Below are 72,089 nucleotides of genomic sequence, written 5' to 3' on the forward strand. Positions count from 1 at the left end.
ATGCATTGTTCCAGAATCGCATTTTTCTCTTTATCCTGATGTTTTTAGTGATGATAATTTTTCCCCTCTTAATATTAAAGATATCTCAAAAAACACAGAGGATTATTCAAATGAGTCATCATTAGGTTTTCAAGACAAAGGACAGCTATAGAACATCCTTTAACCATTTTCAAACAAGAACCACTTGACCTTCCTTATCTGAAAATATATGATGAAAAAGAGAAATCTAGGGAAACCAGTAAAATCATTTATGATAGTTACTTTGACAACGATGATGTTGTTGATTTATCCCAAGTAACTCAACTAAGCTCAGATAATGAGAGATATCTTAATTCAGAAATCATATCAGTCAATCCTCATTTCAAAGTAAAAGATCATTTGCATGATTTTACTATCCAAGAAAATACCCCGATCTATGATTCATATCATGAGAAAACCCCCATGCCTGTCCACAATCATAACTTGTCTTCTGATTCACAAGACGGAATTCGAAATTGCTCGGATCCCATAATTCTGGCCAGTTCTTGTGAGAAGCAAGATATTACAAGTAAATCCCAGTTGTGCTGTAACATTATTTGTACAGATAATCTTTTCTTTCTTTCTCACTTGCACTCATTTTGTACAAAATCGGATTGTGTTTTAAATTTTCACACTTTTGATAGATTACTGTGGCATGTTGAGCATCTTATCAAGGAACATTCGAAAGACGTGATACCATTTTTGAGAGTCAAGCTGTGTCAAGAAAGTATAGGACCTTTTCAATTTCAAGATCAATCAATATCGGACTTTCTTAAAAAACTTCTTTGGCACCCAAAACATCATCAACGAAAGAAAATACCTTTCGAAACTTATTGGCAATTCGTGCCAATTGATAAGAAACTTTCCAGGAATTTCCATCTATTCTGCATTGATTTATTTAGTGATTTATATATGGAAACTTTCCTTTTATACGAAATCGCTAAAAGCTCAACTTTAACGAACAATAGGTTACAAGTCATCGAAACAAAAAAATCATATTCACAACCTGGCTTGTCATCTTTCCTATTACGAGATCATCAATCCATAACAGAAATTCATCCTCATTTTTATGATCCAATAGATTCCCAGTTGGAAAGAAGTTTTCATGAAAAAGAAATATGAGACAGAATTCCAACTGAGGTTACATATTCTTATTCCACATCCAACATTAACAGTCCAGGAAAAGTTTTGTTCTTAACGTTAATGTTTGGAAGTTACATACGGCTAGGAATAAAAATGAAGAGATGGTTCCACTGGAAATATCATTTCACCTAGTTAATTTTTTGTATATAGTTAGAATAGGAGTAGGAGTAATTTAGCTAGGTTATTAGGTTTTAGGTTCACTTTTAATAGTTGGTAGAAAAGAGATTATCCCTATTCTGTACATAATCCTAAAGAATGTCTGCCTCTCATTTCGTTAAATTTTTCCCCATAATAAAATTTGCTATGGTCAACAGCATTTGACATTTACTAAAGACACCATTTCTCTGTCAGGTTTTGAACTTCTGCTTGTGTAAATAGCAAATCTTTCAGAAACTTGATCTTTATTATTTATAGATATAGTTAAAAACTTTAAACCAGATACGATACTAGTCTCAACTTCCAAAAAGCTTGACAAAAGTAATCTTAGTAAAGAAATTGTTTTATATCAGTATGATGAAAAGTATCAATAACAAAATAAAGATTCCCTGTAGAAGCAGCCATTTCCAAAAAACTCTATTATTGTCGTCCAGAGCTTTCTTAAGGAAAGCAATGATATCCTCCCTGTTATAGAAAATCGTAGCATTCAGAGAGACAATCCAAGAAACGTTATATCTCAAAGAATAAGAGGTCTCATCACGAGCCAACTTATCATGATCACAGATATTATAACTTGCTGACTTTGCCAAAACTGTCCACCAAAACAGGGCAACGACTCAAGATTGTTGAAATCAAAAGACAAGGGGTCTCATCACGAGCCAACTTGTTCAGCAAAAGTGTAAATCAAGTGAATGACTGTGTCATAATTTGGCTACCAAACCAAGACATTGTTCTTTAGAGAGGAAGAAGTGTCAATCTGGGTTTTTCTCCGAAGGTTGTAGATCGCCTCAAGCAGGATAAAGGATCATTATTGGGTAATAGGTAACCCTGTCGAGGCTATGGATGCTTGCTGGCAGCAGAGGCTTTACCTGCAGCAAAAGAGCATATTTAAAAGACTGTAACAGAAGGGAGACTTTATTTTATTTTTACAAGACCAAGTAATGGCTGATGTAAATGCAAGGACAAGCTGAGGATACAAGTAATTAAAAAAGAAAGAGGTTGAAACGAAATATCATTGACAGTTTGAAGTATGACATGATTTATCTTTTTATAATAAAGTTTAAGTTTCCTGAATTTTTTTTTTGTTTTTTCGGATTCTATTTGTTATGTGTCTAAATTTCCCATTATGGGTTGGAAATGGACTACCCAGGACCCAATACCTATCCATGTTTATCATAATGTGCTATGGGATTCTCAGTTTGTCCCTCACTTCTACCAGATTTTCCACGAGCTTATTTTGCCCTTGTATAGAATAATGTATGATGAAGACCCCCCGAGGTGCTCACCCGAGGCACAAATAGACATCATCCCCATCGTAAGATGGTTCGGGGAAGAATGTTTTACCTATATTAGAGTGTTTGGAAGCATTGTACCTCCACATGTCCTACCTCTATATATTCCTGATAAACTTTTGGCTCAGGAAATTGCTTATCAAACCTGTTCAGAAGGCGGCCTGACCAAAGACCTAAAGGACAAAAAGAAGGCCATATGGCCTCAATTTCCTATAGCTTGTGGGGCCTTCTCATTGTTCGATGTAGGACATGCTTTCACCGAAGTGGAGAATGTGACGTGTCTACAATTATTTAAATTCCCAGCAAGGCCATTTGACGAGAAAGGAAAACAATTGCAGACTTTACAGGAAATGCATAAAATTGAGCCTAAGCTGGCAGAATCTATTTCAGAATCTATTGGCTTAAGTGAGCAACTACTGCAGCAACAGGAAGAGTTGGGACGTAAAATATCACAGTGGAGTCACTATTGCGAGCTGAGCGATAAAATCACCAATCAAGTGGTAGACTTGCGAAGTGACTATGATCAGAGTGACAGACGGGTGACGGAATACTTAACTTGGCAGGATGAAGATGCAGGGAAAAGAGCAGGTGCACCCAGGATAAACGAAAATCATAAAGAATTTCTCTTTAATAAATGGGACGATCAAATCAGGCAGGCGGAGCGAGCAGCGGAGACAGCGGCTACACAGGCAAGCATTCTTATCGACTGTGTAAATGAGAATTTACACAGGGAAAATTTAATCGCAGAGACCACCCCGGGGTACCTACCAAATAAGTTACAACTGGAAGCAGAATGGAAGTAGAAAGCGCAGGCAAAGGGAAAAGCGATCCAAGCATTAAACAGGTTGAATTGGGAATGTTACTGGACATACTTGGTCAAACCACACAGTTAATGGATGACGGTGAAATGCATCACAAACGCGGTCGAAAAAGTAGTGCCAGCTCTCGTAGATGTTGTTTTCGCAGCCCAACTCAGTGCAGAAGTCAGTCAGCCAACTCTCCTCAAGCCCATGATGAACACTTGCAACTCTAAGGACCAAATTCAGAAGTAGCCTTATTTTAGAATGTTGTTTTTTCTTTTAATTAGATTAGAAAAAGGATGGTCATTTGAAAATCGCATCCTAAATTTTGTAAAAATACTATTATTAGAATTAGGAAGTAGTATTTTAACCCTTCTCATGCATTTAGAGAGGAGTCCATAAATTTGTCAAAAACTTGTCCTCGGAACATGCACTTCTGCACCCTCAGAGCAGGTTTGGATGAATGGATGGATTGAGATTTATTAATGTATGCATTTGATGTCTGCTACTGATGTTGCACTTCTGTACTCTTAGTAGATGTTAGAACAAGTAGAGATAAATCGTTTTTGCTTGAAGCTTGTGAGTAGGATTAGTCATAAATGGTACTTTTATCTCTTGACCATTTCTGCTTATATTCTTAAAGTGATATACTGTTTTCAGTTGTTTATATGTTAATGCATGAATGTGTGGGTTACCATTTTGCACTTCTGTACGGTGGAGTCATTTATTTGTGTTTGATATATGAATAACTTATTATGTGATATGTTGTTCACAACTGTTTTGCCTAACCTTTTATGCAAAGTGGTTTATCTTAATTGATTTCTATTCTTATGATAGTTGAATGATCTTTATTACCAGTTATTGTTCGAAATCTCTTTAGATCACATAATAGAAGAAATACACCCCCGGTTAGCGTAGATCAGATGTGTTGTTTCTCGTTAGATTACAATAGTATAGAGTTAGTTTAGAATTTTGACTTAAATTAGCTTTAAGTACTCTTAGATCATCATCATCCAACTCTACACACACACACACCCCTTAGATTGGGAAACTGGTCCCATTATCCCCAGTCGGACCCGCTATACCAAACGGATAAGGAGCTGCCAACCAAGGTCCGGACCGGGTGGGTATCCCCCTTGTTGTCGACCCGATTTTCGGGGCTTCAACAGGTTCCAATGGCACGACATCAGACATCCCTTAGAAGGATCCCAGTCCCAGCAACGGAACCATTTGTAGGCTTGTTGGGGCCTGACCCAGGTTCAGAAGTGATTTAGCCAAACAAATCTCGAAACTCTCGGCCCTTTCAGTGATAGTCCGCAGTGCGTGGATTGAGGTCTCACCCGAGGTAGTATGGAATTGTGCTAGAACCAGGTTTCCGCACCCTAGTGATGTCTTAATGAAGTCTTGGAAGTTCGTGAATCAAATCTACGTGCTTGTGTTGCTTCCCGCAACCATTTGTCCTTTGCAACTTATGCAACTGCTTCCGCGTAGCTATGTAACTTGCGCAAAGAGGGGCTGTCTAGATCCTTGTCCCTTACTGTGCTTTTATTATGGACCTTAACTTAATTATGTGGGCCCAATATTATCATTAATCATTCAACATTCATAACAAGTGCGCACAATCATAAATAGTAAAGAGATGCATAAAGATATCAGAAGCATAGACACAGAATATTCGATAAGTAACTTACCTTTTATTAATCCTCTATTCAGATATAATTACAAGTCCGCCCTGCGCACTCAGTTGCAGGGGTCTACGCACACAACTGCAAACTCTACCAGGCCTCTGCATACTCAGATGTAGAGCCTCTTCCTACTACTATGACCCAAGACTTAGACTTATAGACTTAGAATGAATTTCTCATTCAAAAACCAATATTACTTCTCAAAGCTAAGATTAAGACTTCCTTTTACACTTAGAGCCTCGCTCTATTTATACAATCCCATGGTCCACGTACCATGTGTAGGCCAACACATTCTATATCAAATTACATTATTTTATGGCAGACAACCCTAGACTCTCGCGCTTCGCACCCACATTTTGTGGGGTCTTTACATTACATTGACCAAAACCTCAGGCTTCAAGCCCGAAAAATATGCTATGGGGGATCTGTTACTTTTCATCTTTAAATATTTATGTTTTTTCATTACAAAATTGTATTGTTCTTAAATAGTCATCTAACTACTGCCCGCAGGGAAACAATCTCGTAGAATACACAAACAAAAATGTTATTCGTATAATCAAAACGATTGTTTACTATGAGCAGCATAACTGGAACACTGCCTTCATGAATGCCTTATAGGCTAACTTCATACCACCCAAAACCTCTCAGAATACCTCACCGTACTTCCTAGTCTCTGGTAAATAATCCATCCTACTCCCCAATATCTACTTGCCTACACTTTAGTTGTCTCAAGAATCCCAAGGTAAGCCTTGCATGCTAGTTCAACATACGATTGATACGCTTCGCAAACTAGAGGAAAAATGATGAAAGATAACGAAAAATTTACACTCCACCAGAACCATACCAAGAGATGGTTTGACAAGAAATTTGCAAGGACAAAAAATTTTGATGTTGCTCACTTTGTCTTGAAATGGGATAAATCCCATGAAGACAAAGGGAAACATACGAAGTTCCAGTACTTGTATATTGGTTTGTACATAGTCCATGAGAAGATTTTCCCACACACATACCATTTGGAATCACTTGATGGGAGGATTGATAGCTTTCCTCTAAACAGCCAAGATCACAAACACTATTTTCTATAGGGTAGGCCGTGGCCTATGCCATATACATAGTCTACCTACTTGCTTGTTGTTTTTTATTTTTATACTTTTATTACTATTTTTGTGTCATTTTGCTTTTTTTTCTTGGTAACTTTCTTTTTTTTCCATAAATAAGTGTTTCCATCAAAGGAGTTTTCTTATTTTGAATGAGTATGTGGCTGAAATCCGAAGAGACTTGTGACACTGTAGCACTTGGCCAATCTTGTGTTCATCTTCTCTGTGCTTAGTTGTATCCTTCGTTCGATGAATTCTTGATGAAAAATAGGATCCATTTGCAAGGGAATCTTGGGTCCAGCCATGAACCTGTGTCCACACTCAGAAAAGCCATGCTTGTACTTAGTCTTCTACTTTGTGTGGTCAAGATCATCCAAATAGTAGAAATGGAGAAGGGGAAATCTAAACGAGCAAACCTATGCCAGAGGTATTACATGCTTCTCTAAAGGAACGACCTATTCCACTCTCAATATGTCAGGATCCCTCTTCCACCCCAAAAGTAAATAAGTAAATATGCACAGTCCTCTCGAAAAATAAAAAATAAAAAAATACAAAGGCGAAATAAGAGAAAAGCTTCTTGCGTAGAGAGGTGAAGCATGCAACTCCACTAGGGTACTGACTAGGCTCACTGGCACTGGAGCAATGTCTGCGTTCATGCCTAACTCTACTAGGGTACTATTTAGGCCTGTTGGCTATGGAGAAACCCCAGAGATGAAAAATTATAATTTGAATTTTTTTTAACTCGCGAGCCAAACTACCCTTTCTAATTTCAAAACAATGTGATCAAAAAGAAACTTTTGTTGTGTTTGACTCACAGGGGCTTCACTAAATGAAGCTCTGATATATCACCTACATTCATGTCATACTAAACAATACCCCTATTGACTACATGTTGGAAAATACCTCTAAAAATCACATAACCCCCTACCAATATGAATCCAATACACCTCCCCAATTTAAAAAACCCCTACTTTCACTAGATATTGTAGCTATCCATTTTTTCATTAACATTTTTTATACCCCTTTATATTTTTCCATTAACTTTGAGCTCCATTTTTTATACCTATCAATATAAAAAACCTTTACCCCCTTTATGTCCCCCAATATATCAAGTAAAATTTTCCTCAATATATATCCCCCAATATGAACCGACGTGGTAGGGTATTGGTCCCCCATTAAAGCCCCTGTGGTTTGACTGAGTTGGAAAAAGTTGAACCATGTCTATCCATGAAGTGGGAAAGTTGAAGTAACCTGCACATCGATTCAATACTCCCAGAAAGACCAAGGAGTTGTGTTGTCAATGAACCAAAACAAAGAACATGGAATTCTATGAGTGTGTCACTAAGTGTTGTAGCGACTCTAACGCACTCCAAAATTTTGCCATGCATCAAATTTCGGAGCCTCCCCTAAGTGTTCACTTGATATTTACAAGAACTCGAGCTCACACCGTGGGCCTGTGTGAGTCTTTGTACCATCTTTTCTTACCATTCGACAAATGAACTTTGAATGTTGGTCACAATGTCACACGTGGAACAATGTTCTAGTCGTAACACAAGGTTTTCGCTTTGTGTGTCCATGTTGTATTCGATATGTAAAAATTTTTTCACTCAAACACGAAGTTGTATGCATTGTCACATAAGCGTCATCGTGGTTGTTCAATGATCCATCACAAGCATTGCACTTGTCACTCACAACGTTCGTCAACCATTTTGAGCATATGGTTTCTTGATGGTTTGAGGAATCTTATCGTCGAGTTAAGTTGATTGTCTATTCACAAAAGTCTTGTATGTACAAATTCACTCACTCACACACTCAGTTATTTTTTATTATGTTCTGACAACTAGATCAACCTCTACTAGCCAGACCTTCAAACAAGAATCGACTGGACTGACTGTCACTTAGAACAGTGCAAAAGTGTCCAACAAGCCTTTTCAATTTATGCTCGCTACAAGCTGATCAATGAACCCTCCTATAGGTCAACCAGAGTGTTTGACTGTGCAGTGACCTTGAGACTCACTCCACTAAAAAATTATGCAGAAGCTACATACCTTGCTCACTCCATTGACGGAGAAAAGCACAGATAGCTTAGATAGTCACCAAGTGTCTGTCCCTCTCTCCCTTCTAGGATTGCATAGTTTTTCCATCCAATCACCAGTAAGACAATTGACTGCTCACCAAGAAAACTAGAGAGATTTATGAGCAAACCCCTCAACAGCCAAACATCCTGCTCATGTCAAAAACTAGACAGAGGTTCCCAGTAGGTCAGCCTCCCAGTATTTTCGCATTTATTATTTCCAATAAACCCCACAACTCGGTGCGAGCTATTACATAATATTTCGTCACGCCTCCTGCATTTCCCTGTGACATACCCTAAAGTGCCTTAAATATGACCATCAGGCAATGTTCTTATTTAGATATGCAAGTGATATCCTCCATATAACATTGATTGGAAAATGCCTTGAGATTCCCTTGAAGGAAATGACTATGAATCCCTAGTTTGAGCATCATCGCTCTATGAGACCGGAAACAATGATGGTTGCATGTTGCATTATACTTGACCCATGAGGGCATCGCTCTAATTTCTTGTATACCTGCAATGATCCCAAAAAGGAAATTTTCCAAAAGAGGATGAGAAGCTTCGTGATCTAGAATCCTCTAGAGCTGTGAGTTGGAGGTTGTTCAACATGGATGAGGTCGAATTCTCCCGTATTGGCCTCTTGGTCTTATCCCTATGAGCTACCTCCTTGAGATGAGGGCATAATCCCATCTTTGGAGAGATCCTAAGTCCCTTTCCCAACCTATATATTCATCATTTCCCATGCATGAATGGTTTTCTCGGTTAGAGGTTGGTTGGTCTATGTCTATTTGCACCCTTATGCTAAGATTGTGCCTCGCGGTTATTCATTTTACTTGGGGAAGGAGTGCTTATAGAGTTCTTGGCTTGGAATTAGATTACCACTTAAAAAGATCCTATCAAAATCAAGGCTTTGGTTGAAAGCTTCCATTTATTTCCTAATAATATACAACTACTTGTCCATATTCCCAAAATGTATATGTTCATGTATTATTTAGCTTGACATTCCTTGATTAGTTAAGTAGGTTTCTATTATATTTTCTATTTGTTTGGAATGCTTTGTTGCATCTTGATTACTTGTATAGGTGCATAAACATTGAGAGAATCAGGAACAAGCCCATGACACAAGTGGTTTATGATACTCAACAAAGGAAATCAGAATAGCATTAGAAAGAGGTAGGCCATCTCCTTCATTCTACTTTTCAATTGTAATCTAGGAAGATGTCTATTTGATTATCACTTTAGTTGCTACACCCACTCAATGGGCTAGAAAGATAATATATGTTCTCCGAGAGGATTAACCTTGAAAACAAAATGGTGACTCCGTTAGGGAACCTATGATCCTTTCCTTTCAATCCTTAACCCTAATCTTTTGTCTAGTTTGACCAACAGTCAATTTTTCAGCTTGTTTGCATCAATCTTGGTGTATAACATCACTGATTACTGCCTTAGAGTGCTAAGTCTAGATTGTTTCTTGGAATCTTTTTAGTTTTTTCCCATCTTCCTTGCCCATCGCGGGTTTATCCTTAACAGTTGCGATGGCATCATGGTTTTTACCTTTACAATTACAATGAAATTTTTTTCTTCAGTATTTGGTCATGCTGAAATCATCACTACCTTTTTCTATACAAAGTAGTGATGCCATCATAGATTTTTCTATTGAAAGTAGCGATAATTGCGGGTTTGGATATGTAAAGTAGCGATGATCCTTGAATATGAGAATTTTTAATATTTCTTCCTTAGAATCCACTGTGTCTTGGCCCCTAAGGTCTTTTCCCATCTTGTATGCTTGGATTTGTAAGCTTTCGATTTATTTCCTTAAAATTAATTTGCAAATTTTGTCAAATTGGCTTCGAAGTGAAATATGAGTGAGTTCTAGGGTTTTTGGTCAATTGAAAATTTTATGCATGTTGGTGTCATCAAGATGATGGTTTTTCAAATTGATTGAGTGTTTTTTTTTTTTTTTCTGTGGAGATCATTGAAAACATCATTTTGCATTTGTTTTAGCTTGTGTTTCAAAATTTACTTTTTGTGAAAATGCATTACATTAGTTGCATTGAAAAGTTTTTTTTGAGATTCATCATTCAAAATAGATCACATTTTTTGATGATTGAAAACAAAAAAATGTATTGGGTGCATCAAATCATTCAAAACAAAAAGAAAAACATAATTCATATAAGTGCATCTTAATAAAGTAAAATCATTTTTCCTTCGGAAACGTTTCATTTAGGATATTTTTGGCATTTGGAAGATGAAAGTGAAAGTTAGTGGAAGAAATTTTTCATGCTGAATTTTTTTTGATACATTATTGATTGAAATTTCTTCCCTTGATTAGTATAGCTTTAATTGAAATGACAAGTTTTCTTTTTCTCATATGGCTGCATCTTAGGTGTTCAAGTGACATTGTTTTGAGCCCAAAGCTAAAACATAATTGAAGATCAACTTTAAAATCTATCAATTAATATAAGCATCATTTGAAACATTAGCATTCATACCTAGTGGTCTAGGCTAGAGATGTGTTCCAATGTCTTTAAAACATAGGAGCCGTTGTTCGCTCTTGCATTAGACAATGTTGGCACGGACTTATGCTCCCCGTACTATCAAGTATATAAAGGGAGACCCTTATAGGTTGTAAACCTTTATTCATAGGAAGTCGAGTTTGCCGCCCTATAAACGTGATACATAAAACACAACACTTAGCGATATTTCCTGCACATACGTCAAGTCCTTGGTAACTTTATTAGTTGAGGTGTATATTGCAATTCACGGTTACTTGGTACTCCTTTTTCCAAGAGTTACCTGAGTGGTCATTTCCATCTTTTCATACTGTTTAAATTTGAAAACATCATCGAGAACCTTTCCTTTCAAGCTCCTCAAACCAACAAAAGTGACTAGAGTCATCTTTTCATCCTTTTCTTGACTCTTCAAACATGAAAAGGAAATTTATTTGCTTCCAATTCTAAGATTAATTGACCTCGAAACAACATCCTTCATGTGGAAATACTCCTTAGTAGATCTTAGGTTGATACCAATGGAAACATTTCCTAAGTCTACCAGTCAAGGAAAGCCCTCTGATGTGAATCCTATTCATTTTAGTTCTTTCGGACAAATTGGTGCTCCCTATATGGTGAGGTTTTCCCTTCTGCGACTAACCGTTGTTGTGCCAGTTTCATTACTTTCGAACTCGATGGTTTTTAGTGTCGAAACTACTTTTCAACCAAGTTATCGTCCACCTGAACAACATCAACCTCATGTTGATCCTAAATTTGACCCCTTTCCTTCTTCACCTATTTTTTCACAACGTTCTTCCTCTTCGCCTCGCTAAATTCTGGCTTCTAGTAACTAGGAAGCTAAGAAAAAGAAGAAGAGGACGAAGAAGAAAAAGAAAAATAAGAAATGGTACAACCAAACAACTATTGTTACTGATGCAACTAATGAAGAAAAATCTTCCAACAAGCCCCAAAAAGTAAATTTCCCTTGCATGTTATGTAAGAGTGACCACTTTCCTTGGAACTGTCCTGGTATTCCCAAGGTATTAGAAGTGTGCTCCACAGGTCCAAATGGAACCTTTTTGTCAGCCAATTAGGTCCCTATACTACTAGTGTAACCATTTATTGTAATTAGTACAACCCCCTTATTATATTGTTGTGCCCATGTAGTCCCCATATTGTTATTATTGTGCCCCATAGAAGCCCACTATTGTTATTATTGTGCTCCTACATTATTATTGGTATGTCGGCTCTGATTATATTATGACCCCTTAGACTTCTATATATAGAAAGGAGGTCTTGTCATTTTTGTCATCCAAGAATTGCTCATTTGTGTAATATAAAGGAGGTCACCCCCTCGAAGAGGCTTCTTTCTAAGCCATTGATCTATATTTTCTTTTTTTGAGTTGACTTCATAACATTTGGTATGATAGCTTTGGATTTTAGGGTTTTCGCTGCTCCAAATAGGTCATTGTGGTATTTTTGCTATAACTATTTTTTCGATGTTTCAGAAGCTTAAAAAAAAACCATTTGAGCCTAAATCACACCGATGCTCGCGTACCAATTTTAGATCTTGTCTCATTGTATTTTGGCGATATGTTGTGAGGAAGTTAAGGTTTTTTGCAAGGTCCATAATTCCATCTCAAATAGGTCATCGTGGAATTTTCACTATAATTATTTTTCTGCAAAGTTTCAGGCTCTAATATTAAACCCATTTGAGACGAAAACTTGTTGAAGCTTGGGCCTGAATTTTAGATCTCGTTTCACTATATTTGCAGAGATACAATCCAAGACATTTCGGGTTTTTGCAGGATCTCGAATTACATGCCAAACAGGGGACCTTGGTAAAACCATTATAACTTTCGATCTGAGCATTAGATTTCATTTTCGTAAAAATTTACAAAAAGAGGACATCCTGTAGACTTTTGTGTATCAATTTTAGGTCCGTAGGTTGAAATAGTGACACGTGGAACTTTGTACAAGTTCACTCTTCGGAAAAGGTATATAATCAGGTTATCTTGGGAGATTCTGCATAAATATTTCTTGGTGAATCCAATCTCAATCAAACTGGTTGCATTCGAAAGAGGACAGAAAGGATTACCATAGGTTGTAATTTCAAAACTTAAAGATCCAAAAGTACATAGTTACAATTGTTTCAAGATCGAGCTCTTAAAATCAAGAAACTGTGAGATGAAGAAGTTTGATGGCTACAGATGCTAAAGATGGACAAATATTTTGATCTACATGGTGTACGACTATTACAAAAGGTATGTATTACATCTAATTATTTAAATCGAATCAATTTTTATGGTACAAAGGGCTTTGTTCTCGTAAACCACTTTTCACATGGTCAATTTTCACATAGGAAATGATAGCACATTTTCAAGATACAAAGAGTAACACCTTCTTTAGCTAATTGATAAATCTCAAACAAAAGGGTTCAATGGCAGAGCACATTCATGATTTCAAAAAATTGAATATAAGGGTAAATGATATTTCAGATAGGAAAATGGTTGATGTCTTCATAGGGACTTTAAAGGATAACATTCAACACGATGTTCGTCTTTGTGAACCTAATTCATTGGAGAAGGCATTCAGGTTGGCAAGGAAAATTGAAAGGGAAATTATGGAAACAAGGAATCCCACAACTCACAAATATAATTATGGAAGTGCTTTTCCTCCTATCCTTCCACAACCTACAAGGTTTACACCCCAACAATTGGAAGAAAAAAGAGAAAAAAAGGCTTTGTTACAATTGTGATAAAAAATATACTAAAGGTCATACGTGTGCTCAGTAGAAATTATTTGACATAGATTATGAAGAGGAGGAAGAAAAGGATTAAGAAACATCAAAAGAAGAGGATATACACTAGGACCCACCGAGAGAAAGAAGAAATGAATACGACCATAGCTTGTAAAGCATTGGAAAGAATTACCACTCCTCAAACTCTCAAGATAGAGGGACATATCAAGAAGAAAAAGGTTCAATAAGTGAAAGATCACATTGAGAAAGAAGAAATTATTCCAACCTTATCGAGCATCAAGAAATGAATCTGACCATATCTTGTAATGCAATGGAGGAAACTACCACTCCTCAAACTATCAAGATAGAAGGACATATCAAGAAGAAAAAGGTAATAGTGTTGATTGATTCAGGCAGTACCCATAACCTTATTCATTGTAAGATAGCTAAGGAATTGAATTGCTTCCTATACACATCACAAAAGTTTCAAGTGATGGTCGCAAGTGGAGGAACCAAAAATTGATCTGGAAAGTTCCATAATATCAAGTTATCGATGGAAGAATATTTATTGAATAGCCCAATGATTTCCATTACAATCAGTGGTGGCGATGTTTTACTAGGACTCCAATAGCTACAATATTTGGGTACAATAGATTTTAATTTTCAAAAACTTTTCTTGAATTTTTTTTGGGAAGGAAAGGAAGTAGAATTGAGGGGTATCGAAGGGAAACCGAGAAAGATAATCAACTCTAACAACATGAAAAAGATTCTAAATAAAGAAAAACGATGTGTAATTCCACAATTATATTCACTAGAGGATCCCACATCGAAATCGTGTATTTCTCCAGATCTCCAAAATATTTTGGACAATCATTCCAAGGTATTTGAGACTCCCAAAGGCCTCCCACATATTTGTGATCAAGATCATGCTATTAATTTGATTCCAGGAAGTGTTTCTCTAAACATCAGGCCTTACAAATATCCATATGCCCAAAGGAGTTGGAACTCATTAAAGAGTTGCAGAAGATCCCAATTCAAACAGTATTGTGAGAACTTGACAAGGAAGGAAAAATCATATTGGAACCTGAATCAGTCACAGAACCGAGAAATTGATAGCTATGAAATAGATCACTTTTAGAGTATCTCATCAAGTGGAAGAACTTACCCACTGAAGATTCCACATGGGAGGACAAGAATTTATATAGGAGCACAAGAACTACTCAATCTTTGAGGACAAGACCTTTTGAAGGAGAGGGGCATGTTAGGTCCCTATACTACTAGTATAACCCCTTATTGTTATTAGTACAAACCCCTTATTATATTGTTGTACACATATAGTTCCCATATTTTTATTATTGTGCCCCATAAAAGCCCACTATTGTTATTATTGTGCTCTTACATTATTATTGTTATGTCGAATCTCATTATATTATGACCCCTTAGACTCCTATATATAGAAAGTGGGTCTTGTCATTTGTGTCATCCAAGAATTGTTCATTTATGTAATGTAAAGGAGGTTTCCCACTCGAAGAGGCTTATTTCTAAGGTGTTGATCTATATTTTCTATATTTTTTTCAGCTGGTTTCATAACACAACCTCTAGCAATCCTCCTGGTGTTAAACTTTCAACTAGTAACAATAAATTCCATTGGAAAAAGGGAATAGTCAAATTTCCTTGTACATTGTGTAAAGGTAATCATACCGTTCACCTTTTTCCAGTTATGGATGAAGCTTCCTAACAGTTTCAAAACCTTACATCTTCTCAACCTCATCTTTCGATTGGGTATCAAAATCTTCCCCTGATCCTCCACTAGTTGATATAGTGTTTGATCAAAGGTCATCTTTGGTCAATCCCTCTCTCTCTAAAAGTGAGTTTCATGAGTCTATTCTCAACCAACCATTGATTTAGAAACTAGTATACTTAACCCCACCTTCAGTTTACCGTACCTTTTTGATAGGCAGTGAACCTAGTAATGCTCAGGTTCTTCTGGTTTCTACAGTTTTGAATGAATTGGAGGGATATCCTCCCATTCTTGAGGTGCATGAAAGTAGTTCTCATATTATGATAGGGAAATATAATTACTATGACACCCGCTCTAAGTAGTTTAGTCACTTCATCTTATTTGATTCAGCTCAAATGATATCACCTTTCGTCGCATGTGTCTTTCCAGATTACAGTACAAGCTTACCATATGGTCGTGCCTGGTATAGTCGTAGATGAGGGTGCATATGTTAGTATTCTATCCTCAACTGCTTGGAAAACTTTAGGTTCTCCTCATGTTGTCCCCATCACCCACAATCTATTAGCTTTTAACTGAGGAACTAATCAACCGTTAAGGATCCTTCCTAAGTTGCATATTACATTGGGAGAAAAGAGTATCTATATAGATGTGATGGTTGTCCATGGCCCATTGGAATTTATTCTAGTCCTTGACTGTGACTATGTTTACACCATTGGAGCTCTTATTTCTTCCCTCTTTCTAGTGATGTGTTTCCGACATGAAGGAAGCATTGTGATCATTGATGAGCTTACATTCATTGGTTCTAAATCAAATCCCACTCAAACATCATTTATGAATGGTTTTTATGTGCAAGTGGTATCACCCCCGCCATAGATTAGTTATGTGACCACCTGTTCCATGCCCACATCTACTGATGATCTAGTAGGTGATGTAGTACACCATGTACTAGGGGAATTCGAACCCAAATTTTCAATTGGATCCCTAGACATGTATCCCTTCTAGAGTGTTATTCTCATGTCTGATGAGAAACTCTTGGAATCCATGGCCTATGTAGGTCTATGATCAATGTGATGGAGCAGTGTTCCCTATCTTGTGTCAATCTCCTTAAAAATTAAACAAGGGCTGGAGAAAAGCTCCTTTTCTTGTGTCAATCTCCTTAAAAAATGAAACAGGGTGTCATGAGCATGGATCTTTTTTCTATGTCAACGTCGTTAAAAAATGAAATAGGTTATGAGAATGGTTCTTTTTCCTGTGTCAATCTTCTTAAAAAATGAAATAAATGCCCTTCCAGTTTGAGTCTTTGATTAAATCTCGTAAAATCCAAGTCGAGTTTTTCACTAGATCTCGTAATTGAACCTTGATTCTATCCACCTGTTAGTAACCAATGATCTACTTAGGTGAACAAAATGAAGCTTGGGGGGCATGTCCCTCGAATTGAGTCATTATGCTAGGGGCATGCAAACTTATCTCAAACATAATTTATCATTGTTTGAAGCTTGTGTAAAAATGAAAACATTTCACTTTACATCTCATGATTGCCGTTCTTATCAACCAAATTTCACTAGATGAAACTTGGTTCTTTCATCCCATCATCACCATTTCTTTGACTGATCATATCATTTCACTTGGTTGTTTTACCCTTGCTTAAGGAACATCTATAATGAGTGGTCTTATTAGCCAACCTCTTGATCATTACATGTTTTTAAGCCGTTCCATCTTTATGGGAACCGATTGCTATCCTCTTATACTATTTGTTCCTCTAGGTGGAGTCATCTTTGAGCTATTTTCTGAGTCTTGAAACATGAAAAGATCACCGAGTACTTGTCATTTCGGACTCGTTAAATTAAATGAATTGGCGTTGTGACAATATATGTTTAGTCGGTCCTTGGGTTGAGATTAACTATTTATGAAAAAGGTACACCTTGATGGAAATGGTCAAGAGGTTCTCTCAAAAATTGTATTCTACCTTTTCGGATTCAAGAGAAAAATTACGAAAATGGACATGATGGAGTTTTTTTTGTCTCTTTATCAAAATCTCTAAATGTAAAAAGGATATCAATTTATTCTTACATCGGATACATTAAAATTTTACAAGGAAATAATTGTCACCATGATGAGACCAAGTTTCTCCTTCCTAACACTTGTAAAAAATACTAGGATGGATTGATCCAAAGGGTGAACTTGCATGACAAGAATATGTTATCCCCTTCAAGATTGTGATAAAAATAATTGGGGTACTTGCTATAAATAGCGGGGGGAAAATGGAGATGAAATAACTTTTCTATAGGCAGCATGTCGCTCTTGAACATGACACTCTTCTGCTCTCACGTCGGGATATCCTCACTCAGTCACTTTTCCTCCAAGGTTTGGGTGATCCATTTTTTCCTCCCATTTGACTATTCCATTTTTTCATCATGACCTTTATTCCTATGTTGAGTCAGATGCTTCTACACTCCGGAGTCGTGTCACTAGTGTTCAAGATAAGTCCAATATGAAACTATTTACATATACATTGTTTGAGTCATTGTTACACTCTTGAAAATTATTCCACTTTATTCCTTGTTTTGTGTCGGTGATGGGGGATTCATTATGACACTCCTTTTATGGGTCACTTCCTATCGACTTTAGCTCACTATCTAGGAAGATTGCTTACAAACTCCCTTTCAGTACCTTAGAGCTTTCATTCCTTAATGGAAAGTTCTTCTCATTTGATGACAGGTCTTCATAATTGGCTTTCGATTTGGACATTCCATGAGTGTTTTAATTTAGATTCATCTTGACATTCACGGATTGTACTATTCTACCTTGAGAGTCATTGTCAATATTGGGGATTTTTCTCGTACCTGTTAGTGCTCCACATCACTGGCCAGTAATCAGGTGGATTTCTAGCATGTTCAACTTTAACATGGTCATTCACATGTTCGAATTCATACTTTGATCGAGTCAGGATGGAGCACAAAAACCTGAGTCTTGTCTAATATGATCAAGGTTGTGACGAGTTATACGTCGTTCATGATTCTATACATGTTTCTACTATACGGATGGCTGTGATGATAACACGGGACTCTATATTTATGATGATCCTCATTATCTGGATGGATGTGCCTATACCATGGATCTTTTCATATATTCTTCATCATCCGGATGGATGCACCCATGTCGTAGATTCATGTCTTGATCTAAGATATGTATATGTACATGTTTCCTTCATCTTTAGGTCTCCTGACAGTGTGTTTCCTCGTCTTTGCAAAAGCACGTAAAGCATCTCACCCATCATTCCCTGTTCTTCCTTCATGCTTTTGGGGGTATCTGTTACACATTATTTTATCACACCTCCTGCACTTCCCTGTGACATACGTTGAAGTGGCTGAGACATTACCATCATGCAGTGTTCTTATTTAGATATGAAACTCATATCCTCTCTAAAAAATTGATTATAAAATGCCTTGAGCTTCCCCCGAAGGAAATGGCTCTAAAACCCTAATTTGAGCATCATCACTCTTATGAGACTGAAAACCACAATGGTTGCATGTTGCATTATACTCAACCCATGATAGTATCGCTTTGTTTTCTTGTATACACACAATGATCCCAAAAAGGCAATTTTCCCAAAGAGGATGAGAAGCTTCGTGATATACAAGTTTCCAAAGTGGCAAGTGGGAGGTTGTTCAGCATAGATGAGGTCGAATTATCCCAAATTATCCTCTTGGTCTTATCCCTATGAGCTACCTCCTTGAGATGATGGCCTAATCCTATCTTTGGAGAGATCCTAAATGCCTTTCCCAGCCTATATATTCATCTTTTCCCATTCATAAAATGGTTGGTCATGTTAGAGGCAGGTTGGTCTATGTTTATTCGCACCCTTATGATAAGATTGTTCCTAGAGGCTATTCATTTGACTTGGAGAAGGAGTGCTTGGAGAGTTCATGGCTTGGAATTGGATTACCACTCAAGGAGAGCCTATTGACATCAAGGATTTGGTTGTAAGATTCACTTTATTTCTTAATAATATACAGCTGCTGGTTCATCTTCCCAAAATGTTTTCATCTATTACTTATTTTGACATTCGTTGATTAGTTAAGTAGGTTGCTATTGGATTTTCTATTTGTTTTGGAATTCTTTGTTGCATCTTAATTACTTGTGTAGGTGCATGAACACTGAGAGAACCAGGAACAAGCCCGTAACGTAAGAGGTTCAGGATCCTCAATAGAGGAAATCAGAATAGCATCAAAACATGGTAGGCTATCTCCTTCGTTCTTATTTTCAATTGTAATATAGGAAGATGTCTAGTTGATTGTTATTTCAGTTGCTAGACCCACTCATTGGGATAGATGGACCATCTATGTCTGCAGTGAGGATTGACCTTGACAACACTAGCTCTTTGCAAGAATTTCTTAGTTTTTACTGCCAATCCTTCCCATCATCTGCTCCTAGCTCCCTCTAGGAAATGCACAATTTTTATTGCCAAGCCTTCTCGTAGCTTGCTTCTAGCTCCCTCCAGGAATTGTACAATTTTTGTTTCCAAGCCTTTTGAAGCCTATAGTTAGATCCGTTTAGGAATTGCACAGTTTTTGCTGCCAAATCCCTCATCTTCACAAGGAACTCCCCTTCTAAAATTGCACAGATCTTCCCTCTAACCGCACCAGATCCCATGGATAGTCACGACTGATCTGGATTGTACATCTCAGTCCCCTAGATAACTCAGCAAATTTTTCACCAGTAGTGACCGAAGCTCGCATCCTAGCTTAAAACTTGCCTCACATAATTTTGCAGCCTTATCCTTTATCCCAGTCACCTACATCTGAAAGCGAATGACCATGCATCATGGTAGACTAGGAGGTTTATGGATTTCATTTCGTCTCGTCATGAGTGACTACAAATACAATGAGACGACAATAAACGAGATGAACAAGGAGAGTATATGAAAAAGGACTCATTCACAAGGAGACGAATAAACGATCCATGTGAAGGGATGTGTTCATGAAAGGATGACCATGCGAAATTGTGTTCACAAACAGATGACATGATCAGACATACGAACAAGAAAACATGCGAGGATATATTTTTGTGAATCGGCGAACATGTCAAGCATGCCAAAGTACAAGCAAAGGAAAAATGTGGACATGCAACATCAAGAGAACCCAATGACCATCGAGGACTCTGCACACTTTGCCATGCAGAGGGTAAGTTATGATACACCAAGAGGACAACCATCACTCAGCAACACTGTAGCTCGACATGCACACTAGCAACAACATGAACATATCAACATTATCATGTCTAGGCTTGTCATGAGTCATGTCGGCCACATCACTACTGTGCTCCATACTGTTTTCAATCAATGTAATGTAATGTCGAAGTACAAGGGACCCACTTGTATTCTGAAGAGTCATGTAATATGAAAATTCATGGAAGTCAAATAGTCATGAGGGAAGTCAAACAGTCACAAGGGCTAATTTTCACCTTGGCTCCTCCCACATGGCTTTCAGGGTGTAATATTTTCTCTGAGAAGAGAGTAGTGACTCTAATGTCCCACCCACAGATTAGTGATGTATGGTGTATCGATGTGTCTTGGAAATTTTTCTTAATTCAGAATCTTGCTCAAAGGCCACCACATTTTCTGAAATGTGTTTTAATTGCTTTTAAGAATTAACCTTGAAAATTTGTAATACATGTTGCTTTAACCTGTGTTAAACAATTGAACTCATTCAGTTGTTCTACTACATATATTAATGAAAATATATTTTATAAATTGTTAACATTATCCTGCCCGCATTCATTACCTCTCAGACACGAGACATAACCTTTGATGAAACCTATTATAACGACAGTCACACTCGTGTCGAATTCCCACTGGGTGTTGTATGTCCTATCTTTGTGTGTTTTGATTGTTACATCCATGTGGATTTCTATTCCAAAAGTCATGCATGTCTTGTTGTGTTGTGTGTCTCTAACAGAGTTGGGACTTCCTCCAATCTGACCTGAGATTCACTCCCACCCTCTCTCTTGTGAGAGAACCTTGACACAAGTGATACTATCATTCACTAGGCACGTAGACCTCATTGATCAAAGATAAGGCAGACCACTCTCTCATGATAACAAGAAAGATTTAAGGAAAACATTTAAGATAATCGCAATCGGGCCATCATGAAAGATGGGACTCCTACACCAAATGGTGTGAGGTCTACTTGGGACTTCATACCAGGTAGCTCCCCTGAATGTTGGTCGAGCCATCACTACCAACAGGTTCCCAATGACTTCTAGTCTAGCCCACACCAGAATTCTTGATACCACCATTGAATTGGCTTCAAAATATGGAAACCATGGGGTAAAAAAAATACCCATAGATCCCCAAAACCATGGGCCTTCATAGAATATTTATTCTCGTTCTTCTGATTATTCAAACTTTACTATGAAGAATCCTTTGGAGGAGAGGTGTATTTTGTAGTTTATTGACCAAGTTCTAAAAATCTATTGGAATAGATCCATTGGTATTGTCAAATAACTGTTGAATATGTAGATGATGTCTTGGGTCTCATAAGTTGGTTACAAATCATTTGTTTCTACGAGATATATGGTCAATGTTGGGCCTTCATTTAGTTGTTCCAAGGTATAGGGACTGGGTATGTCATGTGTGTGGTTTGGATTGGATGGGACAATCGGTTTCCCTTTTAATATGTCTTTAAATGAGGGTCCTCCACTACTTTATCCTTGATTCAGCTATGTTGCCTTGGGAATAGTACATCTAGATGTACCTGTTGCTCCATTTGGATTACTGTTGTTGGGAAAAGTATCCATTTGGAACGCCCCTATCCCACTCTAAGGTGTGATAGTGCCTTAGCAACAAACAAGGAAAACTACTTGAGTATTCTTCTTTATGAAATGTAAATGAGGAGAAAGGATGTAACTAACCTGTGTCTTCCGCTAGTTTATTGATCCAATCGCTCCTCTCTTCAGTAGCTCCCAGCTCCCTGCTTCCTTACTGGCCCAGCTTCACTGAATTCCTGCAAGATCACAAGAGAGAGAAACTACACGAAGATATAGATATACATTCATAAAAAGTTTAGGATCAGATATAAACAAAATATGCAAATATAACAAAGCATCATTGATATACAAGCATATAGGAGAAACTAAAATAGTTTTATTGATATGATAAGAAAGTCCAAGAGGAGATACAACCAACTGAGTCCCAATCCAGCATCTACCTCCCAGCAAAGGAATCCCTTCCTCTCCTCCAACAAAGCATAAATCACCCAACGTACTAATCTCAATCTCAAACCAACAACAATTCTCTGAAAAGTACAAAATTCCAGCCTCCTGGATCTCTGGGATGAGGGATCCATATATAGATGTAAGCAGAGAGGATGAGTCAGCTTATGTTTTGACTTGTGGCTTCTCTCTGTCAGTTCTTGCTTCCACTTGGAGGTTGAGAGCCTCTTACTCATCACTAGTCGAATTCATTGAGTCAAGTGTCATTGGAGAAGATTCTGGAAGCTTCCATGGTCTTTCCACCTCATTGAATGAGCTTGCCATTTGTCATTTCCCGCTCAGCGCACCGTGGTAATGCTTTTAGGTGTGTTGCAACGCACCCAGCTAGTGTACTTGGGTGCACTGCAACGCAGGCAGCTAGTAGAGCATCTGAATTGATCCTGAATTGACTGTTTCTGAGTGGTTTTTGGTGGAGAACTTCTGGGAGAAGCTGTCATTGGTTGACCTTGTTCCTTTAGGGGTAGGAACACCTCTTTTAGGGACTTTGGATCCCTTGGATTATGGACATTTCATGCTCAATGCTGTCAGGCACAAAAATGTCTATAACAGTTGCCCCCTAGAGTATGAGGCCGTTTATCGGGTGAAATGCTTTATTAGGAGGATCCGAAGTTCTTTCAATGCTGGGAGGAGACCTGTAATAAGATACAATACAATACATTATTTTTCATACTGTTTTCATGATCTCGCTGAGGCGGGCATTCCCATGCTCAGCTTTATAAATTCATTTTTTTGTACATAGAACAGACAATCGTCTGATGGTAGACTGATGATTTTGATGAAATCATCATCCTTTTGGTAGGATTATTATCTGTGTCGCAATGCTGTACATGTCAATGTCTTTATTTTTCCTGAATATATATCGCAGCCCGGATGGATGAAACTAGATCCGGGGTCTTCAATCTCGTCCGATCTTCACTCTAAGTACAAGTCGATCCACGTGAGAAATGTTTTGAAGTCGAACATGGAAAGACATCGCTTGATTACCAGTCAATGATGTAAACTGTTAACAAGCACGAGAGGAATCACCGATAATGATAATGACCCTCAAGGTACTGCAGTACAATTCACATGGTGTGAATAAAGGACTTGGCGTCGAACACCATGCAAAATCTTTCGGTCGAAGGTCATTGATGTATACCTATCGCCGGAAGTGAGAAACTTGCCATTGAGGCATGCAAGCTTCAAAGTACTGAAGGGGGTGTTCCTAGATCAACTTCTTGGATAATGAGTTGATGTCGACAAGAAGCGATCCGTCAAAGGAGGGCCTTAATGTATCCCACGTCAGTGACACAGAACGGAGAAAATGATTTTAATGGAGGTGAAAACGATCTGATGATATATGGTTCAGGGTGGCGGTCAAACACGACCAAGGCTTTAATGGCTGATAATGTTACTTTCACGGTGGTTATTTACCGGAGGATAGTTCATTTTTTAACAAGCTTAAAAGCGGATTGAAACACTTGCTCGATTTTATGTTTATTTTTTAACGAGCATGAACTATGCGCTAAAACTCCTCGATTATCGAGTCATATGATAAGAATGTCTCATGTAAGATGCCATTTTTTATGGAGCTTGTGCCTTACAAAGCTATGCCCCACATCCTTTCGTTATGCAAGTTCGGAAATGACTAATCCTACGAGTTTAAAGGGTTAGACCTACGGGTTTAAAGGGAGGACCTAAAAATTTAAAAAATAAATAGCCGCCCCTTGCTTGCACTCCGAAAGGTTTGCATGCCCCCAGGTATAAAATAGAGTTTCAAGGTTACCCCTCAATTTGCAGGAAAAACATTTGTTTAACCGGGAGAGGCCTACCTCTTTCAGGTTACCAAAGATTGTCTCATTTGCGCAGCAAACAGAACATTTCTTCAGCGATGTCTACCGAGATAGACAAAGGTGAGTGACAACGAGTGCCAAACACATAACTTTGACAAAAGAATCTTATTCTAGAACAACCCCTCTTCCAATCACGGACGGGGTACGGACTAGTCATATTCTCCCGCGGAAACCTACCTTATACCCAAAGTTTTCCTTCCGAAGCAGACCAGGACGCATGCCCCCTGGGTTCCAGTCATATCCCTCCGAATTACTCGCGCTCATCGGGAGGACGGACCATGGGTTGAGACATTTCTTGCATGAAGAGACCATTTAGGGATGGTATATGACTATTTGCGATGCGTGATCCCGGAAATGAAAGCTGGTCCACGAGCTTGACCACTCTTCCTTCGTGCGGAAAACACATTACTCTAAAGAGTGAGGAGATGATGGCTCCCATGCAATAAATATAGTCTCGTCCAAGGAGTAGGTTATAATCCAAGGGTCCTTGAACGACCATCACGTTCATTTGAACGGTCTTCCCTTTCAATGTGATAGGCACATTGGGGAGGATCCCTAAAGGTTGACTGGTTCCTTTATCGAAGCCTGTCAGATTTCTCATCTCAGGCAAAAGTGATGGCAAACCAAGCGCTTTCCAAGCAATAGAGGAAAGGATACTCACAGATGCCCCCTCATCAATGATGGTGCCAGCCATGACCATTCTGTATATTTGAACGATAATTCGGAATGATATGCTTGCTGGCAAACGGGGTCTACCTAGTTGGTTCCAGTCGAAGGATACAACTAGGTTGCTTGGTGGTGGGACCGAGTAGATGGTCGGGTATCGCTCTGACGAACTTCCTACCTGCGATAAAGGAATGGGTGGATTGCCCTCGTGTTCGTCGGAGTCTGTGTTGATGAAGAGAATTTGGACGGTGTCATCCTTATTCTCCTCAGTGACTGTATCATTCGAAGATAAAACCTCTGAAGGCAAGACCGGGTCAACTGCCGCCTCGACCTTTTGACTTTCGTCGGGTATGGATTCAGCTGGTTCATCTTCAATGACCGGTGCTTCAGCTGACCACTTGAGTGGGTCAGCTAGATTTTCAACTAACGAAGGACTCAGCAAGAGTTTTCTATATCCAAGATGAAGTCGTAACGGTGAAACCGGACGATCATCCAAAACTCTTTTAGCTTCGTCTAAGAAGGGACAACGGTGGAGGGCATGGTTGCCTTCGCATAGTGTACGAGGAGATCTAGCTCTCCCTTTTTGTCCTGGGACTTCACTTTCGCTAGTTGACAGTGTGCTTTCAACATGGCTATCAGAGGTTGACGCCACCGGATTGTGCAAACGGGGAGACCAGTCCTTTAGTATCCGAGGGATGCAGGGACAATCTCTGTGAAAGTGGTCTCCCTTGCAGATGACACATGGCGATTTAGGCCTGGTCGGTGTTGTGTGTGGATTTTCATTAGACGACACTTGTTTTCCCTTATTTGCCTTTGGCTCGTTCTTCTTTTTCTCTTTCTTCTTCTTTTCCTTCTTCTCCTTAGGAACTTGGTTTTTAGCTTTACGAGTCCCGTCACGCGAAGAGGAAGGAAGAGAAGAAGAATTAGAGGAAGTATAAGGTTGGTGGGAAATTCTGGACTCGTCTAATTGCTGATTCGACTATTCAGGAATAGTGGTGTTCTGAACGACATTGGTGGAGAAGAGCCAGACCGGCAGGCCAATTGTCAGTCCTGGAAGCGACAATGTGGCCATATGGGGCACACCAACATCTCCCCAAGAGGATAAGGGACTTGGATCTCCACCAAGGGGAATTCCTTGGTTGGTAGGCTCCATTTTCTCAACCTAAAGATCAACGTAGGAAAAGGGTATGATTATTCCGTTTAAAATAAATTTTAACGACGCTTAGTCACAGCTTGCTTTTTCAATTTTAAAGAGTCGAGAAAAAGCAAAAGATGACTCTAGTCTCTTTCGATTTTTAATGAGCCTGAAGTGACAAGTGCTCAGATGGACCTTTTTCTATTAAGGAGTCTGAAAAGGAACGAAAGGGACTGCTCTGGAGTTCTAGGTAGAGGGTGTGCCAAACTTTTCGCAAAACCGCAGAATACTTTTTAAGGTACGGGTGGTCAATCTTCCCGAATGTTGAGTTCAGTGCATTGCGATCAGTAGGGAGGCCGACACGGCTTCCTATTTATAAAGGTTTTATGCCTATAGGGGTCTCCCAATATATACTCGACGGTACGTGGGAGCACAATCCGTACTGGCACTTATCGTCTCTCAGGAGGAATCACCCAACCATCAGTGAGGCGACCAGTGACCAGGTTTTATGACGTCGTAACACGTCTCTAGCCTAGACCTCTATGTTGTGCGTTAAGTTACAAAGCGTTGTTAAGTTCATTCAATTTATTTTAGGTTGATCTTTCTTAGAAGTTTGCCTTTTTGGATCACCACGAGATGTATGATACAATTCCTAAATGCAGTCTAAAGATGATAAGCAAGCTTTTATATCTTTTCAACAATGAAAATCCTAGCTACAAGGGGAAAAGAAAGACACAATCTTTTCTCAAAGAGCATAGAGCACACTGTAAATGCACTTTTCCTAAATCAACATACAAACTGTCAAAATGCAAATGCACATATGCATGTATTTGTTTTCACTTTCTTAATATTGATGCCTAAAAAGAAAGTTGTTGTACAAATTTGAATTCGATTTCAAGTGAAAAACACAAACAAGCTTCTTTCGAAATCAAAAAGACGATTACGAAACTTTATGATTTTGAAGCAATCACTTGTTTCGACACTAGAAATTCATAAATTCAAACCAAAAGACAAAAGTAAAAGATTCATCAACTGTGAATAGCAAACAAACTCACTCCTAAGATCAAAACGACACTTACAACAGGTCTAGATCTAAGGGCGACAGTATGACTAGTTTACTTTTGTAATGGGAAACTGCAAATGATGTAACAGATACACAAAGAACAAATACAGTTTCTTTATACAACTGAGGCGGAATTGAGGCAAAGAAAAAGGGTTTCAGATAGGTACACACACTGATAACAGGCTGCAAAAAACAGAGATAAAACTGAGCAAAAGGAAGCAGGGAACCACAGCTGCACAAGGCAAAGGCTGATCAACGCACCCCCAGCACAGAGAAACTGAAATTCAGCGCAGGTAGCCCTCTCGGGACCTGCGTTGAAATGCAGAACCTCCTCAAAGAGCCTGCACTGAAGCAGAAACGAGAATTATCTCTGGGTTCTGGGTCACGGTCTGCAGTTTAATCTACAGTTTTTGGCCGGATAAAAGCTATCAATTAGGTACAATTAGAGGGATGATTTAAAGGAGGAATAAGATCTATCACAAAGGGCTATTAGAGAACTTGTGGATCAGCTGTTCAGATCATAAACAAGCCCAGTGAGTGGACTAGAGTAACAGATCTCTACTTTGCATTTGAAAATGGAAAATGCATTTCGATTCGACACTCCTGCGTTTATGAGAAGAACAACAATAGAAACACAAATAAACTAACAAGATACGTTCCCCAGTGGAGTCGCTAATTTGTTGTTGGGAAAAGTATCCATTCGGAACGCCCCTATCCCACTCTAAGGTGTGATAGTGCCTTAGCAACAAACAAGGAAAACTACTTGAGTATTCTTCTTTATGAAATGTAAATGAGGAGAAAGGATGTAAATAACCTGTGTCTTCCGCTAGTTTGTTGATCCAATCGCTCCTCTCTTCAGCAGCTCCCAGATCCCTACTTCCTTACCGGCCCAGCTTCACCGAATTCCTGCAAGATCACAAGAGAGAGAAACTACACGATGATATAGATATACATTCATAAAAAGTTTAGGATCAGATATAAACTAAATATGCAAATATAACAAAGCATCATTGATATACAAGCATATAGGAGAAACTCAAATAGTTTTATTGATATGATAAGAAAGTCCAAGAGGAGATACAACCAAGTGAGTCCCGATCCAGCATCTACCTCCCAGCAAAGGAATCCCTTCCTCTCCTCCAACAAAGCATAAATCACCCAATGTACTAATCTCAATCTCAAACCAACAACAATTCGCTGCAAAGTACAAAATTCTAGCCTCCTGGATCTCTGGGATGAGGGATCCATATATAGATGTAAGCAGAGAGGATGATTCAGCTTATGTTTTGACTTGTGGCTTCTCTATGTTAGTTCTTGCTTCCACTTGGAGGTTGAGAGCCTCTTACTCATCACTAGTCGAATTCATTGAGGCAAGTGTCATTGGAGAAGATTCTAGAAGCTTCCATGGTCTTTCCACCTCGTTGAATGAGCTTGCCATTTGTCATTTCCCGCTCAGCGCACCCTGGTAGTGCTTTTAGGTGCGTTGCAACGCACCCAGCTAGTGTACTGGGGTGCACTGCAACGCAGGCAGCTAGTAGAGCATCTGAATTGATCCTGAATTGACTGTTTCTGAGTGGTTTTTGGTGGAGAACTTCTGGGAGAAGCTGTCATTGGTTGACCTTGTTCCTTTAGGGGTAGGAACAACTCTTTTAGGGACTTTGGATCCCTTGGATTATGGACATTTCATGCTCAATGCTGTAAGGCACAAAAATGTCTATAACATTACTCAGACCAAGGGAACCTCCTCCCAGTCTCATGTTTAAGATGATGGTGGATGATAGATTAATGTTGTAGTCTTGGATTCCCAGACCATCCCGCATAAATTTTCCTTCGCAGATCAAGATTTTTATGAGCATTGAAATACCCATGATATGATAGATAATTTTCTTCAATGATTTGATGCTTTATAAAGCCCCGAACCATAAGAGAATTGATTTACAAACTAGATTTTTAATGAAAAATTGAAAATATTTTTGAACTTTATGATCCATAAGATTTTTATAGGCATTTTCTTCAATGTCTATATCTGCATGAAAGGACAGTTCCACATGTTGTGGGAGAAATGACTATGTGAGCATAAAATGAGAAACAAATTTCTCTCGATCTCTAAAGATGACATGCATATCCATTGGATAGCACAACACATACTGTAAATCTGGGTTGGATCCACTATCTCGAAAGCTTTGTTCCCTTAGCAAGCTAAAAAACCCACTCACATATATTTAAGAATGGATTTTTTTGGAGATCCCACTTGCTAAGTAAGAATTTTCCTCGTCTCATGGACCTCTGCCTAATCTTCTCAAGACCTTAACTATAATAACAACAAGGGAATAAAAGTCTACAGCACAAAGTGACCCCTGTTTCAATCTATTCATCATTTTTGTTGTGGTTATTTGTGGGCAAGGTATCGGCCTCAGATCCAAGATCATGCAAAAACTAAGTAAAGTCGCGCCTTAAATATATCTCCAACATTTTTGGAGGCCATACAATTTTTCCAATCAAGTGAGGTTGATCTGATTCCCTGTAGCAACTCTCATCGATTATAACACTTGTTTCTATCCTCAAATAATTTTACTATTGAAATTTTATGTGTGCACTATGATCGAATAGTATAATTCCTTAATGTAGTTCCTTGTTACTTTTTGCAAATTACTTTTCGATATTCTGGTGAATGTGATTCCAATCATAGTACCCATTGGGATGAATACATTAAGCTTTTTGATTGAAGTGTTAACATTTTCATAAATTGTCTATGCAAAAAAGGCTATTTTCAATACCATGGCTCTATAATCATAGCTTATTTAAATTCTAATTATTGTCTTTTCTATCTCTGAGTATTTTTACTAATTATGTAAACAATTTTGAGATAATGTTTCATGTGGGATGTTGTAAGGACCTTGGTTCTTGAGAATTGTACATAAAAGAATAATTGAACACCCGTTTTCCAGTATTTACTTTGAGCTTTTATATATTATCTAATGTTTTTTAATTAAGAATAATTAAAATGGATTTTATTTTACTTTGTTCTAACACCGAATCTTTTTACAAATTATGTCAATAAGTATTAGATAATGTATTAAATGTGAAATTTGACTAGTATGGATTCTTTATCCTTTCCCAGTATCATTGACTGAACATAGTTTCATGATACTATGCTTTTGAGCTTTTATATTCTATGTAATTGTATGAAAGTTGTTGGAAATGGAAATAAACGTTTAGCAAGAGTTTTGTTTTAGAGATACATATTTCGTTTGTGCTATTTTTTTCAATGACATCTATAGCGATTAGGATTTGAATATGAATACAATTGTTTTTGTTGTACATATATTTGTTTATTTTCAAGGTTTGTGAAGCACAAATACCTTTTAGTCTAATCCCGTTTTGTTTATAACAGAGATGAACGTTTGGAAAAGTTTTGGTTGTTAGATATATATTGTATCTTTTGTGACTAGATTTTGAATTCGCATGCAAATATAATTGTTGTAACTATATTTCTAATTGTTGAAGGTTTCTCAACTAAAAATCCTAGTTATTCTATTGAAGTTCTCCTTATTTATCAATGCATGTACAAAATAGAGAATTTTACACATTATTGTTTCATTGTACAAAGTTTTCATTATATGGCACTTATTATAAGACTTTTCATTGTGCATAGAAATATTATTTTAGAGAGAAAAAGCTCGACAAAACAACATATGATAATAATAATAATAATACATTAAACTATGGGATCTATTTTTTCAAAGCATTGTGAAAAAACACCATATTTTATTTTTCTATAGCCAATTGTAAACCAATCTTGCAATTTTATTATAGATGCATATAGTTTATTTTCTTGAAGAAAATAGGTTTTTAAGTATGTCCTAATGGATATATAAACCTATTTTGTTGTGTGGATCTTTTCTCTCTCAAGGCTCATATTAAATCTTATATTGTAAATCATAAAGTTGCAGTAGTCAATTGTAAATGAGTATTTGTAGAGTGTTATTGAGTATGGAAGTATGTATGTGGAAGTGGTCATGCATGTGCAAAGGATATTTAGAGAACATATGGAGATTTACTTTCCCCAAGTTGATAATAAAGCTTACATTGTGCACATGAAGCTACTTCCATGCAATGAAAAATTTTATTAAATGAAAATAAACCTAAAACTCCTAAAAATAAATTAAATAAGATGATTTATTAATAAATTTTATCAATTGACAAAAAAAAATAATAGTGGTGTCCCTCAAGTTTTATTCATGGTTGTAATCAATGTGGAAGGCGCATGCTATAGATGCAAAGTATGTGGAATTACAAAATCAGGTTATGTAGAACTAGAAGAAAGAAGAAGAAAAACAAGAAAATTCTCTTTCATTGTGTGGGGTTTGATTTCCTCATTTTCATACATGGAGTAATGATATTAATGGTTTATTATCCTTTCCCTCTAAACTAACATCATTATATTAGTGGATGTGATTGTTGACAGCCTATAAACTAGCTATCATTATTAGAAAATATTAACATATTTTTTTTGTACTTGAAATAACTCGTTTTTTAATTTTGAGATTTCTTTTTAAACTATTTCTACTATTTATGAGAAATGTTGAATTTTCTATTTTCTGAATTGCTATTTCTTCAGAATTTTCCCTTGAAGAAATTTCATGTGAAAAATAGTAACAAATAGCTAAAAAAGAAAAAGTAAAAAATTTAGTACTATCGACAACTACTGTGGTGTTAGATCTTACAATTTTATGATCTATATTGATAAAGAGGTTCTCTTTCATATTAATCACATTTGTACGTTTTGGTCAAATTTTTGAACCAACTAATGTGGTTCATCCTCCGGACCACATTAGTCCTCAGGATGAAGCACATTAGATGGTTCGAAACGTCGACCAAAACTCGATGATGTGTTTAATTTGAAAGACAATATTTTTATCAATTACTATGATACCAACAGTGCTTAAGCTTGAAAATTAGAATCTGGTTTTCAAAAAAATTGTTCGCAGTTTTCTAAAAATGGTGTTGGAATTTCTATTATTTTCTTGCCGTAATTGTGACAACTTTGGATTATGTGAATTATTTCTACTAATTTTCGTAAATGCAAACTTTGATATATTGAATTACTATATATTTAAATTTTCTTGTAACAGATATTTCATAGGGAGAGTAGTAATAGGTGATTATTATTTAGTGTATTGATGATATATAGATAAAGCACATTGAAAACATTTCTATTTGACACAATATTTTAAAAGTCCGGAACATAAATGGATTTCAAAGGGAAGGAAAGAATCTATTTGCATTTATATTATTAACTCACTTGAATTAATCAATTAAACCTTTGACTGGTCAATTTTGTGTCAACAATAGGTGAATCTGTCTGTGCTAGAGAAGAATAATGATAAGATATTAGCCAATCCTACATGCATTCCAGAAGTATTTGATTTCAAAGAAATCATTTTTTATGAGCAGAGAAATTTAACTTAACAACTAAAATAATCAATCTATGAGTGAAAGATACTCATATTGCTTTGAGTCCAAGGACAAGCTACTAATTTTGGATATATGCTTAGATTTTTCAAAAACAAATAGTTTTTTAGAATAGTGGGGAGGTGGCTTGTAAATCATATAATAGTTTTCTTCCCCAACTTCTCAGGTTCGTTAAGATATTTACTCTGTATATATTACTTTATTATATAACCATTTAAAGAGTTATGTTCATTGTATGTGAACTGAATGGTCCAAGAACCTACAACTAATGTTCCAATATCCATTCTCTTTGTGCTCCATTACTCATATAAAAAATTATGTACTTGACTGGGTTGATCTTATTTCAAATGAACTTCCTTTTGAATAAGTGATTTTTTTCAAAAGAATTAGATTTTTCATGATCGAATATCTAATAAAAAACCTTGTTTTGAAACATAGACTTGATTATTTTCTAGACAAATCTAATTCAATTTTGACAAACAACATATGCAGTTTCATTATCCCTAACTGTAGAGGAAAAATAATATTTCAAATTTTGTCTAATTAAAGATATTTTTGTAAATCAAGTTATTTGCATGATAATTGTACAAGAGCCCCATCTAATATCTGCCAATGCATGATTTTATTCATGTTTATGAGTTTATGAGGAAATAATACAATTATTTGAGTTTATAAGTTTTGAGGTAAACCACTATTTCTTCCAACAATTGTTATGGATAGGTGTTTTCATGCCAAAGTATGAGAGAAATAATATGGTTGGAAAGTTAAATTTGAACAGAAAAGGAAGAAACAATTTATTTCTTTTCCATTTACCATTAGATGAGTAACTGTGAAGAATGGAACCAACCTCCAAAGTTTGTCAAGTATATGCATTTTTTTAATTTAGAGGAAGCTCGAGGCTACTGGAAAGTTGATCTAGAAGACATATTTATCGCACATCTAGGTGTCATCAAATGCGAGAGCTTGTTGTAAAAAGTTGCAAGTGAAAGCAAAAATAGTCACAATGATCCATGTAGTAATAAATAAGAATAAATTCATAATAGATAAATTGTTCAACAAGAAAGTATCAACACTCAAACCAAGTATAAAAAAAGAGGAAAAAAACCTACACAACCTTCTATTTTCATATTTGAAACTACTCTTGGTTCATACTCTAGTAAAAGAAACAAAAATGATATCAAAGCTACAAAGTTGATTCATGGTCATCTATCAACTATTAGAGATGCAAAGGAACCTCATCGAACACTCACTACAGATAAAATACACATCGCTGAGTTGGAAAAATGCAAAAGTCCCTTACAGATAATAAGTAGTCAAGAAGCTATCAATGAGCAAAATAAAACTTCGCTCCATGATTAGGTCAATACTACTTTGAACAAAAATCATAAAATAACGAAGAAAATAGACAAATAAATTTCTATTTTCGATCATTAGTTTGCTAGCTTTGAGGATCGAAACTATAACATGGACAGTAAAATATTGAAAATCAAAAAATTAATGATGCATAGTAAAAACTTTATTGATAATGTAGAAGAAAATGTTGATATGTTTGGAATTACAAGCACCATGTTTTGAAATTCCGTGAAGCTACCAAGAATTCACTTGCAATGTCTATTAATCAACGGGAACTAGAGAGCCTAGTATTGAAAGAAAAAATAGAAGATCTAAAAAATTCCTTAAATATGGGACCTTTGTTGATGACTCTAATCGCAATAGAGACTCAGGGATCTAGAATGCCTATTGCTATCACACCTCATGGATCTATTAGAGCTTTGCAATTGGTTAATGTGGTAAAATTTCATATTTTCCCTAATATATGCCATAGGTTAGAAATCATTGAACATGCATAGCAAGGAGTTTTTTTTTAGCTACAGTTAGCACAAGAAATTAACTCACTTCTAGATTTAGTGAGATGTAATATTAAAAAAGACAAGATTTTTTTAATAATGACTTGCCTCTAGTCAGAGGAATAATTTCTTTTTTTCATCTAGACAAGAAAAACATAGAAATTCCAAATACTAATTCAACGTGGCAAATCAAAATTCAATGGTCTATAAGAATGAATACACTAAAAACATTATTTCTAATTGTGAGAGCTTAAAGAATAGAAAAATTGATGTCTTTATGGACGTGATTTGAATTTTTCAATACCTAGAAGACCCACACATCATATGGAATTATGAATTAATTACGAAATATATGCTAACATTTGAAATGGAAAAGATAGAATGATCAATGGAAAAATAGCTTCATGATATAATTTATTTTACTTTAGAAGAAACTAGTAAATTACTAGTGCGATTCGTTATTATTAACAATTATAAGTATGTGTTAACTTCTTAGCTACAAGAAGTGGTGATGGAGATCGAAAATAAATTGTTCAAACAAAATGTGAGGCAAGAGATTACAATAGGGCCAATGAAAAAATCCGTTGAAGCTAGCTTGAAGACATTGGCTCAATAGGGTTTCTCCCGGAAGGTAGATAATAGTGAAATAATTAGCATATACGCTTCCAAATATTGTAAGTTTCCTTAAATATTTTCATATTTATTTTTTATTTACTAGTATTCAGTTCGTGATTTGTTAATTTTATTAATGTCACATAGTCTAGTTGCACAATGTAGTGTCTTTTTTTCTTTTTCAGTTCCCTCTTTCCATATTATGTTTCACGTATTTAGTTTTCCGAAATGCAGGAGCAGGTAGTTAAAGAGACACTGTTAGAATAACATACTAAATGAGCTAATGAATTGATCCAATGAGCATTTTCATTAATAATATAATAAAATCATGTCGAAAATCAAAGTTATTAATGCTTTGCATCTGATCTTCTATGCATTTTTATTATGTTTAATTATTTTAATCATAGTTATGATGATTGACATTTGGAACTCAATACAACTCCTGTTAGTGTGATTGTATTACTTAATGTTATAGACTTATGCTTTGAATGCATGTATTATGTCATCACTACATATATCCCAACATCATGAAACATGTAAAATAGTTATGTTTTCAATGAAACATGAATAATGTTGATCATCGTCATATTTTAAATTTGTGCAGACTACGGTAGTCTAGAAATGGATTTTATTATGCTTTCATCATATCTCCCTATTGTACATAATGGAAGTTTTTCTGTTTTATTTCAAAATGAAATTGATATATCAATTTTATCTGATTTTATTTCCAATTGGTTTTGTGGACAACTGCATCACCTTTGATGAATTAATTATGACTAATATTCTAGTGCTTTGAAAATCATAATGAAAGCTTGAAATATTTTTATTTATCTTAATTTTGAAAATATATATTAACATTAAGATTTCAATTCTTTGAGAATCATGATTTTATATTTTAATTTTAATTCTTTAAAATAATGCCATGTCAGATAACACTGCTAGTTGATAACCAAATTTTCTTCATATATATTGAATTGGGTTCCCAATGAGACCTTGTTGATAGTGTGAATGAAATTACTTTGTTAGGAATTAAAAAAAAATGCAATACCGTTATTGTAATTATCAAGTGTTTTGAAAAGGAACAAGAAGTCTACAAAGAATTTCTTGTGTGAACAAGTAGTGTGCAGAATAGAGCTTTCTGGAAAGTGAAAGCGCCACCCATGCAATATTGGGCACAACGTTTATTAAAATAATAAATATACAAATATCTTTTAAATTATTTAGAAAAATATTTCACAAATATGTAAGTAGTTGTCCAAATGTCATTATGTAGAGATGGTTGTTCATCGGAAGCATGTGTTCATAAAAAAATGCATGTGTATAAAGCTTTCACTATGGCCAAATAATTGTGCAATTTTTATTGAAATAATTAATGTACAAATTTGTTTTTTTAATCCTAACTTAGGAACATATTTCACATTGGTTTATCCCTCTCGACGATATCCGAAACCCGCAACAATTACTAACTTGTTCAAATGTTAATTACTAGTCGAAGGGTGTTATTGAGTACGAAAGTAGTTGTTAGAAGGTGGTTGTGCATGTCTGGAGGCTATGTCAAGAAAAAATACAAATGAAAAATGAATGCCTTGTAATGTTTCTGTAGAATGACAAAAGAGACAAGGGATATTTTAATTTTAATTCATTTCCAAACTTTTTGCAGTTAGTGCACCTACAATTTGATATCACTAGACTATGCAAAGTGTGGAGGTATGTATAATGAAAGTTGAAATATTGGTTGACATTCTCATGTGAGAACAATGCTTATTTTATTATTAATAGATTTTGCAGAGTGCAGAAGTCTGTACAATGAAACTTGTAGAGTATATATGTATTTCTATTATTTTCAAAGCATATGTTGATATTAATATTTTTATTATTTGGAAATCATGTTTCTATATTTGATATCTTGAAAGCTTCACTCGCATTCTGATACAAGATTAGTGGTTATTTGATTATTAATAGGTTGTGTGAAGTGAAAACATCATAGAACGAAATATTGATATATTTCTATGGACGATGAATTTTCTCCTTAGATGCACATGTGGGTGGCCTATATTTCTACATAGAAAAATTCTAACCAAAGAAATAGAAGCAAGACATTGCAAACATGTTAACTACTAACCTTATTAGCTCAATCTAGAGAAGTTTTAAATGCAAAAGTAGTACAAATTTAATTTTGTCTATATGAATAAATTTCCATATGCCTCGCTTTTCTCCCACAGATAATGTGTGCTCCGCAATTTTAAAGCTCCCTATAATGAAACACTATAATATAAATTTCAAATTCCCATTGAATCTCCATTTTCCCGCAGATACTCCATCCTCCACAAAATAAAATCTTTGCACAATGAAACATAGTCCATATTCATTGTACGCTATGTCATAATCATTTGTAAATGAAAGAAGATAAGAGTATATGCCACAAACAGTGATCGATACTACAATATCGGAAACAACTTAATAAATGATTGAGGATGCAAAAAAATTCCAGCATTATCACATTACGATAAAATCATTTTTCTCTGAACTTTATAAAATAGAAAACGATAAATAGTACTCCTCAAATAAGAACTCATGAAATTTGATAATCCATCTCCATTTTTAACCTTCACATAAGCACAACATAATGGAATTGAGTCTCGAACTACTTAGATGAGAAATAGTCTGATAAATTGGTTCACATAAGAATTGTTTGGTCTTCATTGATGTTTTCTCACACATACCCTATCATCTTCTCCATGAAAGATAAAATAATAATATTAATTGTATATTTGTTCAGTGTTCCCCATTTACCCATCCTTTGCAAAATACCTGCAGATGCATCAATTCTAGCACCATTGGATGCAACAATAACATATTGTCAAAGCACTCACAATATGATGAACTAATAGCATAATGAAAAACATCGAAAAGTAGCTAATGATATCATTGATTTTATCTAACATATTTTCCTAATGAGTTTCTATATCTTTAAACTATCATTTACTGTATTGTGCTCTTAGAAAAAAAGTAAAATAACCTTCGTCTCGATAACAGATTGTTAAAAATATCTTCTTTTTTTTCCCACCTTGTGTTCAAAGCTTTTAAACAACGTGCAGAGCTTTGCATGTAATGCAATCTAAAAATATTTAGATGTAATTCAATGTGCAAAGCTTTGCCTCTTTGTAGGTTTTGACGCAATGAGAACCCAGCTCAATCAAAGCTCTGCACAAGTCTAGGAAATATTTCTAAGGTTTATTTCTTAGTGTCGATTGGAGAGCTAAGTACCAAAAAACTATTACTTTTACAAACTTCTATATTGGTAATGATATTATTTAAACTATAGATTGAACATTTTATTAAATTCATAAAACTAATAAAAATTACTAGTTCATTATTTATTTCAAAGCATGTAAGAAAAACAAGCATCTAGGTACATGTGGTGTTGATTCTTTTCCTTATTTCTAGAAGGAAGGAATTAAAATTAAACAATCATTTTAAAAATCCATGGACTTTCAATTAATTTTTTCATTACAATTTTCCTCCCAGTCGATCTAACTTTATTAAGTATCTAATATATATGTTCGATATTTATATGGTAACGTGACAATAGTAATCACTAATTTTGTTTGTGTTTTCCATAGAACCATTCGCTAGGTTTTCATCATGCAATCTTCTTAGCATACACTTTATTAATGCATGTTAACTAGTTTTTGGAGGAGCTTCTTACAAATATAATCCTCATCTGGATTAGACGATATTGTTTTGATAGTTGTAGACCATGATGGATTATCATTTGGAGTGAAAGTATAAAATGTGTAGCATTATTGAGAGCTCAAATTTGCATTGTTTGTTCTATATGTGAGTACTAAGAATGTTTATTAAATATATGACACAGTTTTGCAACAATCATGTACAAAGTTCAAATACTATATAATGCAATAATCCTAAACATGTTTGCACAAAATATTAATTTCATATAGTTCTTATGTCTAAATTACTTTCATGTTATGGAATTAGAACCTCTCCTTTTTCTTAGTTCTTTATATTTTATCTAACTCATATCATCATAGTAGCGGAAATGAATACAAGAAAAACCTATATTTTTAAGGACATTGATAACTGTTATGAAACCAAATCACAAAAAGATAGAAAAGATAGATGAACGCCTTAGAAATAAGCCTCTTTGAGGGGGAAACCTCCTTTACATTACACGAATGAACAATTCTTGGATGATACAAATGACAAGACCTCCTTTCCATATATAGGAGTCTAAGGGATCATAATATAATCAGAGCCAACATAATAATAATAATGTAAGGGAACATTAATAAAAATAGTGGGCTTCTATGGGGCACAATAATAATAATATGCAGACTACATGGGTACAACAATATAATAAGGGGGTTGTACTAATAAAAATAAGGGGTTACACTAGCAATAGAGGGGCCTAATAATAACTCTTCTAAGTGGCACATTTCTGCTTTATTTATTCTTTGATTATATTTACATTACATAGTTCACTATGTTGTTTCCCCCACTTTTGGGCCATATTGTTTCATGTACTATCACTAAAATCAAATATTTTCAAATTTCCAGGAAACATATGATGCTTAGAGATTCAAATCTAGGACTATAATTAAAAGGAAAAAAGTACTTTGAACATTTCTATAAAACATTTGTATTTTCAAAAAATAAAATCTATTTAGAATTTATGTACAATCGTAATGAATTTGTGTTATCTTATTCTATTTTCATTAAAAAATTCTTACTTAGTTTCAATTATAATGTCTTTTTAAGAAGTGATTTCAGCGTATTATTTGTGAACATGAAAAATTTATCAAACTCGAATGATGTCACAATAGAGATGGACAAGGGTGTAGAGATAGCAATGAGTAGTACTAAAAAAATAGATATCACATCACGCAAAATAAAAGAAAACAAAACTAGAGAACCAGTAAACGCAATAGGTTCTTCTGCATGTGTTTAATTAACTATGTATTATATTTCTTTCTTTCTTTTCTTTTACTCCTTTTTTTATGGTCTTTTTATTAATTTCTCTTCTTATTTTTTTAAAATATATTTCAATTCAAGATATCAATAACAATATAAATAGGATTGTTTTTCATGGTGTTGTCTTGGTTACCTATCGAACATATTTGGAAAAATAAAATAAGTCAAAATCAATACACCATGCAAACTTAAAAGATAAGAAAGATGAAATGACAATAACATTGTTTGTGCCAATGTCGTTAATCAAACAATGTGAGTCAAATATTATTGCAAATGTTGGTATTTCTATTAGAGATTTTAAAATAATTCCAAAGCATAAAAATGATAACGGTGATTGTCAAAAATCTATATGTATAAATAGTTTTAGAATTGTAGAAAACATTTGTCTTGTTTGTGCAGAGTACTCATTTTTTCCAAACACGATGATTGCAAATATATCACGTAGCAATGATTCACTTCTAGTTGGAACGTACATATTTATTGAAATTCTGGTAATGAACACAACAATGAAATATGTATTGGAAATCAAGGATGAAAATGGACAGTAGGATAGGGCAATAATAAGCGTTGTTTTAATTAAAATTTTATTGTTACAAAGTTATTGTCCACCGATTTATTTTTTCCCCCGCCAAGGAATCTAATTTTGATTGAAATAAAATTCCAGTTATATATGCATAGGTTTTTATACCCCAGTGTTCAGAAACAATTATTCTTCATTTGTTATATTGTTTTCATGTATTGTTTCACAAATGTTGCATATGTCACAAGTTGAACTACATGATAAAATAGTTTTGGCATGTGTTTCAATTAAAAGAGATTTGCAACAAAATGTTTTTCTGTTTATATTGCTAAAAAAATATAGTTAGAAAACAATAATATTTTTTCGAACTTCAAAATCGATGTTTTTATGTCCATTGAAAATAGGGAAAAAAGTCGATGAGAAAATAAATCTTTTTTCCTCATGTTGTTGCTGCGACAACGATCCTTCAAATGTTTTTCCTTAGTCAATTTTTGAGCCTACATGAACTATCATATTATGCTAACTTCCATCGTCTTATTACTTTTTGATGTTTTCCTAAGTTTCAACTATGCTGGCAATATTTGTAAGTATCTCTTTTCCTCTCACTCAAAGCTTCTGAGTTTTCATCTTCTTATATTTGGAAGCACTTGTGTCATCTTTCTAAAGTTAGGAAAGCACTATTTTTTCTTTGACTTAGTGATTACCTTTATTTACTTGACATGCGTATCACTGAAAATGATGAAAGCACATTCTTTTCTCCTAGACAAGGCATAGTTGCCAAAGTTAGTAGTCACAAAAGAACTTTTGGAAGAAACGACACCCTCCCAAGCATGAGCACACTTTTAACTCTTAGTGCAGTGTAGTTCCTTTTCTTAGTAAGGCACACTTCTTATCCACAAGGAGAGTGCACTCCTTCTTATTAGTGAATGTTCCCTCCTTACCTTCAATTCAGCCACACTCCTTATCAATTCAAATGGTGCCCTATTCCTTCTCATGCATGTACCCTTCCTTCCTTGCATTTTTAGCACACTCCTACAAAATAGCAGGCCTCTTCACTTGACTTAACTAACTCTCTTATCATCAATCCACAAGTGGTGAGAATTCATCAGCCTTCTTTGCATGTGACTTCTTTTATAAGTTTCCTAGATCATTATCTATTCCCATCATCACAATTCACTCTGGGTTGAGCACATTTTCTCACCACAAGGATCTCATTCTTCATTCTTCATGAAATGTTTCTAGATTCCTAGTAATTTTTGCAAATTGTCAGTTTTGTTTTCTTTTGTTGGTTTTAGTGGTGCTTTTGTTTTTCTTAGTTATGTTTAAATTGGCTTTTCATATGAACTTTAATTTTCAATGATTCTTCCTCTTACAAGTTACTTATTTCTATCACAAGTGGCATTTCTAGAGACTCTTCACATTCCACGACCTTTCATATTTTAGTCATGATTGAGACAAAATGTATAAACACTTTCAATTTCCTCTCCTTCATTGTTAATGTGTTCTTGACTTTTGTTTGGCCTTCACTTAGTTGTGTTTAGCCCATCTTTGATCATAACACACTTCTGGAAATAAAGGACCCTTTTTCAACCAAAATTGCACCCAACAGAAGAAGGTCCCTTTTAGAGTGCACTTTTGAGAAATAAAGCCCAATTGAGTTTGAAATTTGTGCCCAAAAAGAAATTGATTTCTTTCAAGAGTGCATAATTCACATTCAAGAAACAGTGAGGCATCATTGTCCATGATCCCTGTGCCCTACGACCTCACTAGTTCTCCTTGGAACACTACACATTATCAAGCATCAATGTGGCCCTACCTATTCACTCTCACTATATCAGTGCCCAAGAAGCCTCCCTATCTCTCTCCAAGAGCTCATGTGAAGGTCTTAAGCCTTATTTATGCCTTATTTTCTCACTATTTTCCCAACATGTTCCCTCTCTCTTTTCCTTGGTGCATTGCACACTCTTAATGTCTAGTCAAGCCACCCTGCCTCACTTTTTATAAACTTGTGATTCTAGGTTGCCTAGTTCTAATCTTGATCATTGTGTTTTGAATAGTTTACATGTGATATTTAGGGGATTTCTTAAAACTAATTATTATTCACCATGAGGAAATTTCCACTTGCAGGTGCTACACATACATAATACATCACTCTCTCATTATCTTTCGAGATGATTTCTCTTGCCACCTATTAAGCTACATCAAAAGAAATTTCAAAAGCTAGTACTGAAGAGGAAGTGGAAATTACTAAGCCAACTATCCCTATTATTTTCTAAACATAGTTTTGCATTGATAAATATTTGAAAGTATTGTGAAAGGAAATGAAATATTCTTCCATGCAAAAAAAATTCATAGAGAACTTGGAAGACAAGGAAGTGTACATAAATATCAAGAGATCTAAGATACATAGTGTTTCATTCATATTCCTAGTGACACATTGTATGAGTTTACCGAATGGATCTTGTAACACATGGATAGCAAGAAATTTTTCCTTAGAAGTGAAATAGGGAATGATATTTCCACTTACCATGCAAATGAAATTCATTCTTACGACAAGATGGTAATGCCCAAGTAGTATGAAAACACATAGTTTCATGAAACTTCGGAAAATCTCAATACCAAGGAAGTCATCAAATCCTAGAGCCAAGAGGCTGCAAAATTCCACTAAAGACCAAGTGCAATTTACTAGACTTAATGTTTGACAAATTTTTACCAATACCTTATGGTGATCTTTGGTAATGAACCCCCACTATTGTAATCTTGTTTTTAATTAGGTTGAGTTATGTTAGTAGTAATGGCGGGAAGCCATAAGATGCATTGGAATATTGATGTAAATAAGTATTTTTATAAATAAATAAATTTAATTTAAGTTCTTGGCAATAAGAAACTTGGAAATGAGATTCTTACCAATGAAATGAAAAACAAAAATATCATTGTCAAATGAGATTAGAATAATTATTTCATGATAAAAAGAAACTCTAGATAATATTCTAGATAAGTTTGATGGATGGGAGAAAATTATCTATTAAATTGCTTAGCTTGAGAAAGATTCCGAGCTTGGATAAGTGTGAAACAACACACGAGAGAAAAGCATGATTTTATTAAAATAAAAGCCTAGGAAAATGGTTAAAAGGACCAGAAAAGCAAGACACGACTAAACGAAATTAATCATGAATGAAAATTATTAAATAATTATTAAAAAGATCACTAGGAGTTGTTGATCTGGACAAGAGCATTTGAGGTCAGGGGTGAACTGGAGGTACGTAGTTCAAGGTTGGGTGGAAAAGGGTGCAGGATTTCCATGTGTCTTCCCAACAAATTCGTGATGGTAAAAATTGAATGGTTGTTGGTCGAGTTAATTTATATGCCAATGATGTTATATTGATGGTAAGAGTTGAATGATTGTTAGCTAATTAGTTTTATGCAAATGTATATGAATGGATGGTATGATAAATACTTATGCTTATTTTATTATAACATGCAAAAGGGGATATGTGCATATAACGAAAATTAAAAGAAGTTAGAATGAGAAATCGTATTTGTTGGTATAATCTAAATTAATAATATTTAAGGATTGACATGTTAGGACATGCAATATAAGACTCGTGGTAGTTTGTAGAAGTGATATTATTTTATCAATTTAAATTCACCTTATAGTATTGTGTACATCATTACCTGGGAATGTCAATACTGTGTAAAATGTTAGAGTTTATGTGCACACATACACATTCAAAAAATAGATCCATGAGACAGAAAGGGAAATCTAGGAAGGGAGGTAAAAATCAAAGAATATTTATATTGTGTGATTTCTCAATCCTTAGATGTACAATCCAAATAAAATAAAATCGAATATATCTATTGTTACCGAATTAGAGTGTAGTACTGCAAAAATAAATCAAGAAATCAAGGATTTAACAATTTGGTGCACTCCATTCATGGTGAATGAAACTAGAATTCCTAAATGGTATGGTATTGAACACATATAAGACAATTATAGCTGTCGTCTACACACACACACATATATATATATATCTATATATATATATATATATATATATATATATATATATATATATATATATATATATATAGATATATATATATATATATATATATATATATATATATATATATATATATATATATATATGCATAGTAAAAGCACACATCACCATGTAGATTGAAAAATGGACACATAGATATAATAGCTGAACTATACTTATAATAGAAGAAAATTAGAGTTGGGTGAAAGGAAACTGTTCAATGAGTCATTATTATTCCCGATAAATCCAAGCTCATTCCGAACTTAAAACAAAAGGAAATAAATACGTCGGACTTTAATTAATTTTTGAACCGAAGTACTGGAAAATGACATAGATCAACATAGTAGATAATAGTAAGCCATTATAATCAATGTTAGGAAATACATTATGGGAAACAAAAACTCCAAAATACCAGAAAAAAATTGTATCAAAAGGATGACAAATATTACAAAGGTGGAAAGTCACACTACAACTGAAAATTTGAGGTAATATATACATGAGTTTACAACTAGGAAATCAAATCTATAATTGCTCAAATTTTCTCTCGACCTATTATAGATGAAACTCTGAAACACCACCAATGCATAACAAAAGTCTTGCATATAATTAGGGAACAAAACTCTATGGAATCAAAGAACTAACCTAGAGAGCACCACGGTCAAAAATAAGTGAGAACCCTTGTCCTTAGCTTTACTAAGAAATCGAATGTTCCCATCAATGCAAGAGTACCTTCAAAGAAAAGAGGAAATGAGTTAAAACCACACACCATTAAAGTAAGAAACAAGGGTGTGGTAGCGGTAGAAGAGGGTGGATAGTTCCATAAAAAAAAATTAGTGTGTGTTTTTGTGCTCCCACCAACACCCGTGGACCACTGACTCATTATAGGTATGACACGGTTATCATCACTGGAAGAAATAAACTTCTAAAAGAAGCCCAAAGAAACATTAGATACCTGGGTAAGGGTAGAGGTTATAGACCTTGGTCCATGCAGTTTGGAGTGACTTGAGCCTTGGCCAATACTGGAGTGCTTCTTGATATAATTTACACAATATGTGCATTATCGCTAAACATTTATCAAGAAACCGAATGGGAAATGCTCTTCTACAAAATATCCATGGTGCCACTTCAACAAAAAATTTAAAAAGAGAAACAAAGTTCTATAGACCACATGGGGTTACTCCTTAACCATAGCCCCAACTTACAGAGTTGTTAGGGAATGAAATATATTTCACTTAATGTCCATTCTAGACCCTGGATGAGAGGGAAACCACTAGAGTTAAAGTAAAGAAAAATGAAACCCTCATCTATCAAGGTAAACTTAAATTTAAGGGCAAAAAATGAAACCATAACAAATGAAAAACAAAAAAAAAATTGAAGGATAATACTTATAGCTAAGGTGATATCTGGTTCGAACAAGAAAATTCCCCTTTGAGCTATGAAGAAACATTGACAAATTTGCTCGAAAATAAATTATTCAAAACTCCTAGAACATAAGGAATGTTTCTCTAAAACTAGGGCCATGATTGCATTACTGGTTTTCGTGGAAAAATCAACATAGAAAAATATGGGGTCAACACCCATTTAAACCTACCACCAAATAACCAAAAAAAATGAACATAAAGAAACAACTAAGATGTACTAAGTGATTAAAATCCCCAACATGACCTAAAATATTAGCAGAGAATCTTGGAAAGGATGAAAAGGAAATAACATATCGATATATTCCCAAGAATAGATGCATGGGTCTACAAACACTATGACTAGATAATCAACTCGATAAAACATGAAGACTGTTTCAATTCGTTGCAGTCTTGTAACTTCCATATATGAAGGAAAAGTGACACCATACAATTAGCAACAAGAAATCCCTCACCCGTAGTGCAACATGGTGGACAAGTGGAGTATGCATTACTCTCATGGATGGTGTGGATTTAGAATAGGACAGAGGCCGAGGTTGGAACCCAATGTTGCAGAAGGGTTCCAGATGGGGAAGACAATGAGGAAAATGAACACAGTAGAAAAACTTGCGAGCCAAAATAATGTTAGGGTTTCATAGGATGATCGTAACCATTAGAAGAACTCATTTCATCAAAACCATATAGAGTTTTCTCGATAATCACTTGCGACCCATGTAACTAATGTAGTGTTGCAAAATTCTATTTCTGAGACAATATCCTGAGAGAAGTAAGGCAGGTGACCTCATAGTATAGGATGGGTGCTGAACAAATCATTTGATACAACTTATAGGAGTACATTTAGGCCCACTCACATAGTATATGATAAAAACACCATACAGAGAAGTACATAATGTGTAACAGGTGTGAGATTATACGGTATCATGTGATATAACACAAATCCAAATTATAAAATATCATGACCCTATAAAATCATAGGGTATAACAAATCATATAGGAGTGACAAAAGAATTCACATATAACCATTTGGTGTCCTAAGTGACAAATGGAACAATATTCATATTTTAGAACATGTGAATATATGTTGATATTATTTTGATATCTTGCACTTGGAGTAGGAGATTGAAAGACACCATTTTCTATTAAAGGACTTAGGATAGAACAAATAGATTTATATATATAAAAGAAAAAAAAATATTACTTACATGTAGAGTTACGACATATGTTGTAGACTACATGGATTGAAGAATGTAGAACAATTTGAGGAGAATTGGATTTACTTGCTCAACCTAGTTGTCTCTCGAGGTAAAATTTTCAACTAGGTGAATGTCTTCTACCACTAACTGCAACTTCACATACAACAAGCCAAGATGACATTACAAGCCAAATAAGCACCAAATTTCTACATGTCCTCTTATATGTTGGATGGCATCTCTGCCCATTATGATTTCATCAGGATGAGGTGGAACTTGACGCCTAAGGATAAGTTACATATCTACTTCCACTACACACTCTTATCAGAAGTTATTTTTCGAGGAGTTTATGGTAATATTGTCGAGCGTGTTTTTGTAATTTTATACACAATGATATTTTTGATAGAAGCTCATTGCATGACAAATTAGGTGATGGAAGCACTTTAAGATATTTTAGGTTGGTTTGATTCCCTACAAGGAACATAAATCATATGTTACAGGTGTTAGACAACCCCTTACCTTATTCCTAGGTATGTGCCTAATAAGGTGGTATTGCAGGAGGTAGCCTATCATTTTAAAAACATATTATATACAAAACTCCAGAGGAGGAAGAAAGCTTCTTTTCTTTTGTTTCCTTTATGGATTGGATAGTATGAGCTCAAGGTCCTCAAGGAAACTAATGTTATAACTGAAGAAGTTAACCACCTTCACCTTGGAATGATGAGTTTTCATAGATATGATCCTACGAAATTTTGCAGGCAAAATTGTGACAAAATAAAGTACAAATCCATGTATGAACCTATAACCATCCCAAAATATGATAAAATTAGGAATTGGTACAATGGATTGAGAAATAATCGACCAGGAGATGAGGAAAGTCCCTTCTAGGTTCCACTTGTATCAGATATACGTATGGATGATGTTCGACATGAAGTAACTACCCAAGAAGAAACTTCAACAATCAGAAAGAGGCTAAAGAAAAATCCATTGGAAGGCACAAGTAGAAACTTCAAATCTAATCTAATGTTCAAAGGTGTAATTCAAGCAAAGAAATAGAGGAAAAATAATGAGGAGGAGGAGGGAAAGTTAGAAATAGAAAAATAGTTAGAAGAGTACAAAAGATAGAAGGTATGGTTAGCGAAAGGGGAAGAACAAAAGAAGAAGCAAGATGACTTTCTATAGCAGAAAGCAGCAGAAGAAAGAAAAATAATGGAGATAGAGGAAGAACAAAAGCAGTTATAGGTAGAAGAAATGAGGAGAAAATAGGAGGAAGAAGTTGCATGGATATTGGAGGAAGAACATATGGCTCATGAAAAGGAAGAAAATTTGGAGAAGGAGGATTTCATTGAACCATTTGGAGATGAACCTAGCCCTAATTCAGAACCTCCTGTCACTGGTGGCCACCTCCCATTCAGAAAAATGGGAATTGTTCCTCCACCTAATGACAGGGTTATGGATATTTCCATTTTTAGCTTCAATTAGCTAAATAAGATGAGTGTGCAGGAAAGGAAAAGGTATTTTCCAAATGATCCCATTCATCTAGTCTCCATATCGATAGATAAGATGATGGATTCTAATACTAGGAGACATCCTAAACCAGTCATGGCGATGAGTGTGGCTTTCATGATACCAGCAAAAAAATATACAAAGTATCTCATTAGTGAGAATGCATGATTTTGAAAGGAGCTAGCTACCACAAAACAATAGGTTGATCATATTTCAATGGAGAATCAACGGTTGTCCTCTAGTAGTTATGGTTAACTATAATTGAATAATTAAAGCTAATGGAAGACACCCTAAAGAAAGTATACAATGATAAGATTCTCTGGCATGAGGTTGTGGCATCCCTAGTCTAAATTGAGAAGAAATATCAAGACATCGTGAAGCTTCTAAAGGTTACAAGCCGAGTTATATATTTGATGCAAGATTTGGGAATCAAGTATCCTTATGTTCTTGAGAAGTTAGTCAAGAAAGAAAGGATAGGATCCGAGGTAGATAAAGAATAGTAATGACTTCATACTCAGAATTACACTCACCTTACTGAACAAGGAACCAACACCATAGCTATTTATGTTTGACTACATAATGGTTTAGATTCTGTGTCAGAGAAAAGTAACCTACCTTTTGTGAGTTCTCTTAGAGAAATAATAGCCAAGGATTTCATCAAACCAGAGATAAAGGTGTTTTTTTAACAAATCAAGAAGTCTATGACATTACCAAGAACATTATTCCATATTATGAAATTGAGAGAACTAAATTTCACATGAAAATATCCTGGTTGTGCAATAGCGTACCATCAAGATCTAAATCCATATTATTAGATGATTTCAAGGTGACAATGTGATATGGTGTACAACAAGAAATAAAAGTTAAATTTATCACAATAATTTTCAAAGCATGACACTCCTATGTCACAATTGAATTCCATGTTCAAGCTATTTGCTTTTGCTTTTCCCCATGAGGAGTTTTGTCTTATTATAGTTTTATCTTATATAGCCACCACATTGATGTAATTTTTCTTTTATTGTAAAATAAGTCCAAGTGACACATGTTTAATGTGAAGAGTGACATAGAAGTCCATAGGTTGTGGAAGTCAAAGACTCATGAGGAAGATCAAAGGTCATTAGTATTTTCTATAAACAAGACCTCATAACTCAAGGAAATGGCTTGGAATTTTAGAGATTTGGCCTTGGATTTCGAGTTGTGCATAAGGGAGAATATCATCCTTTTGGAGAAGAAAGTTGTATATTCATGTTGCAATATTGGAGCTCGTGTTCCATCAATATAACAATGTACACAAGTCTTTCATTAATTATTAGAAATCCTTGAAGCCAACACTCTTTCATGCATGTATTGTAAATAGTGTATGACTATTCATTATATGTTTGCAATATATTTCATGTTATGCATACTAAATATAATGAATGATTTCATTTATTTAGCCATGAATCCTATTGAATGGATGTTGTTATGTCTTTAGATGATGATTGTTATCTTGTGAACTAATTTTCAGGTTCATGAAAAATCCACTCAATTTCACTCATGCATCTCTGTTAGAATAGTACTAATAATTTTCTATTAGATACCCATCTATTATCTCTCTTGCGTGGAAGATTATTTAAACCTTACACCTAGTGTCACACAATGATTACATACTTTCTAACACAAATTTATGTCGATGATCTCTTGTGCATGTTTTGAAACCAAGGAATTCCCTTCAAATCACTTGGAATGGTGGTCGAACCTTATCTAGACGGGGATCCTACACCAAATAGTGTGAGGTCTAATTGGGAATTCACATCATGTATACCCCTATCTCTTTGAAACATCTATCGTCGTCAACACCACGCCAATTGGAATATGTACGACAAACTATATAATATTGTTTAAATAAACATAGATAAAGAAGAGTAAATAAAAAAGACATTTGGTTTCATGTTACTAGGCCTTTTTTATAATATAATTTTGATATTATTTCCAATTATAGCCAACAAATATTAGTGCATATATGAATCCTTTCAAGATTATGTATATAAAATGCAGTACTCCAATTACAAGTACTAAAACTAAGAAAAAAACTATGATTTTTTGCACCACTTGCAAGTAGGACACTCAATTATTTTGTTTTCAACAGTTAAACTGCATCTTATATTCATGTTACATGACTATAATATAATGTATTCTGAGGGGCGTCGAACTATAAATATTATTACTTTCACTACAATAAAATTCCTATGATGAATAATGTGTGGAAAAAGGAAATGTTCTTGAAATATTGACCAACTTTGAGACACATGGCACATTTACAATAAACCATAAAAATATAGTTATATGTACACAATGACAGGTGTCTTTGTTTACATTGTCAAGCAATCTTGTAATGACACAATTTTCATTCATTCCATTTTGAAGCATCTTAACATAGCCTCAAAGTTTCTCATTCATGAATTGTTTTTTTTTTTTGTCGAACTACTCTTTCATTTTACTCGATATTTGGGATTTGATTTCACATTATTAGTAAATAAACTATGCTCATGCTAAAAAAATTATCAATGTAATGATCAAAGCAAGAAAGAAATGAAGATTGTACAAAAACGTAAAGAAATGAAGTATTTTGTTCCAACTCTATGTTTGTACTATGCTATGTCAATTTTCCTTCCTTGCAATCTTGTTTCTTACATTGTTTTGCTGATTTATCAATTTTTCAAGTTCTATATCTACCTAGGACATACTACAAGTTGGGTACATTGCAATTTCTGGTGACATTACTTTATTATCATGGTTTTTGTTGTTTATAGTGTCAACCAATCCAATATTTTTTGAACTTAAAAGTCTATTACATACAATATTTAAATAAATGTCTATATAAATAGTTGTCATAGAATGCTTAGAAAAAATTTTAAATTGAATAAGAATGATTATGATATAACTTATAAAACATATTGAATTTATACATATGTTTGTAATTAAGAATAATCTTATATGTTTTTTTCCTTTAACTGAGGTGAGAATATTACAATACATAGCCTTGAGCATATATTGAATTTCAAAATTGGTTCAACAAATAGCAAAAAATGACATAAATTTCTATGCTAATTAATGATTGTTTCTAGGCATTAATGCTTTCAGAATCGAGAATTGATTGATTTGTTCATGTTTTGTAAGAGATTTTCTAACAAGATTCTTATGGAATCTACTCAACCTTCCAGTCACCTTAGAATTTTCTACGGTTTCAATATTTTATCCATTATTATTAAAATATATTTTCTAAACATTAATATATCTTTGTTGATCTTTAAGATATCTTGGCTCTCTGCATCTACCTCTTCCTTTTTTCTCCTGCCATTATTTATTTGGCCATTTCAAAAGGGTGAAGGGAACTCTACTTAAATGGTTCATGAGGCACAATACTTGTTGAGGTTTTGAAAATGGGGTAGCAAGCTACATGGGCTTGATTGTGGGGAAATCTCCAGAGTTAAGCGCACTTGAGACATAGATGATCTGGGCTGGGTGACCTCTCGAGAAGTCCTGGTTACTAGGTGCAAGCCCCAAAAGTGATGATTAACACTATGTGATTCATTTCATTAGTTTCAATCCTAGTTCTTCACCCCTGTGAGCATCACCCGATGCAATGAGTGCTAAGTGGACTGTTAAAAAATCATGAGAAAATAGTCACTTACGACTACCCCCCATGGAGATGGTCAAACATGAATGACTTATTTAACATAGTTGAATCTAAAAAAATTATATCTAATATACAAATTATAAAGAAAAACCTTAAAACACTTCACAATTTCATAACAATAAAGTAGATTGATTTCCTATAACATAGTAATCATTATAGAAAAAATGAACATTGAAAATTTTTATCTGACGGGTAATAAACATACATATAATGTGTGAGAGGCAATAAGTCATATAGATCATTAATTGGTCTTAATTTTGAGATGACATTTAACTATTGTCTATTTTAATGTTATCCATTAACCAATGATCATCACCAATACGTGTTTGCATTATCATGCATGTGTTGTCCTTTAGGGAAAATCACTTGTAATATAACAAGTATATGGTAACTTGATGAATCCACGGGTTAGTTCATAGGTTACAGAGTGATGGAATAGGATAAAATAATGATGGGGCAAAGGTTTACATATCAAAATTAGAAGTTTGTTAAAGGTGAATATTTGAAGATCTATACGTGGGTTTGTCAAAGCCAAGTCGCGTACACATGTAGGTACAAGGAAGAAAAGTTTCAAATACATGCAAGGGAACTAAATTAAGACTACCAAGGGTCCTTACCATGGTATTAGCCCACAATATTGAGTGCAATAACATATACTTAATCATGTCCAAGATTATCACATACACTAATGTAGTTGTGACCCATGATATTGGGTAAGGCTCTAACTATATAAGGAGGTGAAGATCAAAGTGCTAAGTGTGCATGTGAAAAGGTTTTTGATGAATGCTTCAATATGAAGTGTATTTAACTTCGAAGGCCTATAGTTGACAAATAGATCTGAAATAATTATCCACCCATGAAAAAAATGATAGATCGGGATCATGAGACCTGAAATGAATTTCCATTGTATGATATGTTGACGAATTGACTAGATCTAAGTAATGACGCATGTTTTTATCTCTGAATATTATGATCTAGGGCTTTCTGAAGTTCTGAAGAGCTGTGCAATTTTAAGTCAAAATTTTTAGATCTGTACGCAAGTTAGTCTAAGTGAAGATGCATATACACAAGGGTTTGTTTCTTTGAAGTTGTGTATGCAAAGGAAGAGTTTTATCTTAAAAATTGCATATTTGTATATAGGTTGTTCTCGGTGAAGTCGCGTATACACGCAGGTTCATTTATTTGAATTCGCATGTGTAAAGGAAGGGTTTATGTTCATAAATGACTGATCAACCTGATAAATGCTAATGTATCTATGATGTTTGTCAATGATGTCTTCATGTTGATCTGGGTTGAGTGATAATGTCTAAAGTAGAATTGTTTGAATGACGAAGTCGAATTTGGTTACATTTTGATTGGTTGAAAATATTATTGATGTTGCTAATTGTAAGATGGTTCTATAAGATAATAAAATATTCAAAACAACTCTGGTCAGCTCTTTGTCTGATTCAGAATTACAAGTTTTTAGTATATTGAGATTTGTATGCAGGTTTATCCATAAAAGAGAACCTATACACGTGGGTTTCCTTAAGTGAAGTAGAATATACATGTTGGCATATAAATGATCAGGGGTAAAGTTTATTCTATGTGTTGATTCATTATTCAAATTTTAGTTGTGTGTTATGTTTATAGTGATCTCACTGTCCTGTTTGAATTAGGTTGGTGTTTTCTTCGATCAATCTACAAGTTGTGATGTATTAGAGCAGGTGGATCTAGTGTGAAAATTTATAAAACATGGTCCATGGATGGCGCTGAGGGTTTGTGCCTTCAATGAGGAAGTAGAAACTTCCTACTAGTAGTAGCTGTTAATTAGATTAAGGGGTTGGAGCTCCCTTCCAGTGGGAGATGGAGAACAACTGAAGGTTGTAACCCTCAGGAGGTGGGTGTTTATGTACTAGAATGAGTCTACACTAGTACATGAACGTAAGAAGCTTTTGATATTAATAAGTTTGACTACTCATACGACAACAATGGTGGTTTTCTCCCACATTAGGTTTCCACTTATATCCTAGTGTTCATGTGTGTTTCTTATGTGTGATAATTTATTGTCTTCTTACTCAACATGCTTGCTCCTTATCAAATTCTCTCTAAATCTCTTACTTTTTGGTTTAAGTTTAACATATAAAGAATTAGTTGTTTTACAATTTTACTAAGGATACGCTAGTTTTTTCTACAATATTCGTGTACATATGCGAGTTGGGTTTAGTAAAGCCACATATATAAATTTCATAAAGGAAAATTATTATTGTGAGTTTTTTAAATACTACTTGAACCCCCTTTTGGTATTTTTCCCAACAATTGGTATCAGAGCAAGTCCTTCAGAAGAAGCTTGATCGCTTGAAGGAAGATCTCCCAAGATGAGAAATCAAAACATACTGACATCTATCAGACCACCAATGTTTAATGGAAATAATCTAATTTATTGGAAGATAAGAACCGGATATTATATTCATTCCCTTGGAGGATATGTTTGGGAATTTATGGAGGGAAGTTACCAATATCTAGTCATAGTTCATGCCAAAGATATCAATGCATTATTTGTAAGTCTGATAGAAATATAATTTTTCAAAGTTATACAATTAATCAGAGAAAAAGATATATGGCACAAAATCATTCAACGCTATGAAGGCAATATCAAGGTAAAAAGTGTTAAACTCCAAACTCTTAGAATTCAATATGAAACACTCAGAAGGCATACTAACAAAAGTATTGCTAGTTTCTTTCTACATATAGATGAGATTTTAAATTGCATGAAAAATCTGGGTGAAGAAATAAGGGGCACCACTTTAGTAGAGAAAATATTAATATATCTAACTCCTAAATTTGATCCAAAAGTGTCTACCATTGGAGAGAAGTGGGGTAATCGACTCTTACTTTTATTCAACTTCACGAGATCCTAACTGCTTTTGAAATGAGGAAAGGAGGTCCCTCAATATTCAGAGAAGCCACATTTAAAGCATTGAAAAAAGGAAAATAAATGGAAGAACACAAGGAATTAGGATATATGATAGAAGAAGATGTGGTGAACTTTGTAAAGAGACTTCAACTAGGCACTAGAAGGTTCTGAAGTAAGCTTCCTTTCAAATATTTTTCTTCTGGTATAATTGGATATTATGGTGCTAAATGTCCTCATTGAGACAACCATGAAAAAGGGAATGATACTGCAAAAGGTAATATGAGATGATTTGACAATAGAAGAAGTTATTATACTCATGAAGATAGTGATGGATTGTCAAATAGTGAAGAAGGAGAATCTAATCAAGATCTTTAATTACTCATGGATTTTGATAAAAATACTAATGAGTCTAATGATAAATTTGTGGATTATTTAGAGGAAAAATATTTCTTTTAAAAAATTACTCAACTCAAAATTTTCTTGGAAGAAAACAAAGTAGTCGTAGATACATTGAAGCATAAACTCATATAAAAGGAAAAACATAATGAGAAGTTAGAATGTGAAGTAGTAAGTCTAACAAAGGAACTTGAGAAAATAAAAACTCTGAATCTTAGATTTTCTCAAGGAGCTAAAACCTTAGATGAAATTATCAAGGCACAATGCTTTCCTCTTATGAAGATAGGTCTTGGATACACTGGAGAAGCATCGACAACAAAAAATTCTCCATCCACCATCAGAAGCTATCTAAATGCAGCAAAAAGCACTCAGCAAAATAATAACGAAATTCCACATTTAAATCATGTTCACTCTTATCCAAGGATTTACAACAATAAAAGCACCAGTCAAAAAGAAAGAAACACCAGCATATTCTATGACCACAAAAATTTCTTCCTTAATGGATAATGTTTCTCATGTCATAATTTTGGTCACAAGGCTGCTCAATGTGTTGCATACAAAACCATCATGACTAAATAAGAAATAAAACAAAGGAATGTGATAGGAGTCAAGAAGAAAACTTATAATTACTTCTCACTTGTTAAATATGAAATTGAATTCTAATTTTGAATTAATTTCGACATGAAGAATCTGATTGTAGGATAAAATTAAAACCAACATCTCAAAAAGAATAAATATCATCAAATTCTAAGGTATGGAAAAGGAATAAGTGATAGTTTGAAAGTTGTGGCATAACATTGTTTGTAGAAGGATAAGAAAATTAATTTTACGTTGATAGCAGATTCTCAAAATAGATGACAAGTGATAAAGATAAAATTGTTTCATACAATGCTTTAGAGAAAGAAAATAATGTCACTTTTGGAAATGACTCAACTACTATCATTAAGGGTAAGGGTTCTATTTTTCTAAAAGAAAAGGTTTAAGCTCCTGATGTTATGTATGTTGATTAACTAGTTGAGTTTTATCCAAATGTGTGACCAAGGAAATGAGGTAGTATTCAGATCAAAATAATGTGTGGTTCATGAACTTGACACAAGAAAGACCATAATAAAAGGAAAAAGAACCCTAAGCAATCTGTATATATTGAAAGGTGGCCAAGAAAAGTGTTACCTAGGCAAGGCAGAGGAAAAATGGTTATGGAATAGATGGTTGGGACATCTAAGCTTCTCTCGAATAAAAAAATCAAGTAGGCTCAAAGCTGTTCATGATCTACTCAACATCACCCTACCAGAAAGTCCCATATGTAATTCATGTCAATTCAGTAAGTGAACCAGAGTTGAATTGAATGCCAAATAAGTATCGACAGGTAAGCCCCTTGAAATTATACATAATGATTTTTGTGTATGAGTAAGGAAAAAGTCACCTCGTTGAGAGAAATACTATATCTTATTCATTGTTGACTTTCCTAGAATGTGCTTGGTCAGTTCATTCAAACGCAAAGATGAAGAATTTGTAAAATTTTAAGTCCTCAAAGCATTGGTTGAAAATGAAAGATATCCAAAAATAAAATGTCTCATATATGACTAAGGAGGCGAATAAATATGAGATGAATTCTTTGATTTTTGTGAAAAACATGGCATAAAAAGACAATTTTTTGTAGCTAAAAGTCCTCAAAAAAGTGGCGTGGCAGAAGGAATGAATATAACTATTCAAAAAATGGCTCATGCTCTACCTGATGAGTCTAGAACTCTTGACACCTTCTAGGGTGAAGCTGAACATACTGCAATCAATATTCTCAACAAGGCTAATGTTTGTGTGAATAGTGATAAAACTCCATATGTACTTTGTAATGGTAAGCCTTCCAATATAAAGTATTTTATAGTTTTTGGAAGAAAATGTTTCATCAAAAATAATGATGAAAAACTTGGTAAGTTTGAAGCTAGAGGAGATGATGGAATACTTCTTGGTTACTCATATAGAAGCAAAGGATACAAATGTTACAATAAGATACTTTGGAAAATTGTTGAGTGCATTGATGTTGTGATTTATGAAGCATGCACAGATCCCAAGAAGGTAACACCGGCAAAAGAGGATGATGATTGATTTCCAACATCAAACCATAATGATAAAGAAGACGAAATTAATGAAGAAGCAAAAGAAGACACCTAAGACAAAGAAAAGGCTCCATCCAGGTATGTTCAAAAGAAACATCTAGAAACTCAAATTCTAGGAAAAATGGAGTCTGGGGTACAAACAATAAGAACCCTTGCAGCATCTCCTAATTATCTAATTTATTATCCACCATTGAACCAAAAGATGTAAATCAATATACTAAAGGCGAATGTTGGGTTAAGGCCATTAATGAATAAATTGATCAGATTGAAAATAATGATACTTGGGAATTGGTTCCAAGTCCTCATGATAAAAATGTTATTGGGACTAAATGGATATTCAAAACTAGGTTGAATGAAAATTGAGAGGTCGTTAGGAGAAAAGCTAGACTTGTTTGTAAGGGTTATGCTCAACAAGAAGGTATAGAATTTGAAGAAACATTTTCATCAGTAGCCAGACTTGAAGCCATGAGAATGTTTCTTGCACTTTCAAGTTTTCAAAATTTTATCAAATAGATGTAAAATATGCTTTCCTTAATGGAGATATAGAAGAAGTATATATTGAACAACCAGAAGGATTCATTTTGGGGAATGATGAAAAACTTGTATCCAAACTCAAAAAGGATTTATATGGGCTAAGGAAAGCTCTACTAGCATGATATTATCGTCTTCACAAATATCTTCAACAATAAGGTTTCACAAAAGGATCCACAAGAAACAACTTCTACACAAAAACTGAGAATGATAAACTACTAGTTATTGTTGCTTATGTTGATGGTATCATATTTGGAAGTAATGAAGAATGTATGAGTCAAGACTTTCCTTTTGTTATGCAACAAGAATTTGAAATGTCTTTCCTTGTGGAGCCAACCTATTTTCATAGTCTACAAGTGCAATAAGCAAAATATGACATCTTTCTCTCATAAAATAAATATCTCAAGCAGATTTTGAAGAAGTATGGGATGGAACATTTCAAACCCATATGTACTCCCATGATGATAGGATGTAGCCTCAATTCTGATGATGATTCTCACATACTAAACTAACTAGAGTACATGTCTATGTTTGGAAGTCTACTTTATCTAATAGGTTCCAGATCAGATATCATGCATGCAGTGGGCATTGTCGGACGTTTCCAAGCCAATCCAAAGGAATCACATCTTCATACAGTAAAGAGAATATTAAAATATGTCTAAGGAACACAAGGGTTTGGTCAATGGTATCCTAAAGATCTAGATCTTACCCTTCATGCCTACACAGATGTGGATTGGGATGGAAAGGTTGATGACCAGAAAAGCACTAGTCGAGGTGAGAGAATGGTGGAAAAGAATAACAAAATGATGGGACAAAGGTTTACAGATAAAAATCCCAAGTTTGGTAAATGTGAATATATGAATATCTCTAAGTGCGTTCATCAAGGCCATGTCGCGTATACACATAGGTACAAAGAATTAAGTTTTCATATACATGTTGGTGCGCTAATTTAAAAACCACGGGTCCTTACCCTGATATTATCCCATAGATATTAGTCTAGTTTTTACCCATGGTATTGGATAAGGCTATAAATATATAAGGAGGTGAAGATCAAAGTGCTAAGTTTGCATGTGAACGGGTTTTTGATGAATACTTCAATGTGAAGTATGTTTTCATTGTAAGTGCCATTGTTGACACATAGAACTAAAATAATTATGTACCGATGAATACAATGATGGATCAAGATCATGAGACCTGAAATAACTTTCCATTATATGATCTACTCATGGATTGACTAGATCTAAGTATTGATACAATTTTTTATCTCTGAATATTATGATCTAGGTCTTTCTGAAGCTTTAAAGCACTACACAATTTTAGGAAAAGAAATTACAGATCTGTACAGAGGTTAGTCTCGGTGAAGTTGTGTATACACACGGGTTTGTTTCTTCAAAGTTTTGTACATAAACGAAGGGTTTCATGTCAAAATTTCAGATATGTATGTAGGTTGGTCTCGGTGAAGTCACATATAGACGCGGGTTCATTTCTTTGAACTCACATACATAAAGGAAGAGGTTATTTTTATAAATGTCCAATCAACCTAATAAATGCCCTTTAGGGTCGATATTTCAAGGCTTGGTATCGCTTTCTATGACCATGAAAGGCTCACCAGATTCGGGGGAAAACTGAAGTCAAGGTGTATCTATGTTATCTATCAATGATGTTCTCATGCTGATCCGAGTTGAGTGATGATGTGTGAAGTAGAACTGATTGAATGGTGAAGTTGAATTGTGTTACATGTTTATTGGTTGAAAATACTATTGAGGCTCTTAACTATATGAGGGTTCGATAAGCTAACAAAATATTTTATAATAACTCTAGTCAACTCTGTTTCTAATTCATAATTACAAGTTTTAGTACATTTAGATTTGTACATTGGATTCTCTACAGAAAGGTGTGTATACACGACAATTTCCTTAAGTGAAGTAGCGTATACATGTTTGCATATGAATGATCAGGGGTGTAGTTGATTCTGTGTGTTGATGCAGTATCCTGACTTCAGTTTTGTTTTCTGGTTACAGTGTTCTCACTATTTGTTTGAATTAAGTTGGTGTTTTCTAAAGTTTATCTACAAGTTTTGATATATTAAATCATGTGGATCAAGTGTTAAAATGTATGAAATGTCGTCCATGAATGTTCCTAAGGGTTGGAGCCTTCAGTGAGGAAGTCGAAGCTTCTTGCCACTAGTAGCTAGTAATCAAATTAGGTCATTGGAGCTCCCTTCTAGTAGGAGCTGGAGAATAAATGAAGATGGTAACCTTCAATAGGTGGGTTCCTGCATACATGCATGATTCCGCATTATTACAATAATGTGAGATGTTTCTAATATTAATACGTTTGAATACTGAGATGACAGGAGCAATGGTTTTCTCCCACATTGGGTTTCCACCTAAAATCCTTGTGTTAATGTGTGTTTCCTATGTGTGATACTTTATTCTGTTATTATTACAACTTCTTACTTGTCATCAAATGCTTGATAAATCTCTTACATTCTGGTTTAAGTTTAATAGAAAAATAATTACTTGTTTTACAGGTTTACTAAGCATACACTAGTTTCTTTTACAACAGTCATGAACATACGCAAGTTGGGTTCTGTAAAGTCACATATATATATTTCAAAAAGGAAAAATATTATTGTGAGTTTTTTAAATACTGATTCACACCCCCTCCTAGTATTTTTCACAACAATATGGATAGTACTAATTTTCCTGATCTTTAATTAGAGAATACAGTTATGAAATTTGTTACTACAAATCATTTACATTTTACTTAAATCCCAACATCACATAGTCTAATTGATACAATTATGTTTCATTATTGACATATCTTACATGCTTTAGAAATTGATATAGAGATACTATTTTATTAATTTCGTGAACCACATTCTATTTTCATTATCTAAGCTCTTTTACCAATAAATTAATGTAATTTACGTAATTGTTGACTAAACTGATGCATATTATATTCATTTACTATGTATAGTTGCCTTGCCTATGGCTATCTCTTACTTCACATAAATAATTTTAGGTCGTAGATGTCAATTCCCAACTTGGAATCCTTGCTACCTTTTTCTCATTATCCAAATATTAAATGAACTATGTTCACTGAAATACATAAATTAGGTAACATTTTATAACTTCGTATGGTTTATGTTTTTTTCATAATGGTACAATCTATTATTTGAAAATTATTATGGAATTTTCCCACACAAAAAAAAAACTTCAATTCTGACCTCTGCAATAGTCTATCAAAACATTCAGCATATGAAAAACTTTCATTATCATCACATTTTCAAAGATCATTTTCTATGAAAATCACCAAAATATAATGATGGAATAGCCCTATCCATTTCCATCTTGCATTTTCATAGAGTCACCACATAATTAAAATATGTCTCAAACTATTTAGTCAAGAAATAGCCTTCGAAATAGATTGAATCTGGCATTGAATAAATGGAATAGAGTCCATTCACATAGTTGTCACTTTGCTTGCAACCTAATATCTAATACGTAAACTATGCTTCTCCCACATATCCTAGATTTACGACTAATGTTCCTAACTGATGAAACATAAATACAAACTATAGATTACCAACACGAGCACCACTAACATCTCTAATGAAAACTAATATTTCAAAAGCACTATGCATTCTTCAATTGATGTAGATAACGGAAGTGTGTATTGATTTTCTCAACATATATTAATATGACTACTTAGCATTAATTAATTATTCAATGCTAAGTGCAATTTCCAAGTTTTTTTTCATGTTTGTAAACATTATTGTTTTGAAAACATTTTTGCATATAACGAACATGTCCTTCCTTACATGCTATAGTTATAAATACTTCCAAGAATTTATATGTTAGTTGTTATCATTACAATAATTATGTAATAAAATATGTTATAAACAGTAATGTTATACTACAAAAATAATAAGTATAATATGTGATATTAAATCTCATAAATGAAAATTGATATTGTATATTAGCAACAAAGGGATTGTGCATGATTCTATGTTAGCTTTGAAATTTTCTACAGTTATGCTATTCACTCGTGCATGTGTCTCGAGAACAAAATCTAAAAAATCCTTTAATGCAGAATGCATTGAACTGCAAAAGCAGAGTTAGAAAGCTTCCTCTCGATAGTTTATATGTTACTTTATATCATTATAATAATTACGTAATAAAATATGTTATAAATACTAATGTTATACTAAACAAATAACGAGTATAATATGCGATATTGAATTTGACAAATGAAAATTGATATTGTATATTGGCAACAAAGTTATTGTGCAAGATTGTATGGTAGCTTTCAACTTTTATGTAGTCATAGTTTTCACTCACGCATTTGTTCTGAGAAAAAACATACAAAATCCCTTAGTGTGGAATGCATAGGTCCACACAATGAAAGCTTAAAAGATTCCTTCGCAGGATGTACTTCTTTTGTATTTCCACACATCTACCTAATTTTAATAAGATAACCATAAACAAATATTGTGCTTAATGATCCAATTCTCTATGTACTCTGCACAACCTTTAATCAATTGCCTACTAATATTTGGGAATATAGACATATGAATTAATTATAATTAAAATATTACAAAGCTAAAATATGGATTATTTAATACTAAAATATTATCAATAAAGGCGTTATTTATAACTTAAATACTACTACTGATATTGTATTCTTACACCACTTTCCTCGGTGTCATTGCAAACAAAATATGTGGATTATTTTTTAGTAAAATATTAGCAATAAAAGCCTTCAATTCAGAGTCCCGAAATTACATAATGAATTCTTCCAAGCTACCTCGACACAATGACCTTTTTTCACACTTTTGCGCATGTGCATAATTTCATAAATATAACCATAAACAAACGTTCCTCATCCAATAATTGTAACCATAACCATAACCTTCAAAAATATAACCATAATTATTTTTGAATATATGTTAAAAGAGAAATATTGAACATTTTTCCCAAACCATTGATTAAAACTGCAAAAGCAAAGTGAAATAAGTTACAATTAATGCAACTTGACCGTCAAACGAAACTAATTTCTTGCAACATTTTGTACATTAATTTTTATCAGTACAATAATAATCACATAACAAAATATGCTATAAACAATAATTTTATACTACATAAATAACAAGTACAATATGCAATATTAAATTTCATAATGGAAATTGATATCGTGTATTAGCTATGAAGTGACTGTGTAACTTTGTATGTTAGCTTTTAATTTTTCCACACTTAGTATCCACACTCATGCATGCATTTGGACAAAAATATACAAAATCCTTTAGTTTGGAGTGAACCGATCGACACAATTAAAGGCTGAAAGCTTCCTCTAGAGAATGGAATTCCTCTATACTTTTGCATATGTGCTTAATCTCAACAAAATAACCATAAAAATATCTTGTTCTCAATGTTCTAAACATTGACGTTTTTGCAATTTGTTTGCATTCTAGAACAACTCAAGCTTTATTCAATTGGCTAGTGATATTTGGGGATACAAAGATTTGCATTATTTATAACTCAAAGATTGCAAAAAATACATATGGATTATCTAATACTAAAATATTATAAATAAAAATATTATTTGTATTTAATAAACTACCAATAATACCTCGGATGCGGGTGTTAGAGCGGTCATAAATGGCTTTGATGGCAAGTGTAATTACCGCGTACTGCATGCAGCAGAGCAGCGGGGCTCCCCAGATCTTCACCTCAGGTAATATGAATGTTCAGCGTTACGACGAAAACAGTAGTGTCTGCGCATTTATGGGTTACATGGTTCAAGGCATGGCGAGGCTGGTTATATTCCTCACCACCCAGCTCTTCCTTTTCACAATGGTTTTCAATTACTCTGGTTCTGAATTCTGGTTTGCGAACTCTCCTGGAAGCAAGAGAGTTCTCCTCCTCATAGGCGTGCCTTGCATGTTTCAAACGCGATTCAGGGGTAAGTAGAACACTTATCCCGCTCTGGTTCACGCATTTTGCTTGTTTATTACGCTCTTTGTTGGTTTTGTGGTTTCTGTTGCCTTTTTCCTGCATTTCATCATGGGTCGACGAGGGGGCAGGAAAAGACCCAGAGGTAATCCTGGTGAAGGCTCTCGACTCTCTCCTAGTAGCTCTGATAACCCTGATAATTCCCCTGCTAGTCCCCATCCACCTCAGGCTAATGTACAACCCACTAGCTCTCTTTGTCGGCCTCTCCCTAACAATGCCTTTCAGACCACCCATTTTAAATTCCAAAGTAACCTCATCCGACCTCTGGTCTCTGCCCACATCACCTTAATTATCTCTGAGGAAGAAAATCCCATCCATCCTTTGGCTTGCATAGCACCAGAACCCTCTCAGAGCAGCGGGCAACCTCTCACCTTGGACAGTCTGGAGAAAGAATTAGTGGATCAAACAGGCAACATTGAGAGCCCGAGAATCACTCTGCCCAACGCCGATACTCTCCCTGCTAAAGGGGTTGAACCTATGGATGACTCCAACCGCCCAATTTTAATACTTGAGGATGACAAGGCTGGTGATGAAGTTTTGGGGGTGGCTTGTGAACGTCCAGCAGACGAGAAGACCTCTGGCGGAAGTAAGGAAGATTAAGCACACTTGGCGCCGTTTGGTATTTTTGGTTTTTTGTCTGTCAAGCAGACGACTATTTTCAGGCTCGTTGATAAAACACATGGCTTATCTCCGTCAGCTTGGATTTTTTGCTCAGTTTCAAGCCAGAAGCAATGCTCTACAGGCAGACTTGCAATGGCCTCTTTCTTCTATGCTCTCGTGCATAACCTCTCTCATCTTCTGGTCTTTATCTAAATTTTTTTTATGTAATGAAGTATTTTGTAGCACCTATGCTTAGAATCCTTACATTCTGAGGCGAACTTGCTATGTACAGAGGCCTCATGACTCTTATGAGGTCTCGCTTATATGTAAAAATATTTTTATTTTCAGTTAATAGATAATAGTCTTTGCCGAGAAAAAAAAAAATAAACTACCAATAATATCCTCTTGGTGCACACCTTGTATCAAACTTACTATAAATATGGGTCTCCTTTCCATAAATGAGGGTGTTATGACACTAATATTACTCAATTCCATGAGGCATAAATTGATGCATTTCTAGGTTCTTTGCACAAGCTTGTGCAAAAGTGTGTATATTAATACAATATTAGAAATAAAAGCATTCAGTGCATTTTACAATACAATTTAAATACTTATTTTTATAATAATCACTCTAAACCATGATAACACTAATATCAACATGTTTATTTGTACACATTTTTTACATGTAGAATTAATAAAGATCATGGAATTATCACACATTGAACTTACTTCCGCAGAATAATTTTCCTTCCACACTACCTGCTTGCACCAAACTCAAAATAAAATTTTGCGCGAGAGGACATTACTTTACTTAAATTCTATATTGATATGAACCAATGGAAACAAAATATTAAAATTAACTAAAGTAAAAGTATCTAATGAACATTTATATCTTTATGCACATATATCTAAAGAAAATTTCATAATACCACAATTACTCTAGACCTTAAATGCACTTGCATGAATGGGTTTATTTAGACACTCTATTTTACATGTAGGATTAATAAAATTTGCAACAAGTAAAAGTTAATTTTATATTTCAAAAATCATGGACTTATCTTTTTTTTCAATTGTTAACCACGAAAGGACTATTATGCTGAAATAAATTAAATGTGTGGAGGTTTGCACAATGAGCTGAACATTCATGCATTGAACTTCCTTTCACACAACAATCTTCCTTCCCTGCTACTTGCCTACACAAGACTCTAAATGGAATTTTTCATGCGAGAGAATTACTTTATTTCAATACCATATTGAACTAATAATTACTCTAAACCATCATAGAACTAATATCAACATGTTTATTTGTACACTTTGTGTTACATGTAGGATTAATAAAAGATGCAACAAGTAAAAGCTATGTTTCTATATATAACTCGTGGACTTATATTTTTTGAAACCATCAAAGGAAGTTCAATGTGAGGAGGTCTGTACAATGAGATCAAGTTCTACATATTGAACTTCATTTCATACTACTTGTTTGCATGAAACTTGAAATGAGTTTTTGCATGACAGATGATTACTTTGATTAAATTTCATATTCATATTAACGAAATGAAACAAAACAGTAAAATTAACTGAAGTAAAAGTATCTAATGTATTATAACTTGTAAAACGTCATGCAGAAGAAATTTTGAAAGACTAGGTAGCTTGAGCATGATGGTGACAATCTCTGATGGCTTGAGTTTTGACTTGTCTACAAAGTATACTACTCCATCAAAATTATTAATGAATTCTTCAAAGAAATATATTTTGAAAGTCATTTGGAAACTTTCTCTTAAATCAAGAAACCAAGCATTTTTCCATGAAGCAAGTGAAGCATTAAATAAGTCTTCGGTTACACCAATGTTCCAATGTGCCACACCATAATGAGTTGAGTCAGGTGTTCTTCCTTTCCCTTTGTGATTTCTTTGACCATTTCCTTCATTTCTTGCCTTCTAGATTTTGTCCCAAGGCGACTTATAATTGGAAGCATCATGTCCATCTCTATTGCATGATATGCGATGAAGATCACATCTACTCCTTGCAAATTCTACCCCCCCTACTTATAAAATCATTTCTTCCTCTTCCTCTTTTTCCATCTCTTCCTCTAGAATAATATTGTGCATGATTCTTCTCCTTTTGTGGAAGGCACCCATCCTCTTTAGAAGACTGAGGAGTTTTCTTCTTCTGAAAGGCATTCTCTCTTTCAGGAAATTCTTCTCTAGGGAGATAATGGTAATCTTCTTAAGGTTTCCACTTTCTTGCTGGCTTAAGATAATGCAAATAGGTGGGATATAGTTCCTTGACATAAGCTATGAGAGGAATATATATTTCAACACCAGTTCCTTTTATTTCATGCATAATCGATCTTTCTTATGATTCTAAGGCAAGATGATCATAATTTTTCAACTCAAGACTAAACATCTTAATCATCAATTCAACAATTTTAAGTGGTTAGCAAGAGTCGTACAATTACTTCAACATTTTTAAAGCTTCAAAGGGATTTGGAAATGGAGAAATATTTCAACTCACCTATCGATTTACTTTTGGTGCAATCAAGGCATAGGCCTTGTTGTTCTTTTTTTCCCAGATGATAATCTCCTTATCTAAAATGGGATTTTCCAGTGCATTGTCTCAATCTCCTTAACAAATCCCTTTCCACAAGTCATTGAAAATAAGGGTATGTTTTATCTTCTGGGACCACTCATGGTAATTCTCTTTGCCAATGAGAGCTACTCTCACTATTGATATAAGGGAATTCATCGTCAAAGAAAAAATTATCTACTTTCAATTTATAAACCAAACACAACCTTTATTGATATCTTCTATTTATGTGGGGAATATTCACGATATTAATACTTTAATGTAACATATATTCTTGCACTTGAAAATATATTATATGATGGTTCCACCATATGAACCATATAATATATAACCAAAAAACTATCAACAAATTTCATGTCTCAAAAATACCACCATCCAAGAAAATCTCATTATATACCACCATCCAAAATTGTCATTATATACCAACATACGAAAAAATTCAACGAACTTTCATACTATTCAAGGGAACTTAATGTGCTTCACAATATATATCACCATATATTAAGGTATGTATGATAATTCACTTCATAACATAAACATGCACCTCATAAGAGGTGAACTTACAACTTTAACATAATTCACTTCAAATTATTTCCTTAACATATAAAAGGGAGTTCATCAAACCATACCACATATACCACTCGCAGTCAACATATATTTTTTCTTTATATTCAATGTCAAGCCTAATTCTGAAAATGAGTTCACATAGATTAACAGTCTTCAAAAAATGTTTAACTCAATGAAAAAGGTTTAACTCACAAGTAGGGAAGCATGACCAATGGTGCCAACTCTGGTATTATATACTACAACACCAACTATGATATTATATACTTCAATGCCAACTCTAATATTATATCTTGCAATGAAAAAACATGTGAGATAACAACACCAAGCTTGAATGTGTTACATGGCACCACCAAGCTCAATCGTGTGACGAGTCTCTTTGCTTTTCAATACCTAAATAAAAATTCACAAAACAATACTTACATTGAAATATTGGAATGAGAACCATGTGTGGCATCACCACATTGAACCATGCATTCCATCAATGCATAGTAAACATATATTCAACATCAAACTTTTAATCCATGCAAAATCCAGTCAACTGAGCATGATGTTTTTTGCAGGGAGAATATATGGTGTCTTGGCAATTGCATCCTTTAATTCAGAATAGTAATATGAAGGGTAGAAGTAGATTAATGCAAAATTTAATGCATGGAGGGTAGATTGATGATGTATCTGTTATGAAACCAGCTCATAAAAAGATAGAAAAGAGAGATCAATGCCTTAGAATTCAACCTCTTCAAGGGGGCAACCTCCTTTACATTACACAAATGAATGATTCTTTGATGATTCAAATGACAAAACGTCCTTTCTATATATAGGAGTCTAAGGAGTAACAATATAACACAGTCGACCTAACTATAATACTATAAAGGCACAAAAATAACAATAAAGGGATTCTATGGGGCACATTAATAACAATATGGGGACAATAGGGGCACATCAATATTAATAAGGGATACAACTACAATAGTAACGGGGTAATCACTAGTATTATAAGGACCTAACATGACCCTCTCCTTCAAAAAAGCGTTTTCCTGAACACTTGAGTAGTTCTAGATGTTTTTGTATAAAATTCTCGTCCTCCCATGTGGAATCTTCAGCGGATAAGTTCTTCCACTTGATGAGATACTCCAAAATTGTTCAATTGCGTAGCTGTCGAGTTCTTGTTTCTGTGAGTGCTTCTGGTTCCAATATAATTTTTCCTTCCTCGTCAAGTTCTGGAAATATTGTTTGAACTGGGAGCTTGTCGCCTATAACCTTCTTTAAACATGAAACATGGAAAATTGGGTGCAATCGAGAAGCTGCAGGAAGCTCCAATTTGTATGCCATAGTACCAATCTTTTGCAACACCTTGTACGGACCATAATAATTTGGTGATGATTTATTATCCTTCTTAGCTTTCTTAAGGGACATTTGTTTATATGGTTGTAGCCGTAGGAACACAAAATCACCTACATAAAGACTTCTTTCGCTGTGATGTTGATCTACTTGTTGGTTCATTCTATTCTGCGCCAACATTAGCTTATCTTTTAAGAGTTGGAGGACTTGTGGTTGATGCTCGATGTGATGTTCCACTACTTGAACCTTAGAATTTTCTCTTAAGTATGATGTGATGGATGGGGGTTGATATCCATAAAGTGCCATAAATGGGGTCATTTTTGTTGCTGTATGGAAGGAAGTGTTATACCACCATTCAGCCAGTGGCAACCATTTGACCCATTGTGTTTGTTCATCAGATAAAAAGAAACAAAGATATCCTTCCAAAAATTTGTTTACTATCTCAGTTTTCCCATCAGATTGAGGATGATAAGATGAGCTATTAGCTAACTGTTATGAAACTAGCTCATAAAAGGATAGAAAAGATAGTTGAACGCCTTAGACTTCAGCCTCTTCGAGGGGGCAACCTCCTTTACATTGCACAAATGAACAATTCTTGGATGATTCAAATCACAAAAGCTCCTTTCTATATATAGGATTCTAAGGAGTCACAATATAACCCAGTCGACCTAGCAACAATAGTATAAAGCCACAAAAATAACAATAGAGGGATTCTATGGGGCACAGTAATAACAATATGCGGACAATAGCGGCACAACAATATTAATAAGGGATACAACTACAATAGTAATGGGGTAATCACTAGTATTATAGGGACCTAACATGCCCCTCTCCTTCAAAAAAGTCTTCTCCTCAATTCTTGAGTAGTTCTGGATGCTTTTGTATAAAATTCTCATCCTCCCATGTGGAATCTTCAGTGGATAAGTTCTTCCACTTGATGAGATACTCCGAAATTGATTGATTTCGTAGCTGTTGAGTTCTTGTTTCTATGACTGCTTCCGGTTCTAATATAATTTTTCCTTCCTTGTCAAGTACTGGTAATATTTTTTGAACTAGGAGCTTGTCGCCTATAACCTTCTTTGAAATTGAAACATGGAAAACTAGGTGCACTCGAGAAGCTGCAGGAAGCTCAAATTTGTATGCCATTGTACCAATCCTTTCCAACACCTTGTACAGACCATAATATTTTGGTGATAATTTATTATCCTTATTAGCTTACTTGAGGGACATTTTTTATATGGTTGTAGCTATAGGAATACCCAATCACCTACATCAAAACTCCTTTCTCTGCGATGTTTATCTGCATGTTGTTTCATTCTATTCTGTGCCAACAAGATGTTATCCTTTAAGAGTTGGAGGAGTTGTTGTTGATGTTCGATGTGATGTTCCACTGCTTGAACCTTAGAATTTTCTCTTAAATATGATGTGATGGATGGTGGCTGATATCCATAAAGTGCCATAAATGGGGTCATTTTTGTTGTTGTATGGAAGGAAGTGCTATACCACCATTCAGCTAGAGGTAACCATTTGACCCATTATGTTTGTTTATTATATACAAAGCAACGAAGATATCCTTCCAAACATTTGTTTACTATCTCAATTTGTCCATCAGATTGACGATGATAAGATGAGCTATGAGCTAACTGAGTACCAAGACAAGAAAATAATTCTATCCAAAAATTTCCAGTGAAAATGGGATCTCTGTCACTTACAATAATCTTTGGATTTCCATGTAGCTTTTGAATTGTTTCCATAAATGCATTATAAATTGTACTGGCTTTAAATGGATGTGATAATGCACAGAAGTGTGCATACTTGGTAAGTCTGTCAGCTACCACCATCATGACACTATTTCCCTCAGACGTGGGTAAACCTATGATAAAATCCATTGAAACCTCCCCCCAACGTTGGCTTGGAATGGATAAAGGTAGTAATAGACCTCGGGTCTTAATTGTTTCCACATTATTTTTTTGGCAAACCAAACATTCTGCCACAAACCTTTGAACATCCAATTTAAGGCCATCCCAAAAAAAATCCCTCTTAACATTATGGTAAGTTTTGAAAAATCCTGAGTGCTGTCCTAAGGGAGAAGTGTTCAATTCCATAAGAATCTTGTGTTTCAGTTGGGAATTCCTACAGAGGTATAAGCGATCTTTGTCCCATAATGAATTATTTTGCCAGCTAAATGTATCAGATGTATTGGAATCTTGTTGTAAATTTCGAATAAGTTCCCACACTTCTTCATCATTCTTCCATTCCTCCCTTACTTCATTTATCCAATCTAGTTGGATAATAGAAATGGCGCACAACAATGCTTCCACATCCTCATCCTTTCTTGAGAGTGCATCTGCCACCACATTTTGCTTCCATTTTTTGTAGATGATTTCAACGTCATAACCCAACATCTTTGTGACCCACTTTTGTTGCTCTTCAGAGGATAATTTTTGTTCTAAAAAGTATTTAAGACTATCATGATCTGTTTTTACCTTGAAGTGTCTTCCCATTAGGTTTGGTCGGCATTTCTCAAGTGCATGTAGTATTGCCAACATTTCCTTC

This window comes from Pinus tabuliformis, chromosome 7 (assembly GCF_031772625.1).
Source record: "Pinus tabuliformis cultivar Carrire ecotype Pingquan chromosome 7, CPIR1, whole genome shotgun sequence".
NCBI classification, from domain to species: Eukaryota; Viridiplantae; Streptophyta; class Pinopsida; order Pinales; family Pinaceae; genus Pinus; species Pinus tabuliformis.